Source organism: Ananas comosus, linkage group 4 (assembly GCF_001540865.1).
Source record: "Ananas comosus cultivar F153 linkage group 4, ASM154086v1, whole genome shotgun sequence".
Classification (NCBI taxonomy): Eukaryota; Viridiplantae; Streptophyta; class Magnoliopsida; order Poales; family Bromeliaceae; genus Ananas; species Ananas comosus.
In genome coordinates, this window is record NC_033624.1 from 13,477,437 (window position 1) to 13,549,525 (window position 72,089).

At 32.8% G+C, this 72,089-nt stretch overlaps 6 protein-coding genes and 1 non-coding gene across 9 annotated transcripts; 1 reads left to right on the plus strand and 6 right to left on the minus strand.

Moving 5' to 3' along the window:
* On the minus strand, positions 8,374-10,220 carry LOC109708551 (CBL-interacting protein kinase 29-like). Its single transcript, XM_020230344.1, has one exon. It carries the CDS (start codon positions 10,100-10,102, stop codon positions 8,735-8,737), a length of 1,368 nt encoding a protein of 455 aa, XP_020085933.1. The 5' UTR covers positions 10,103-10,220; the 3' UTR covers positions 8,374-8,734.
* Positions 22,630-25,735, minus strand: LOC109709600 (prosaposin-like). 3 transcript variants are annotated; one of them, XM_020231902.1, is made up of 7 exons: positions 25,583-25,726; positions 24,825-24,891; positions 24,576-24,674; positions 24,098-24,282; positions 23,815-24,012; positions 23,315-23,374; positions 22,630-23,043 (listed from the first exon to the last, which is right to left on the minus strand). In XM_020231902.1, the coding sequence occupies exons 3-7, from the start codon at positions 24,670-24,672 to the stop codon at positions 22,897-22,899; spliced, it is 687 nt and encodes a 228-aa protein (XP_020087491.1). In that variant the 5' UTR covers positions 24,673-24,674; positions 24,825-24,891; positions 25,583-25,726; the 3' UTR covers positions 22,630-22,896. The 3 variants fall into 3 exon arrangements, with proteins under 3 accessions (XP_020087491.1, XP_020087492.1, XP_020087490.1); XM_020231903.1 differs by having other exon boundaries at positions 24,825-24,896; positions 25,583-25,704; XM_020231901.1 differs by lacking the exon at positions 24,825-24,891 and having other exon boundaries at positions 22,645-23,043; positions 25,583-25,735.
* Positions 26,162-26,243, minus strand: TRNAS-UGA. Its single transcript has one exon. It is a non-coding gene; the product is annotated as a tRNA-Ser (tRNA).
* LOC109708533 (WEB family protein At2g38370-like) lies at positions 26,310-29,308 on the minus strand. The gene is made up of 2 exons (XM_020230322.1): positions 28,861-29,308; positions 26,310-28,049 (listed from the first exon to the last, which is right to left on the minus strand). Exons 1-2 carry the CDS (start codon positions 29,092-29,094, stop codon positions 26,571-26,573), a joined length of 1,713 nt encoding a protein of 570 aa, XP_020085911.1. The 5' UTR covers positions 29,095-29,308; the 3' UTR covers positions 26,310-26,570.
* LOC109709353 lies at positions 38,523-39,532 on the plus strand. The gene has a single exon (XM_020231544.1). It carries the CDS (start codon positions 38,637-38,639, stop codon positions 39,222-39,224), a length of 588 nt encoding a protein of 195 aa, XP_020087133.1. The 5' UTR covers positions 38,523-38,636; the 3' UTR covers positions 39,225-39,532.
* LOC109709367 (peroxidase 4-like) lies at positions 46,513-48,654 on the minus strand. Its single transcript, XM_020231577.1, has 4 exons — positions 48,365-48,654; positions 48,009-48,200; positions 47,638-47,803; positions 46,513-47,135 (listed from the first exon to the last, which is right to left on the minus strand). The coding sequence occupies exons 1-4, from the start codon at positions 48,575-48,577 to the stop codon at positions 46,744-46,746; spliced, it is 963 nt and encodes a 320-aa protein (XP_020087166.1). The 5' UTR covers positions 48,578-48,654; the 3' UTR covers positions 46,513-46,743.
* Positions 53,841-60,223, minus strand: LOC109709560 (protein NRT1/ PTR FAMILY 5.1). The gene is made up of 4 exons (XM_020231855.1): positions 59,997-60,223; positions 59,363-59,580; positions 56,500-57,026; positions 53,841-54,891 (listed from the first exon to the last, which is right to left on the minus strand). Exons 1-4 carry the CDS (start codon positions 60,097-60,099, stop codon positions 54,012-54,014), a joined length of 1,728 nt encoding a protein of 575 aa, XP_020087444.1. The 5' UTR covers positions 60,100-60,223; the 3' UTR covers positions 53,841-54,011.

The following is a 72,089-nucleotide window of genomic DNA, read 5'->3' on the forward strand; positions in this document are numbered from 1 at the left end:
TATATATATATATATATATATATGAATTAGACTGAAATATTATTAATAGTATCAATGATTTTGTGCTATTAAGTTTTTTGTCCTTATATTAAAAGATGTGCAGTTAGGATAATATAAGTCCTCTAAGGTTGAGTGGGTGGTTAGTTGAATAGTATAATTGAACGGATAAAAATGATAAAAGAGATAAATCTAACGGTAGAAAACTTGATAGCACCATCATATATATATATATATAACAGAGTGGATCGTCGATTCGAAAGCTCTACCATTGAAAACAACTTATGAGTACAAAAGTCTCTATACTCATAAGAGTATATATAGTAGCCCTAGTATATATATATATATAGGCTAGGGTTACTATACTCTTATGAATATAGAGACCTTTGTACTCATAAGTTGTTTTCAATGATGGAGCTTCCAAATCTACGCTCTATACCGTTAAATATGATTTAGAGTATTTGAAATTTCTAGAAAATAAATTTCGCAATTTTTTGAAATCGTTATAAAGTCTATTAAGCGAATATAAAATGAACGGTCAAAGTTGAACGACGTCCTAAAAATGGATGATCAGATCTTTCAATTTAAGATTGGAGTTATTGATCTTTATCTAGATAATGAATAGAATTTTCTATCAAAAATTCAAGCTATTTCGATTCTTTTACATCGTTAAACTAGCAGGTATCACATACCGGCAGTTAAAAATTATTAATTTTGTGAGCTATTGATCGTAAGGTAAATAATATCGAAAAATTATAAAATTTGATTTCTAGAAATTTTAAATGCTTTAAATAATATTTAATGGTCTGGATCATCGATTCAGAAGCTCTATCATCGAAAATAATTTATGAGTACGAATGCGATCGTACTCATAAGAGTATAGTAGCCGGACTCTATATATATATGAGTCTGGCTATTATACTTTTATGAGTACAGCCTGTTTTATACTCAGACTTCGTTTGGAATTGTGAGAAGATTGTATTTTATGAGTGTAAGCTCTTTTATACTCAGGCTTCGTTTGGAATTGTGGGAAAATTGCATTTTGTGCGGCGGGAAAGGACGATGAAAAAATATCCTATTTTAATATTGCGTTCCGCATGTCATGATTAGTCGATTACGATATATTTTCTACGATCCTATCGGAGATCGCAGAAGTATATCTCTACATATTTTTTTTTCTCAACTCTATTTTATCTAATAGCATTAGATAGACTTGAATACCAAAGTAAGCGTCATACTTTTCGATCCCTTTGATCACTTTCATTCGTCAGAGCATACTATTCAACCAATTACTACTCAACCCTCGAAAATCTTAAATCATACTGTTCAACCAACTATCAACTCAACTATAAGGAATCACTATCATCCTAATGGCACATATCTTTTATTTAAGATCGAAGAATCTAATAGAAATGATAACTCATGCTATTAATAGTAGCCTAGCCTAATTCTATATATCATACGTTATCTTTTCTATTTTTTCTTCTTTTTTTTTTGAGAGATAAGTAGCATGTTGTCCGCTTCGTTTATTTCATTTGGAAATAAACTTAGCTGGAAATATGAATCAAGTAGAATTTGAATTTGAATCTTGGGTATCAACTATCAAGTCCTTTACCACTTGCTCTAAGAACGGTCGGTATATATCATACGTTATCACAAGTGAATACAACGGCCCACACTTAAATCTCTCCCTCGTCCCATCCCTTTCCCATGTGTCGTGTCCGCGTTACCTGATTCGGACGCCGCATGAACCCCGGGAGTTTCTACTACTCCTACACTTTCTCGTTCACTGTTCTCGTCTGATCGCGAATGGACGGTGATCGCGGCGCGGCCAATCACAGCCGTCCGATTTGAAAATTAATCGCTGCACCTGGTGTATCAATATGTTTCTTGCACCACACCTATCTAATACTGCAATAGCGCTGTCATATTAGTGGTGACAATCGAGGAATAGTTTTACTATTAGTTTTTTATTTCTTAAATATTTAGGATTTACTATTAGTTGTTAGTAAATATTATTTATCTATTATTAATAATATTTTAGATGGAATCCTGTCATGTAATTAAAATTAAATCTCATGTATATAGTTTATAATAACTGGGAAAAAAATTATCAAATTCATGTAAATCAAGTGTACGCTTCATCGCTATATAATGATATCACACTAACAATAATTTGATATTAAACAATGGAAAAAGGTATACCATACAATAAAAAAATTGATGCTCAAGTTATGATTTTCAATTCTAATAAATATATCATATGAATTAAATTCTCAGTTTCATCACTCTATAATAAAAAGTTGGAGGTGCAGTAATTAAACTCCTGGTGGAGTTAAAAAATTTATCATCGAGCGATCTGATTTAAATTATTAGATTAAATTAGTTCGAGTCGTCATCTTCTAGAAGGCGAGCGATTTATGTGGTTGAACCATACAAATAAATACGAATGGATTTTTTTTTTATAGTAACAAATAACATTATCTCTTCAAATGAGTAGTAATGGATGCGATCATTTCATTGGACCAAATGAAGCAAAGTGAACCCAAAAATTTTTGGTGTTTGTTATGTCCAAGTGTTAGCACCTTTATGTGTGTAGGCCACATACAATATGTGACATATTGTTTCTTTAAAGCAATTGGGCACATGCACTATGGGTAATAGTGAATCCCTCACATGGGAAATTAAAAACAAAAAAAAAAAGAAAAGAAAAAAAAGAGAGGGGAGAGTGGGGGCATTGAGTGTTAGCATCAACAAGTATTTAATTGTCATTAATGGTTCATTAGATAAAAAAAATGTTATTAATTAATTGTTTGAGGTAGCTTTCAAGGTCTATGAAAAGAAGCACAAAGGCATGATGGGGTGAAGCCTCCCACCACTTTCATGGCCCCACTTTATACATAACCAATAGAGTTGAGTATTAATTTTGGACTCTTTTTGAAATTTAAAAGAATGCCATGAAAAAAAAAAAAAAAATTTGCTTTTATAGATGTTATTTTTGTAATTTTATTGGCAAATAATAAAGCATATTTTTACTTAGTTGCAATTCGTTCCGGATAAATATTTTAGACAAAGTTTGACCTGTATTTAAATTTCTTTCTTCGATTTCACATTGTTACATCATAAGCCTTATAATTTTGACTTAAGAATTTCAAGGTCTTTTAATTTCCTCTTTAAAAAATATCAACATTTCAATTAAAAGCAAATCAAAACTCATATCAAAGTCAACTATAAGATTGAATTCATAATAACTTCAACAACTTCACTATTTAAGAGCTAACATCTTAAGATTTTAGCCTTTCTCCTTTTTCTTTTTTTTTTCCTTTTTTGTGCATTCACTTTTATTCTTTTTGTCACAAAAGTGTAAATATGGCCGGTGCCAAACAAATCCATCAATTTTATAGGGTAGGAAATTAGGCATAGTAGCACTTTCGCCACCCCATCTATCTATATTACTAATTAATTAATTGACTTTAGGTTTTCTTTTAATTATGGACTCACTATTTTCTTCTTAAAAAAGATTGATGTTGCTATATATATATATCTTTCAATATGGTAGTGGCTTTCATTCACAATAATATTATAGTCATGCGAAAATTAAAAAATTACGGATTTATTCTTCTAAAAGTTTAGAGTAGCGTAAAAAACTTCCTAAACTACTGACCACAAGAAAGATAGTTTTAGTTCAAGTTAAATTAAATCAAATTAGTCGAGTTTGGTTATATACATAGACGTCAATTTTAACAAAATGTTTCATTGAACTGATTAATAAAACTCAAATTGAAATGTAAAACAATGAAAATTGAGTGGGTGTCAAATTTTTTTTTTTTTTTAAAAAAAACCCTAAAGTAAATTCAGATGACTATTTCGAAGGTCCTGTAATTGAGGGGGGTTGTTGATAAAGAGTGAGGCTTCTATAAGACTATAATAGTAATCATAATAATAATAATAATTAGTAATAATGATACTACTAAATAATAAGGAGTAGGCTAAGTTGGGCCGTGAAATGTAAAATTAATATACGGGGCCACTAATGCGAGCCCACTGAAATTCGGCCACACTGGGTTTGGGTTTTTGGACCTTTTAAGGTGATTAAAAAAAAAAAAAACTTCATTTTTTTCCATTTTCTTTTTTTTTTTTTTTTTGGAGCATCATCACATGAGCTAGTTAGCATATTTCAGATACTAACGATCTAATGTTACCAAATGTAGTTAAACTAGGGAATTGGGTTGAACGGAGATTAAGGCTTTCGTTTAGAATTGCGGAAAGATTGCACTATATGCAGTGAGAAAATACGATGAAAAAATATAATATTTGTTTCAGCATGTACTATTGTATTTCGCATATTGCGATGAGTTGATTATGATATATTTTCTACAATTCTATCGAAGAACGCAGACGCATATCCCTATATGCTTTTACTCCAACTCTATTTTATCTAACAGCGTCAAGAACCACCGCTTAGTTAAGTTATTCTTATATATCTTGAGGGTTTATCTTAAAGACGGGGGATCAAACCCTGCTTCGGTCTTTTCAGTTGCTAGTAGTAGGTTGTTTAGGGTAAGGTTTTGGTTTGAAATCCTGGGGAAATCCTTGGGAACATAAAAAAAAAAAAAAAAAAAATCATTTTTGTTATCTAGTTTCTTTTATTTGTAGAGTTAGTTGCCTCATCTTCATTGTTGGCACAAATGTTGTCATTAATTAGCTGGCTATGAGCTTAATTTGCCTGGTCATGTACGTGAGAATATGTTAGTTTAACACAAGCATGCATGGCCCATCAAAGAGTAGTACTAGTTCGTCCATCGAACAATAATTAGCCCAAATGGCCTTCTTTGCCATGTGATGTACGTTTAGCTTTGTACGAATTTCACTTTATTCTTTGCCATGCAGGTCCTCTTAGGACCTGTTTGTTTTCTTTGAAGTCTTTAAAGAGAAGTGGATCATTCTACGGAAGTCATAATATCTCGTGTTTAGAGAAGTTTGTAAAATTTGCATGCTGGTGAGTCTCACATAAAATCTATGCACCATCGGTCTCAAGTAGTCCTCACTTCATGTATGATAAAAAGTTGTGACTTCCTGCAAGCGAAGTTGATCGAGTTTCATAAAGTGACGAGTGCGCAGTAGGCTCTAACCTCTAAGGCTTCGTTTGGTTCGGATATAAGTATGAACTAGTTGTTTCAGAAATAAGCATAAGATGAAGTATAAAGTGAGTATAGAGTAATTGAGTTTAGTCTAGATATAAGTAGGGGTGGCAATCCAGCTCGCTGTTCGCGAGCCAGCTCGTGTTCGGCTCGAATGAGCTCGAGATCGGCTCGCTCGTTTAGTAAACAAGCTGAACACGAGCTGGGGTCAGCTCGCTCGTGTTCGGCTCGATAACAGCTCGAATATATAATTTATATTTATATAATTTATTTAATTATATTTTATATATAAATAATAATTTATAATAATATATATTTTATTATTTATTTTTAGCAAAATAAAAATATAAATGCAAGCTTAATTATAAAAAGACTCATTTATAATAAAGTTTCAACTATTAGATCAAAGTCTAATGAATAAGATTTGATAAATTTATTTTATTATAATATAATATATATATAATATAAAAATATATATAATTATTATATATATATATTTAATCTAATTATTTTTAATTTATTGTTCGTTGGCTAGCTCGTGAGCCAGCTCGTCTTCGCTCGTTAATAAACGAGCCGAACACGAGCTGAATTTTTCGGCTCGATATTTTAACGAGCCACTCGTGTTTGGCTCGTTTACACCTCTAGGTATAAGCAAAATATGTGTTTGCTTGGAGTAAGTAGATTAAGAAGGATAGTGGGTGTTATAAATAAAAAATAATATATTATCCTTTTTATTATATTTGAATTAAAATTTTTAAATTTTATATTTAAAATTTTAAATTTAAATATATAACTCTTAAATTTCAAAAATGAAAAATTAAAATTTGAATTTAAAAATCTCAAATTCGAAAATTCAAAGCTCTAAATTCTCAATTTCAAATTTTAAATTTAAGATCAAATCTAAATATAAAAAATATAAAATATCAAATTTTAAATTTAAAAATTTAAAAATAATAATTTAAAATTTAAAATTTAAAATTATAAATTATAAATATTAATTTTAAAATTACAAATTATAAATTTTTAAAATTTAAAATTTAAAATTTAAAATTTAATTTAAATTAAAAAAATTAAATTGGGGTGGGATTAGCTAATCCCACCCCAATTCCCACACAAGGGGTGGGATTGCTATCCCACCTCTTAACAGATTATCCTAGATCTAGGATAATCCGTTAAGAGGTGGGATAGCAATCCCACCCCATATTTTTTTTTGTTTGGGTATAAGGGGTGGGATAACCCCTTATCCCACTCCTTATACCCCAACCAAACAATGGCTAAACACGTTCTTAGCGTCACTATAATTTACCTCCACTTAATTCAAGTCTTAGTATAAAAACTTCATTCTATAATAGTTTAAGTTTTTTGTTTCTAAATAGCTCTAATAGTATAGATCATATTGTTGAATCGGATATTCCATCATCGTAAACAACATATAAGCATATAGATCTCCATAATTTCGAGAGTGTAGGAGACATAATCTTTTATATATATATATATATATATAGAGAGAGAGAGAGAGAGAGAGAGAGAGAGTTCGGCACGATACTCTTGTGAATACAATCGCTTTCGTACTCATAAGTTATTTTCGATGATAGAATTTCCGAATCAACGATCCATACTGTCAAACATAATCTACATCATTTAAAACTTCTAGAAATCAATTTCACAATTTTTTGAAATTATTTACCTTACGATAATTTTTTTTTCAAAATTGACAATTTTTAATGGCCGGTATGGATTACTTTCTAGTTTAACAGTGTAAAAGAGTAAAAATCAGTTGCATTTTTGATAGAAAATTTTATTCAATATCTAGATAAAGAACAATAACTCCGAGCTTAAATTAGGGATCCGATCATCCAATTTTAGGACGTTATTCGATTTTGACCGTTCATTTTATACCCGCTTGATGGACTTTATAGTGATTTCGAAAAATTACAAAATTTATTTTCTAAAAGTTTCAAATACTCTAGATCATTTTTAACGGTGTGTATCGTCGATTCGAAAGCTTAATTATTGAAAAGAACTTATGAGTACGAAGGGCTCTATATTTATAAAAATATCGTAGCCCTACTCTCTCTCTCTCTCTCTCTCTCTCTCTCTCTCTCTCTCTCTCTCTCTATATATATATATATATATATAAAGAGAGTCCGCTATAGTGCTTTTAAAAGTATCAAGAATTTGATGCTTGTAAATTTTTTGTCATTAGATTTTTCTCTTTAATTATTTCTACCCGTTAAATTATATTATTTAACCAACTACGTACGTACTCACTCAACTCTAAGAAATTATTATTATCCTAACCATACATCATTTAATTCAAGGACAAAAAATGTACAAACACTAATGACTTAATACTTTTAAAAAGTATAAGAACTCTTTTATATATATAAATAAATATATATAAAAGAGAGAGAGTGTGTGTGTGTGTGTGTGTTAAAATGCATCAAATCACAACCATCAATGCAGGTAATCTCATACTTCGGTTGAACAATCCAATCAGTAGCCGGATAGAGATTTCCTGCATTCCGTCGCTGCGAATTTCTTTCTCAACTGAAAAATGCCACAGAAAATTAAGTTCAAGCTTCATTTTCCGAAATTATTAATATATACATAGATCACAAATTATTTATCAGAAGGTGCCCTACCTCTCTACCAAACACCAGTTAGTTAATTTTCCTTGCAATTTTCTTTCTTGTTTGATTATCATCATTTTATTATAATTAATTGCAAATTGCTCGTGATTACGCAAGGAGGAGTTACTGGGGGCCGGTATTAACGTTGCCCGGGCTAGAAAGATCTGGGTCCCAAAAATTTGGAAATTTTTTAATCAAATTTTGCACATAACACTACAATCTGTTCACATATGTAGCTCATATCTTTAATTTTGAACTCCTCATTTGAATGAAAAATGTTGTATAGTTTAATAAGGAGAGCATTAATTTAATCTCCCTTTTAATTAGCTTACGTACATATATATTTACTGTAAATTGTCCTGCTAGTCAAGTTAGGCTTTACTTTGATCTTCAATATCTTCCAGGTTGAAATTAGATACTTTTTAGGTATTTCACTCAATTCTTTTGCTAACTACCCATCCTTTCTTTCTCTATTTGAAAAACAAACGGTTGAATTAAAAGTCTGAAATAGACAGAGACTGAGGGTTCGCGCTGCATGGATGTACGGATTTGCTAGATTTAGGCAATAATTTCATTCTTTCAAACGATTAAAGTCTTAGATATCCAACTTCAAAATTTTAGGAGTAAAATGAAATTTACACTGAAAGTTCACTCGTGCATGAATACTGTAATTTATCCTCTATATACTTACATCGACCGACAAAAGAATGCAAAGAATACACTAATATACTAATATCTATTTTCGCTAGACTACATGAGACAGACAATCTACTAATGATCTAGACCAATGACACTAATATATAACTCATTAAGATCTAAGCCGTTAGCTCAAAATACTTGAGCTGAGCTATTAGTATTAGTGTCTTTGGTCTTTATATTTTATAATTTTTTATTTATCCGATGATGTGGGACTATTGAAGCGTCACACTGTGTGCTCTTCACATATTCGAATTTGATCGGTAATTACGTTCGGTTCGCCTCCCGGTTTTTCTTTAGAGCCGGTCCAAGCCGCTCCCTCCAAAGCCTTCTCTCCGGTGCCCCGCCGCCCTTCTCCACCTCCACCACCGACAACCCCGCGGCTATCCGGTGAACCTGCACCGCCGCTACGAAATTACCATTTTGCCCTTCGAGCAAGACCCCGCTGAGCCCCCCCTCTTTCCCCTTCCTCCTCATCCCCAGCCCCTCTTCCTGCGCCACCTCCTCGACCCGGTTCAGCAGCGACTCTGCCGGCTCGGCCGAGACGAACCGCTCCCGGTCTGCCGGCTCGGGTTCGAAGAGGCCGGAGAGGTCGCACCCGGAGGAGAAGGATATAATGTGGAACGCGTTGAGCGCGCACCCCCGCTCCTCCTCCTCCTCCTCCTCTCCCGCTTCCTCCTCGTCCTCCTCCTCCTCCTTCCACCGCAGGATGGCGGGGTGGTCGGGCGGCGAGGAGCGCATCATCGCCGTCCATTCGCGCTCGTCGAGGCCCTTCCGGAACCAGGCGTCGGCGGCGATCCCCCGGACGGTGATCCTCGTCTCGGGGTTGGGGTCGAAGATCCGGGCGAGGAGGCGGCGGAGCTCCGGCGAGGTCCACGCGGGGCAGCGGTGCTCGCCGCGGCGCATGGAGCGGTACATGACGGCGAGGTTGGGGTGGTTGAAGGGGAGGTACCCCGCGGTGAGCACGAAGAGGACGACGCCGCAGGACCACACGTCGACCCCGGCGGGGTCGTACCCGCGCTTCGAGAGCACCTCGGGGGCCGTGTACGCGAGCGTGCCGCACACGGTGTCGGTGCTGGAGTGGCCGCCGCCGCCGGGGCGGGCGCCGAGGCCGAGGCCGAGGCCGAAGTCGGCGACCTTGAGGTGGCCGCGGGCGTCGAGGAGGAGGTTCTCGGGCTTGAGGTCGCGGTGGAAGACGCCGCGGGAGTGGGCGTGGGCGACGGCGGAGATCAGCTGCCGGAAGTAGCCCCGCGCCGCGCCCTCCCCGAGCGGGCGGCCGAGACAGGGGGCGGCGGAGTCGCCGTCGCCGGAGGGGGGGAGGAGGAGGGAGTGGAGGTCGCCGCCCGGGGCCAGCTCGAGGACGAGGTGGACGGCGGAGCGGGAGGCGAGGACGCCGAGGAGGCGGAGCACGTGCGGGTGGCGGAGGCGCGCCATGAGCGAGATCTCGCGCTCGACCGCCGCGCGGGATCCGAGCGGGAGCCCGGTCACCGACTTGACAGCGACGAGCGCGCCGGAGCGGAGGTCGCGCGCGAGGTACACGCGGGCGGTGGCCCCGCGGCCGAGCACCCCCCGGAGCTCGTACCGCCCGAACAGCACCTTCTCCCCCTTCTCCTTCCCCGCCGACGAGCAGGTCATCGCCGGAAACTGCAGTTGCTGTTGATATTATATTATATATATATATATATGTATATGTATGGAGGGAATTGAAGCGGCTTTATTCAATTCAGTAGCTGCTGCTGCTGCTGCTGCTAATGGAATGGAATCTTCGGCAACTTAAATAGCGTCGGAGAGCTCGGGAGCACGTCACTTTCCAAGGAAAGTGTTTGATGTAAGTAGGATGACGTGCGCCACCCACTGTCAGATGGACGGTCCCGATTAAATCTGACGGAGACTCGCCTCGGTAGATCCCAAAAACTTACCGCTACCGTTACCGCAATTAACCAACGGCATTAATTATCGTTGATACCTATTTATTTCATTTCATATTATTATCTGAGCAAATTAATCAATCAGGGACTACTCTTCGGTCAGCCGCCTTTGAAACTAATAATAGTTTTGTTCACATTTTTCTTCCAAATTTCTCGCTCCCAGTCCGCCTCATCTGATTCCGCTCGCAGCCGCCAAAACAACATCCGTGCACGTGCAGATTGCCGGCTAAAATTACTAGTCATCCATCTTTCTTTCCTTGCAGCTTCTTCAAATAGCAATTCAAATGCTTATCCACATCATTTTTAAAAATTCACATACTAGAAAAATGCAAATAGTAATTCAAATGCTTATCCACATCATTTTAAAAATTCACATACCAGAAATGATTCGACCGAGGTTGATTCGATAGATAAATTATTTATTAATATTTTTTTTGATAAAAATATAAAAAATTTATTTATAAACTAACTATGGCCCACTCTCATTCAACTATCTAATTAACTTTTAAAAGATATAGCAATGCACCCAAATTCCAAAGTAAAGAATCGTCAAATAGTTAATTATTGGATCAAAAAATTTAGACGGTTGGATAGTCAAATTAAGATAGCCTATATATTTGCTATTGTTCATGATATTTAAAACCGGCTGGATATAAACAATTTAACGCAGAGCTATGAAGAATCATAAAATCTGGAATTAAATTTGGTTAAAAATATGAGTCTTACAATTTTGCCTATTCTAATATTTAAAAGTTTGACTTGATTACTAGCTAGTGTATGGTACGTTATCACCAATAATTTGAGCGAACTTTTTTATACATGTAAATGTTTTGCATAGAAGTTACTTTGCTTGGGCGGAAAACATTTTTCAATCTTGATGAGCAAAGGCTTAAAAATATCGTTAAATACAGCAAATTGCTCTAACATTTTCAAAACATCAAGTATGCTGTAGTCTCCATGAGATCAATGCCTACATATTTAACATACTAGAGTATTTATATCTATATATTATTCTTCCAAAATTTGCTACATAATAATACTCCTTTCATTATTGGGTTTGAGCTTCATTCCGAACCGGCTTAAATTTTTCATATATATATATATTTGCTTTAATCAAACCGGATTTTTCGCTTTCTTTGTTTAATCCGAACCAATCATTGTTGAGTGTAGACTCTTCCGAACTGGCTCAAGTCCTTTACTTTTTTCTTTTTTTTGCTTGAACCAAACCGAATTTTTTTTCTTTGTTTGCTTGAAACGAATTAGCTTACACCTCTGTATTGGGCCAAACTATTTTTTTTTTTCACTTCTTTCGGCTGTTATCTTTATTCATCGGCAAGATGAATCTCACCTCTTCTATCACCGTTTTCTCTTCTTTGTCGATATTTTCTTTTTTTTTTTTCTAACTATTTATCCGTTGTATCGCACAAATTACTACACTAGTAAAAAAGCATTATTAAGAAATAATGGATCACTTATTTACTCAGTATGTGTTTTTCAGATTTCTAATGGCAATAGCCTTGGAGAATATATAGTCAAGTGATTTGAGCGATGACGTGTCTTTGGTCTGGGATAGATGGATGAGAAGGAAAGGTTCGCTACCGTCAAACTCTAGGCCAATAGATTTAATAGCCTGTTAGTGGGTCACTTGGGAGACTAGAAACAGTGTGATTTTCAGAACGATCAAGCCAGACCCTTTCCTTGGTATCAGTAAGATTAAACAGCTTATGATTCAATAGGCGGAATTTCTTCCAGGAGATTAACTGTTTATGAATCAATGTGTGGATTTTTTTTTTTTTTGCCTTGTTCGAGACCTGTACTGAGTGTACTGACTCACCCTTGTAGCTTAATTCACTTTTTCAATGAATGAAATGGATAGCATGCTATCTTTTTCTCAGAAAAAAAAAGTATTATTTGGATGATGATATTAATATAATTATTTTTTCATGATATGAGAAATTAGAGCTCATTTTGAGTGCTTCTAAAAGAACATGAATAAAGCCTTCTATTAACATTTTAATCTCTGAATTCATAATAGTACAACACATACCAAATAGTAAATTTTAGGCACCCAAAGATTAAGAAGTTGGATGCATGTACTATTCATATATAGTATTTCTAAGAGTATTCTAACCTTACTAGAGAAATTATATCCGTTAATTAAACTCAAGCATCGTTTACTAACTAAATTTTATCGCATTTCTCTAAATGACTGTCTGATTATATATAATTGTAATTGCATTACAATTATAACTACATGCACATCATAATACTAATTTGATATATTTAAATTTAATTGCTGCAATTATAATTGTATGAAAGGCCGAATTTCGTATCATATCTATAACTTTGGAGCTAAAATTTTATGGACAGCGTGTCCAAAGAGAGTTGTCCAAAGAGAGTTATTTGGGAATGCTCCAGATGAATGCCACGTGGGGCCATCGCCCCAGCTGCTCTCCAAACAGGGTTACAGGGTGTGGCAGTCCGGTTTTTTGGTGCACCCGGTGCACCTTTTTTGCTTTAAAATTTTATTTTTTTTTTTAAATATAATTTAATATAATATATATATATATATATATATATATATATATATATATATATATATATTATGATATTTTAAAAATATATGTAAAAGAATTTATGGTTTAGAATTTAAAATCTTTTTGCATATATTGTTTTGATACGCAAACAAACGCCGTTCCCCATAGAAATATTTGTCCGTAGCTTAGTTTCCAACTCACTGATATCGATAAGGGAAAACTTCAAAAACCCTGTTGTAGTTTCGTAGTTTCTCACTTTGTCCCCCTATGATTTAAAATGTATCAAATTGCTCCCCTGTGGTTTCGTTTTTATTTTTTCAATAACTTTTTCGTTAATATTTTATTAAATTATATACAAAAAACTTCAGATATTCACCTAGATTTATCAAATATTTATTTTAGTACTCTTTAATTTTAACTTTATTACTGATTTAAAAAAATAATAATAAAATTAATAAAAAAAAAAAGTATAAAAAAATAAATTGATACATTTTAAATCACAGGAGCAAAATAAAAAACTTCAAAACCACATAGCAGGTTTTTTAAGTTTTCCCTATCGATAATATCGTGGGCGGTTGTACGTTTCGAGATAGGTTGCTCGACATATCAACATCCCACCGTACATCTCGTGGGCCCCACGAGAAGCTAGCTTCTCATTATCCGAGCCGGCGAGGGGGAGACACGTGTACGGTTGCCTTTAATGCAAATTTTGATTATGCGGGTTACAGGGCCACTGCATAAGTAAGGGGCATCGTGCGGTGGGGGAAAAATGGACGGATCACGAGAGGCCACGCAACGTGTGGGACCCCACGACACGTGGCCCATGACCCGGTCAACAAAAGGTCGCCAAGTTATATGGCGCTTCAGCCGCATATGCGGATTTGTCCTATTTTATTCAAATTTGCATCATAAATTTTTTTTTAAAAAAAAATAGATTAAAAATATTTTTCATATTTTTCGAATGCTATTGATTTTCAAACAAGGCTAAAACGATCACCTGTTACGATTTCAAAAATCAATAAATATAATACACAACGAAACAAAATCGATCACTCTATATATCACGATAAAAAAAGTAATTACTCAAATGTGAAAAAATATAATAAAAAATATTCTATTTATTTTTCCACGTAATATTACTATGAAATCCTATCAAAGCATATAAAAATGTATTTTTATATGCTTTTTTTTCTAATTTTCTTTTAATTATTAGCGGTAGTGAATCTCAATATCATACGCATCCTAAGTAATACAGACAAAATGTTAAATTGTTTGCAACATTTTCATTGGCCAAATGCTTCGCCTATTTGATAGCTTAACTAAATATCACGGAGACTTTTGTCAGTCTCGTGTTTTCGTGTCGGACACTCATGTATCCGTATCAGATACGTGTCCGAAGTGAGCACTACTCCTTGGATGCGCGTTTAATCTCAACACACAACGCAAACAATTAAAAAAAAGATATACATATTTTTATTTTATTTTTTTTATGCTTTATAAATTCAAGATGATAAATATTTTAACTTTCGGGTGAATATGTACAAATTTTAAATTTTTTTTACAATATAAATTAATTTGTATGTTGTAGAATTTTTTTAAAAAATATGTAAATTATCAATAAAAATNAGAGAGAGAGAGAGAGAGAGAGAGAGTATATATATATATATATAGAGAGAGAGAGAGAGAGAGAGAGAGAGTTGAGCTAGAATACTATCGGTAGTAAACGAGCTATTTTACTACCGATTTGTTTTCGATGATAGAACTTCCAAATTGACGATCGGCTCCGTTGAACATGATCTATACCACTTGAAGTGTTTAGAAATCAAATTTCAAATCTTTTCGACATCATTTGCCTAATGATTTGTTTCAAAATTTGTAATTTTAATAGTCGATAAGAGGCGTTTTCTCGTTTAACGGCGTAATGATATCCAAATCAATTGAATTTTTGTTAGAAAATTCTTTAAACTATTTAAAACAAAATCTATACTCTTGATCTTAATTACAAGACTCCTATATATCATCATTTTTTAAAGAGTATTTATTTTTAGCCATTCATTTTTCTGTTTACTTGATGGATAAAAGAACAATATCGAAAGTGCGTGAAATTTGATTTCTAGGTAGTTTAAATGGTTTAGATCATATTTAACAGAGCCGATCGTCAATTTGGAAGTTCTATCATCAAAAACAAATCGGTAGTAAAACGGCTCGTTTACTACCGATAGTATTCTAGCTCAACTATATATATATATATATATAGTCTGGCTGCTATACTATCGGTAGCACGGAGGCTTCCGTGCTACCAAGTTGTTTTTGATGATGCGGCTTCCAAATCGACGATCAGCGACGTTATACTTGATCTACACTATTGAAAGTATTTGGAAACTAAATTTCAGAATTTTTGAACATCATTTGGCTAGTGATTAAAAGGTCTCTAAATTAACAATTTTAATAATAGATGTGATGCATTTGTAAATTTAACAGTGTAAAACGATCCAAATCAGATGGAATTTTTATAGAAATTTTTTTTTACTCTACAGAGTAAGATCAGTATCTCTGATCTTAAATTCAAGTTTTCTATCATCATTTTTTATGAGATTTTTATTTTCAGCCGTTCATTTTCAGACTACTCGTTTGATAAGTAAATAATATCGAAAAATTATGAAATTTAGTTTTCAAATACTTTCAATAGTGTAGATCAAGTCTAACGGATCCGATCGTCGATTTGGATGCGGTATCATTGAAAACAACTTGGTAGTACAGAGGCCTTCGTGCTACCGATAGTATACCAGTCTAGCTCTCTCTATATATATATTATATTAATAAGATTATATTTTATTAGCAATATTAGTATTTTATTCGTATTTTAATTATTTGAAAGTTGGCGAATTGTCGTGCTCTAGCATTATTCCGTGTCACTGCCAGTGACTTTTAGCTTAATAAAAAAACTGAAAGCCATGTAAAAATTAAATCTAACAAATGAGATGACTACTACATTTTATAGAATGGTTAGATCAATAGTCATCTTACAAAGCTGTAGAAAATTTGTGCCCCTTTTTTGTAAAATTATAGTTTGTAACTCTCTGGCTCTTTATTTTTGTCTCTTCCAACAATGAAAGGTCAAAAAACAAACATATCCCTCACACATCAAATCACGGTCGCTTTAGCAACATAATTTATTCTAATGATAACTCACCAGAAAAAAAATTGATAATTAAATTATAAATAATTAAATATATGGTCAAAGAAGCGGCATCGCGTCGTTTTTGATGACTCATTTCAATTTTGTTTCAAAAATAATTGATTTATTGTTGCACCAAATTGAATAATTTATTCCGTAAATCATGTCAAAAAGAATAATTTATTTCTCAAAAACTCAACATGGACACCATTCAATGCAATTAATTGTGGTTTGAACATTAATTTAGATAGTTATTATGATTTTGAAAACTAGTTCATAGAATGTGGTCACTTTTACTTTATTTATTGAGTAATGTTTCTATATATATATATTTTTTTATTACCGTTCATTCACGTGTATTCAACGACTCAGATTTAATTTTTTTTAAATTTATGATCTGCAATAGCATGTCGTTTTGGGAGAGGTACCGACAAAGTACCTCAAAAAAGGATATTTTTGTATTTTAATACATGGGCAATTTAGTTATTTTACATCTACTATATTTTCATAATTTTTATTTTTTTTTTGTTCCTTTTTCTCTCTCTATCTTTTCTTTCATAATTTGGCATTTCATATAAGAAAAATTTCAAATGATTTGACAATATAATCATTGAATTTAAACTTTAAATAGTAATATGAAATTTCTCTAATTTAAATTTCACTTTTAAATTTAAATTTTAATATTATATTCAAATTTATATTTTAAAAATTTAAGTTTCATATAAATACTTTGAAATATGGTAAACAGAAATAATTGTTTGAATTCTAGTCTTCTGGTTTAGGTTTGGTTTTGAGTTTCGGAATATTGGTCAGTTTTGAATTTGGATATGAATTTTTGAAATCCGTCGAGCTCGGAAATAAATTTTGTGATTGTTAGTCATATTCGAATTCAAATTCCTAACTATTTTTTTCTCACCAATAATTCTAATCTTTTTAATTTATTTGTTTAAAATTATATTTAAAATATTTATTAGATCTAACAGTTAAATTATCATTCTATTTAAAATATTTATTATCTTTACCGGTTCCAAATTGTTCGTAATGTTATTCGGTTCAATAGGTTAAAATCAGATTCTTGATAGAATAGGTCAAAGTCTGATCAGTCAAATCAATCGGTTCAATCTAGTTTTTAAATCATTGAATTTAAAATTTAAATTGTAATATGAAATTCCTCTAGAAAAATTTAGTTGTAGAAATCTTACTCTCTAAGTTTTTTATGCATTACGTTTTAAACTGGTGCGAATAAACTGTATTTTAAATTTTGGTAGAAATTTAGTTTTTAAATAGTAATATGAAATTCTCTAATTTAAATTTCACTTTTAAATTTTAAGTATTTAATTTTTAAAATTTAAATTCATCGTATTTAGAAATAAAACTATTTCTAAAATTTCTATAATTTAAATTAATGCATAATTTGAGAAACACTAAAACATTTAAAGTAGATTCTTAAATTAATGCCTAATAATTGCATAAATTTGATTAATCAATTAATTTTCTAAATTAGTGCTAATTAATGCATAAATTAAGGACCTCAATTAAAATTTTCTTTAAATATTGTATTTTTTAATTACCAAACTAACCTTGAATAAAATAATCTTTTTACCTGCTAAGTATTAAAGTTATATTTTTACCCTCTATTAATCAACGATTAAAAACTTTTTTATTTTTTATTTTTAAAAGTACCGAATCATTTCTCTCATTTTTTTAATAAACAAAACGACGCCCACACGTTTTATTTTATTTTATATTTTGAGGTGTTCAAGTAAAGGAGAAAAGATTTTAAAAATAAAAATTGAAAAAAAAACACATGCCATAACTTTTAATGACGTTTTTAAAAAATTCGAAAAAAAAGAGTTAATGATGTCTCTAATCGTCAGCACATGTAATAGAGCCGTGTTGGGCTTAACTTAAATTTTCTACTTAAATAATTGTTTTTGGTATTGAATAAATTAATCATTACGTGTTTAGGACAATATCAGAATATTCAAAAGGATTTTTTTTTGGGAATGGATGGTTTCTTAGGAGTTGAAAAAATAAAAAATAAAAAAGAACTAGCTAGAGATATGTATGTTTGTGCATTTTCTAGTAAAGCTGTAAAAATTATATTAATCGAACCGTAGCGATCTACACAATGTGATTTTTTTACGAAAAAACTAAATATTGTTTTACCATACTTTCTCATCATATAATTGAATTGTAACGATCTACAGATTCTACACAATGTGATTTTTTTACGAAAAAACTAAATATTATTTTACCATACTTTCTCGTCATATACCATATGAATCCTTGGAGCCTGTTTCTCTTGTATGGATTTTTTTTTTTTTTTAAAAAAAAGAAGAGTGGCATGCTATTCAATTGTTTTTTTAGAAAATAACTTAGGATAGGAGAGGTTTGGTTCCTAAAAAAAATATGAAATAAAACAAGAAAAAGATTTTTTCTTATGAAATTCTACTTTTCCAGTTTTTTTGTCCGGTTCTAAAAAAATAATTTTTGAAAATTTTTTTCAATATGAAACAACCGTTGTACTCTAAAATCTTTAAACTGATAAAAAATAGTATTTAAATATTTTTATATTTAATACTCCTCTCACGTTTGGATTTGAGACTTTTATAGACTAATGATATGGACTTGAATTAAATGTAAGAAAATTAATAATGGTAGGAGTATGGCGTGACTCGAACTCAAAACCTGCTGGTCTGATATAACGTAAAATAATACGAAACAACTATTGTACTCTAAAAGTTTAAAATAATAAAGAACGATATTTAAATATTTCCTCATGCGTAGACTCGAGATTTTTTGTAGGCTCATGACGTGAACTTAAATAAAATGTGCGAAAATTAATAATAACAGAAGCCTGACGTCATATGACTGGAACTCAGAATCTTCTACTCTGTTATCATATTAGATAATACAAAATAACCATTGTACTCTAAACACTTTATCTGATAAAGAGCAGTGTTTAAATATTTTTGTATTTAACGCTTCATATACCAATTATCGAGGCTTTTGCCAAATGCGTAAGAAAGTTGAAAGTAGATATTTACAAAAGTATATTTTTGTGTTAATGCATGCAATGGGAAGACTTAGGTTGAAATAAAATTAAAATTTAAAGTAAGAAGGGTAACGTTCGATTCAGAAGGGTAACGTACGTAATTGTGTTTGAAATANATTTAAAGTTTGAAATATATTTTTCAAAATTTAAAATTTAAAATTTAAAAGTTAAAATTTAAAAATTCAAAAATGAATCTAAAAAATTAAAATTTAAAATTAAATTTAAATTTAAATATTAAAAATAAAAATTGGAAGGCTATATTAAAAATCAGAATCAGATTTCAAGAAGCAGCTTTTTTCTGCTTTTGATTATGGGACCTTCAAAATCAGTTTTCTGATTGTAAAAAGTAGAATCAAATTTTAAAAATGAGTTGTCAAACACTCTATTGAATCGAAAATCACTTTTCAGTCTAAAAGCGCATTTTAAAAGCTAGGCCAAACACCCCCTTAATTAATCCGTGCACACCAGTAGGCTGTAGCCAGCGGCTAGCTTCTTTTTTTTAAAAAAAAAAAAAAAAAAATCCACTGATAACTTGAAATTGGTTGGAACCTGCATGACTAAAAATGGCTACATTCCAAGTTTACATTGAGAGGAAAATACCAAAGCATGACAATGGGAATCTTCATTTTTCCTCCTGAGAAAGTTCGAGGAAACTCACTACTGCTTGAGACTCTGTGAAGAGTCTCCCAATTAATCTTTTGTAGAAATTAAATGTCACACCACACACAACTGTATTCTTCAAATATTGTCTTCCAAGTACTGAGAACCTGAACAATCATCTGATCCTTCCATATCTTCTAATCTTATCTTCTTATTAGAGCATTTCATTCCATATCTTCTAATCTTATCTTCTTATTAGAGCATTCCAAAATATATTCTAAATATTGTTCATGAACCAGTATTATATGTATATCAAACTTATCTGTCATAGTACAATACTATTTATTTATCTGCAAAATATCCGAAAGAAAATTAGCGTGGTGGCCGTATATTACAATACTATTTCTAGTTCAATTGTGTTGTGAGCTCTTTAATTTTATGTTATGTGTTGTGACATAGCACAGGTTGAAATATCTGTTCTTTTGTCTTCTATTTGCTCTTTTTAAATATGTATGCTGTAACATATAAATTAATAGTTTGCAATAAAATTGGCCAAGAGTTTTTTTTTTTTTTCCCCTCCAGTTTATACTACAAAAAGTGTGGTGCATTTTTATAAGTCTCTGTCAAGGCACGCACGTGGTCGTGTCGAACGTGTGTTCCATGTGGACACGTCTTGGGCGCACATTTAATTTAATGTAGATCCATAACACATATAATTAAAAATATATATATACATATTTTTATTTTACTTTTTCTTCTGCATAAATATATATATATATATATATATATATAATCAGGGACGAAGCCAAAATTCAATTTCTAAAGAGGCCAAAAGCTATATAATTATAATAACTCAAAATTAAAATTGAATTTGTTAACTATATTTTATGCCATTCAAAGTACATGTATATCAACAATTATAATTTTTAGACATCTATAGTTTATAGTGTATAATATATATGTAGTTTTTTAGTCTGCTGTTTTTTAGGACTACTAGATACTTAAGTAATATATACTCAAAATTTATAACTTTTCATATATATAAACCTTTCAAATGAAGCTGATTATATTTACAAGATAATTTTTAATTTTTAAAATATACATATCCTAAATTTCATCAAGTATGATGTATGGTGTATCAGGTGCATGCAATTCCATATTTTATTTTTTTCTCTGGTGATAGACTCTTTGCCCATCATGTTGTGCCTCGTGATACACTAAAACAAACTTTTCTTGCATGTAGACCACTATTATAACATTTGTTTAGCTATTACTTTTTATCTTTTAAATCTTAGCAATATAGGGATCTAAAATGAACATTTTAAAAGTTGAGGAGGGCCTGGCCACCCTCAGTCTACATATGAAATGTAAGAGAATAAATATTTAGATTTATGAGAAATGCATATAAGTTTTTTAGACAATATAAACAAACTGTATATGGTGGAAAATTTATTTTCTTAAAATATGTAAGCTATAAATAAAAATTTCACTAACTTTCATTCGTATAAAAAATATAACAGTATTTTACCAAAATTAATATTTTATATATAATAAATATATATTTTATTAGCAGTGTCTACGTCGCGTTCGTATCCTAATTGTTTGGAATCTGCCGAATTACTGTGTCCGAGTCGTGTCGTGTCTAGTATTTCATGTCAGTGCCGTAACACCTAGTTTTTGAAAAATATATTATGTTATATAGACTTAATAGAAAGTTTTCTTATTTCTTAATTGGAAAATTATCTAAGTACACAGTATTTTTTCCGTTCAGTTTACTAGTTCTAAACTAGATAGAAAACAGAAGTTTTTTAAGTAAAGCTTTTGGATTGGTGCAAACCCTTCAACACTTTGAGTTATAAAAAAAAAAGAACCAAGAAATTAATAATTGAGTTAGTGGCCAATTTGGATTCCCTAATCTCAGAAATATTACTCTTCTGAGATAAGATCAAAAGACGTTTTCAGTAAGTGGTTGGTGTTCTTAATTAGCTTCTAAAAAACCAAAACCGAGTGCTTTGATTGTGACAGTTTCATCCCAGGTGAAATTAAGTTAATAAGTTCCAATTAAACCATAAGCCAAAAAAGAAAGGAAACTAACGTGAATTAAAGCTAGTCTTGATTTAGTCAAACAATTCTGATGATGAAATCGTGTGAGTTGTTTATTGCGTTGGATTAAAGAAGAATATCATTTTACTGTTACATCTTAGACTCTTNTTTTTTTTTTTTTTTTTTTTGGTTGTTGATGGTAACATTGATGGTTGGCACCACCAATCAAACATTTTAATGCACCTGATTCTTCTCCTACTAGTATTTTTCTGTTTAATTTTGATAGTTTGTAATGATGCAATAAAAATTCATCGCAGCAAAATCATTTTGGACTAGCCCATACGAGCATCGCTAGAGCCTTCACAATATAGTAATTCTTAGGATTGATTTGATTTGGAGTTTCTGTAAAAGTGCTGTTTAAAACTGTCGTTAAATGAAATCTTGATAGTTTCTTATAGTAAAATCTCTTCAGCAGCTTAATTAACCGGCGGAAAACGCTTTAAACTGAAGCTTTTTCTAGACCCTAGAAGTTGATATTAGCTTTAACAAACCACCAATAGTCTAATGGTTACGTAATCAAGTACCGACCATAAGATCAGAGGTTCGAGCCTCTGTATGAGCTTTGAATTGGGGATCGCGCTTGTGACCTCAGTTTAAGGGACCTACATTCATAATAATAATAATGAAGAACTATACACCATTTGCAGCTGAAGCATTACACTGAACATCCCAAACAAATACTTAATCTACAGATCAATAAACTAGCAATCATGTAGATGCACAAATTTAGGGTGTATAAGTACAACAGATAAGCAGAGTTACCAAACTGTAAATAGCACCATTTGAAGCTGAAGCATCACATTGAACATATTTAATGTATCGAATAAGAATTATTTACAGCTCAATAAACTAACAATTTCGTGAGCTTGAACGAATTATAAAAGCACAAATTTCAAGATCTACATGACCCATAGTTCAATGAGAAATATACAGGTTATGAATACAGGGCATAATACAACATCATAGCTTCTTTTTCCGATATTCTACACATCGAATCACAGATTAACCTGTTTGCTTATAAAGAATCAGGCCGAATAACGAGCTTCTGCTCCGACCATAAATCCTTTGCTGGCTTTGCATGCATGGATGGAGGTACAAATATCCTTCGTCTCGAGAAATTTGTCAAGGTCTGCCAGGATCAGAGGGCCGTATTCGAAGACCAATTTCTTGCACTGGCCAAGGAAACGGAATGAGAAACAGAAGTTGTAAAATCTAATTCACAAGAGACAGTAGAACATCTGGAAATAAAGAATTGACTTGAGCTAGAACTGAAAAATGTAAGATTGTGATTGTTCGATCCAAAAGAGTACGCGATAATCATTTCACAATACAATAGTACTAATTATGTGGCAATCTCAGAATCCCAGTTCTATGTACTATATGGTAGTTTAGATTTCATTCAAGCTAATTTACAATCTAGTACATGGTTACTTGAAATCTCACCTGTTGCACATAAGTTTCCACTTTGGTGCATGCTTTCAGGAGCATCTCGATAACATCAAGCTGCCATTTAAAGTAAACAGAACACATAGGTTAGAAATAAGTAATTAGCTCCATGAGTATCAGATTTTTATAACATTATATGCCGTAAACTGCATTATTTACATGTAATGAGGCTTTCAGGTAGAATGAAATTATGCTTTTCAAGGTTCCAACTTCAAAATTGTAAAATTATCTAAATATAGCTACAAAATGATTCCCATATTAGAAAGAAAAAAAATCTTCAGCAATCATAACAATCTTCCTAGCTAGTTTCCCTCCGACGATTTAGAAATTGTTACATGTTGAATGCAAATGGATACAGTTACCAAGAGGGAGCATGCAAAAATACTAACTTTGCAAGGAATTTGTCCAATTTTGGGTATTTAAGGTAAAGGGATATATATTTGCGAAAACCCTGTTATAATTTCGACACTGCCAAGATGGAATGTATAGTCAAATACCTGTGTGTCGGAATCTTCTAACTTGGCAAGAATTTCGTCAACAACCTGATGGCAAAGTGTGCAAACATCACCGAGTTTTGGAAGGCGAATTAGTGCCGTGTCCTTACAGAGATTCACCTTTTCGCAGAACTGTTCGGGGCTTATTGTAGTAATCTCCAGGAACAAAAGAGGTGCATAATAGTCCACCAACGTAATACACTGCGAAAAAATACGCAGAAATAGCAATTATTTCTGAGAAATTCAGTCTGCATAAACAGAAATTTATAAGTCGAAATAAGAATACCTGTTGTTTCAAAGAACGGAGTTTGGAGCAGGCTTGATGGAGGACGCCGACGATCTCAGCCTGTGTCTCATTTTCGCCGATGTAGAATAATGCTTCAGCTGCTAACTCCTCGCATAATTGGCAGAATTGTTTTTTCTGCACATTTGATGTAGATGTCTTGCTTTCAATTGCTATACTGGTATCACCTGGAAAAACCGGAGAAATGAAGATCAATCACCAACCAAATATTCGGTCGAATATAATGATTCATCTGGAACTTCAAATACATCAGACACTTAATATAACCTACTTCAAGTACTATCACTTCTCTTCGGTGCGCCAAATACAGTCATATGTTACGCGAATGTGATGCTTGAACCAGATGCATTATTAAGTCCAAACTTAAATCCAACTCAAATATGTCAATTTATTGTGATTGCGACAGCTGAAAAATCAACAAATAAGTAACTGACACATGAAAAACCATCCTGTAACTTACCGATATTTTCCTCAGTCGCCACATTTCTTGCATCTGTGATGGTAAAGCTAATAACAAGCGTAAGTAGCAGAAACAACCGGACTCGCAATCCCACCATATCTGTTGCATAAGGTAGTTAACTGTCATATAGAAAACTTCGAATTTTGTTACTTAACAAGAGATAGAGGTATGTTTTTTAGAGCTAATCTAATCTAAACTATTCATTAAGTGATGCAAAACCAAATCTTGAATCCTTGATTGCTCCATTACTTGTTGCTTCTAACAAGCAGGGGTTGAGATCAGCACCACCTATTCGCAACAGTTGTTCTCCAATAACCTGAGCTATCAGCGAATGGTGTTTTAATATTTTATATCTCTACTCTTTATAACATTAAATCAAAAGAAGTAACTTCGTAATCGTACATCTCATCATCAATGATCAAACCGATATTCTACTACGAAACTTACACCAACAACATGTTCTCGAGCACTTAAATCGCACCAAAGGAATTTTCGAACTCTATTAAACACTTTCAGAACATAAACGCGAATTGTTTTCAATTGATTCCTCTGAGGATTCAATTCACGACCACGAATCCGGATTGGATAAACCAACATATAAACCCTAAGACACCATATTGAGATGAAACATGTCGTCTATATCCATGCAAAAAAACAAAAAAAAGAGGTTGAGCTAAGTTAATTCAATTTCCAATATGATTTAATTTCTCCCTCTTTATACTAAATTGTGAAATGGGTATTGTAAAAGAAAAGAGAAAAAAAAATTATAATTCCAAATGAAATTTACAATTCGATTTAGTAGTTCCAAATGAAATTTTACTCAAATTAACAAAAGAAAATTGTGTTACTAAATATCAAACCAGGAACATCTATTTCAAAAAAAAAAAAAAAAAAATCTAGAACATGCACAGAAACATAATTCAAGTCAAAATTGCAGTTCCTACATCAAAAACAACAAAATTAACATCAAATTACAAGAAATCAAGAGGGAAAAAAGAGAAATTTACCTAAATTCTGGATTAGATCGAGGAAAAAAAGGGAATGGAGTGTATCGTGGTGTCTCCTCTCTCTCTCTCTCTCTAATCAATGGAGAGGGAGTTTGACTCCCTCTGATAAGAAGTAGAGTAGGGAGAACCTTCAACAATTATTATGGAAAATAATACCGTGACGAAAAATATGAAGCCTAATTTGAATTTATGTAAAACTCACGTTATTTTATCCACAAAGATTTCGCGCTCAACCAATAGAAAAGGATTCTTCGGGAAGGACGTGAGATATTTTGTTGGCATGTAATTGCTTGCTGAGAAACGTGTTCTTTGTCGTATGCGTAAGGAATAAAAATTTAATTAGGAACAAGTGGGGGGAGTATTAATTTTTTTTATTTATTATATAAACAAAATGAAATGAATTATCCTCAGGTTTCGCATATTCCATGGACAATGCAGCATCCACCTATCCAATGAAATTAAAACGAGTTAGGAACTTTAGGAATATAAAAACAAAAATAACTCTATATTATAGAGAAAAAAAAAATTATAAAAAAAGAAAAAAAAATTATAAAAAAAGTATAAAAAAAAAAAAAAAAACGTCGACAGCAGGGTTCGAACCTGCGCGGGCGTAGCCCAACAGATTTCAAGTCTGTCTCCTTAACCACTCGGACATATCGACTACTTTGGCATTCATGAATTAATAAATAATTTCTATCTCAATGTATCATAACATAACACATTAGAATTACTTAATAAGATCTAGAAACTCAAATTTATACTAGTATGTAACACTAAATAACCGACAACTCGAAGCACAATTACAACCATTAGACCTACATATATCAGAGTACCTTAAGACATGCTTAGAAGTAACCTAATAACAACCATGCATTAGACCTATTTTACAATCATCTAAGTAACTAAAAGGATAAAAGAAAGAAAGAAAAAAAAAAGGTACAGCATAGGAGGTAAATTAGTAACTCATGACTAGCTTAGAACTTGGGCGTCAAGTCTGTCTCTTCTTCTTGCTCTTGTTTTGCTTCGCCAGGAGTGTCGAGAAGCCAGCAAACCCGAACTTCTTCCTCTTCGCGGGTATTTGCTTCCGAGCCGACCCCGACCCATCTTTCGTAGAAAGCATTCCGTGTTTTCTATTCAGCATCTGGCCCAGAGAGTTTGCTTTGGGCTCTTCGATTTTCTTCTCGACTATGCTCGTATCGTAGTCTTCTGGACTCGTCAACTTCATGCTAAGTATCTGCCCGATAGTCATTGTCGGCCTTAATGTACTCCTCGGACCGTCACTAGTCAAGTTTGTCCCGTTGAGATCGATCACGCGAGATGAATCTCTTCGATGATGAGTGGAATTCTTGAACTTGGCATTGCTTTGAACCGAGCGTTTCTTCTGACCGTGTTCGGATCTCCATTTCCGAAGGGCTTCTTCAACAGCGAGCTTTCCTCGATTAGCGGCCTCTTCCCTCAAAAGTGCTTCTTCCAGTGCTCCCTTACTTGCTTTTGCCTCTAGTTTTGCTCCTTCTACCTTCAACAGTAACTCCGATTTCGACTGGTTCGCTTCATCAACTCTGATCATAGCATCTGCAATTCTTTCTCTGGATCTTTCGTCGGCTTCTTGAGCTTTATAAGTTAGCATGAGATACTCCTCCATCGAAAGAGTTATACTACAAGTACTTTCAGCGTTGATTGTAGAATTTTCAGTGTTTATTAGAGCTTTGATCTCAGCAAGAGCAATGGCTTCTGCTGCTTTGGCAGCCTCTTCCATCTTCTTGGCTGCAAGCCACCGAATTTCAGCGGTTCTGATGCTACTCTTTGTTTGCTCAATCTCCGCTGTCAATCTCATAACCTCAGATTTCGCAGCATCTATCATGCCTCTAGACTTTTCTATCTCATTGTTCAATTGTTTGATCTCGCTCGTAGTATCCGAGGGATCTTCACAACTCTTAGTCTCAGAATCTTTTTCCTGCATTTTCAGTGTCGTTTGGTTGATTTCTTCCTCCAATGAAGAAATGATAGAAGTTTTAGAAGATAACTTCTCTCTGGTTTTCTCAAGCAATGTCTTCTCCTTCTCTATTTTACAATTTAGTAAATCAATTGAAGCCCGAATCCCAGCAAGATCGCCTGTCGCTCTATTAAGATTCATCTTCGCCTGCTTCAGTTCCATCAAGATCTGACCCGGAGGTTGATCGGGCCGTAGTACACCTTCAATATCATCACGGTTCTCCAAATTTCCAGACATATTCTCTTCCGTATCAGATATAGGATGCACCTTTCTATTATCCGAGTTCAAATTTACATCAGCATCGGAAGTTTCACTCTGGATTCTCAACTTTAAGCTGGCTACGATATTCTTGGTCTCCTCTAGCTCTTTTAACACTTCAAGCGTCTCCCTCTCTTTGACGATGAGATCCTTCTCCAGCTGTGCGGTTTGTTCTTCCACTTTCATAACATCAACATCCTCAGAACCATGAATTTTCTGAGAAGAAACACATCAGTGATCATAATGCCAATAACATGTCAAGTATACACACCAACACTATGAAAAAAAAAGAAAGGGTGAACAGTAGTCTATTTATCCAAACTGAGCATGCATGCAACGCAATCTTCAGATTTGTTGACGGTTAGAACATGAAAATGAAGAACATACTACTAACAACAAACAGCTAAGCGATAATTACAGACGTGCAGAAACAAGAGAACATTTAATGCATGAGAAATTTCACACAAACAAACATACGATAGTGAAAAGACCCGCGACATTTTACTATCTACTATGTTATGGATCATAGTTCTCAGCAAATTTTCCTCCTTTTAAATGAGTCACACGAAATGTATGCGCCGAGTACCAGTATAAATGCAGGATCAGCTACAGTACAAGTCCTACCCACTATTAACTATATTGTTGTGCATTGACCTGTGAGTGCATCTGCTAGTTTGCTACACCACATTTAGCCACACGAATTTATTTCCGAATACGATAACTATTTTCACAATGCTAATTTCAAGTAGTTACCGAATTCGTCAATTAGGTATAATATATGTTCATGGAACCAAGATTTAAAGGTCCAAACAAGGCAAATCCATAATTTCAGAGTCTTAAAAGTTAAAACTGCTAATTTTAACTAATTTCAACTGGTTTTCTACGTTTCCCCAAATTAAAACTGTTAATTTGAAGTAATTATTCACATCACGCAGAGATTGAAAAAAAAAAATACAAGAAAAAGAGAAATATATTAGACGAGAAAAATAGAGAAAAGTAATAGGGAAAATGATTCATATTTACGAACCTCAGGGGCGAAGAGTTGCTTGAGCTGAGACCTCCACACGGCGCTCCCGCCGAAGCGGTCGACCGCCTCCTTCACCGACTCGAACGGCGCCGACGTGTCGATCTCCACCCTCCCCATCCACGGCGATTCCTCCTCCTCCTCCTCCGCCGCCGCCGCCATCGCTAGGGTTTCGGCCACTGGCGGCGCCATACCTTCTCCTCCGCCGCTCGGAGCCGGAGCTAGGGTTTCTTCCATGAGCAAAACTTCCCCTCTTTCCGCTCGCCTTTTCTTCTTCTTCTCCGCAAAGAGATACGGGATTGGGACGGGTCGGGGATGAAAAAACCCTAGAAGAGAGATGTAGTGGAGCTCGAATGTGGAGGTAGGAGAAGAGAGAGAGAGAGAGAGAGAGAGAGAGAGAGAGAGGGGGAAAAATGAGGACGAAGGTGCGAAAGGTGTTTGAGTTGCGGGATTTTATTCTTTAAATTAAAAAACGCGAAAGAGACGGAATCGACCGTTAAGTAGCCGTAGAAGCTGCTATATATACACCCAAACCACATTATGGCTTCATCTGTGGGTGAAAAGATAAAATAATATAATAAATATATTAATTTTGTAAATATGTCACGTGGTATAGATTATATAAATAATTATGTTATGGTACAAATCGTGTAGTTCATAAAAAATTAAAAATTTTTATATTGATATATTTTAATTTATTTTTACTTAATCGTACAAATAGAGCTTCATGCATTATCATTATTTAGCAGAGTATTTAATATGTCATATATTTGTACATATTATATTTCATAATTTAATTTACATGTGATTTGAATGTAGGTAAGAATTACAATAATTAAATAAATTGATTCTATTATAAAAAAATTTTACTAGCATGTTTGTCTTTTAATTTTTTTTTCTTTTAAGTAATAACAACCTCATCATCCTAGAAATTAAATAACAAGATTTACAATATAACTTTTAGGATTCCTATTTTTAACCGATGGGATAGAATTTATGCATTATTTCCGAAGAAATTTTGTGGTAGAAACTTGTAAACAAATTCATAAAAGAAAAAAATAAAAATAAAATAAAATTTATCAGACTATAGACTATTTTGAATTACTTATTCGGTCTTTCAAAATTTTAATATTACTATTCAATTTTTCAATTTATTTAATTTGAGTTAGTAAAGCACACTTTGACTTCAAAATTTAAATACGTCGTTTATTTTTGCAAATTCAATTAGTATATATCATATAATTCTTATAACTATAGATTTATTAAAATACATCACTAGTTTGAAATTTTAAAATTAAAGTGTTATAAACCGTCTAAAATAAATATTGGATAGTAAAATTAAAATTTTGAAATATTGAATAGGGTGGAATTTAAAACAAATGTACATAATAATTAACATAATTTCTATATGTTTATACTTAAAAGATAATAATTATCTGTGAATAAAGGGGCGTGGTTATATCAGTGTCTGTACGGGTGCGCAAAGAGTTTGAAAGTCAAAAGAGAGGCGCCCGTTAGGACCACGAACAGCAATTATTACGTTTTGCGGGGATTTCGCGCATCTCGAGAAAAAAAGGACCGTTGCAGAAAGCTTAGATTATGGGCCCCACATGCACACCTCTCAACCGTCGGATATATATCACACGGTTTAGCAATATTCAATAATAATTTCTGCCAATTTTTTTTTTTACTGAGCAGTTTCTCATTAAAAAAAAAAAAAAAAAAAATCGCCCTTCGCTATTATTTCGAAATTGGAGTTTCTACAGCTTCTCCTCTTTTTCTTTTTTTTTTTTTTTCTTTGCATCCATATTTATTTATAATTAAAACTACATTTTTTAGGACCTCACATACTAATAAACCATGGTGCAATTTACTTTTATTTTTTATCCCTGTCACGTAACGATGCTTATATATATAATCATTAAACTATGCAATATATCAATCATTTTTTTTAATTTAGATTTTTTTTTGAAAAAAAGAAGAGCCTTGCTTTATATATGTGATATGACGAGGTGACATTGCCTCAACGGTCATCGACCGCAATATTGCATGACACCAACGGCATTGTCGTTGGTTACAATATTGCTTATTTAGTTATTTTTAAGGTGCCTCAATTTTGTATTGGTTATTGTTATTATTATTATTATTATTATTAGTTTATTTAGTTCAAAATTATAAACTAGTAAATTAATAAATTTCAGACCATATGAAAGCTTTAAATTATTTTAATTAAGATAAAAGCTATAAATTCCATTTATTATTTCAGCAAATTTCAGTAATACTATTTCATCTGGAAATGTACCAATTAATTGATTCAGTAACTATTTTATTTTTTCTATTAGAAAAATATAAGAACTAGGCTGGAATACTATTAATAGCACAAAGTCATTGGTGCTATTACATTAAAAAATGTGCGGTTGGAATTATGTGAGCCCTCTAGAGTTGAGTGGGTGGTTAGTTGAATAGTATAATCGAACGAATGAAAATAATAAAATAGGTAAATCTAACGGCAGAAAACTTGATAGCACCAAATGCTTCGTGCTATCGATTGTATCCCAGCCGGACTCAAAATATAATGTATATTTAACGAAGTGATCCAATTGAAACAAAAATTTAAGTTTGCAAAATGAATTGAAACAAATTAGGATTCATTTGTAATATTACATGCATAGGGCCTCTTTTGACCCCGGTGGTAAAATTGCTGCTTGGTTAGAACTGCTTCAGCAAATGGGCCTAACATGGCCCATAAAATCAATGCAATACATATTTTCAGCCCAAATCCGGCCCAAATATTCTCCTCTTCTGAAGGTGAATGTGTTTATGGGCCTAAGTAGCCCTCAACTAGAAAATATAAGGCCCAAATCCAATGAAAGGTTTCGTTGCAAAAATGCAAGCACTGGACTTTTCATTCATATTGAGACTTGAACTCGAGACTCAAAATTTGAGGAGACTCAAAATTTGAGGAAAAGAATACTTATCAATCAGACTACTAGTCAGTGATTAATTTATAATATTCAAGTAATAAGATTTGAGAGGAAAAAAGGGAAAAAGTTGGAAATGAGAGTTTGGTGTGTTTTGTTCATAACCCAAATGAATTATGCGAATGACCACTCTCCTAGACTTTGTATCTCAGCTGTAGATGATCTAATTGTGGTGTATGTCAAGTACTTAGTAAATTAGGGATTCGCATAATAACAATAGTCTCACGTAGAAAATATAATTAAGTAAAGACATAATATAATATATATTATTAGGCAAGAAACTACAAGCTAATATGGTCTTAGATTATGTAATCTTCAACAATTGAATAATATGTCAAATCCTTAACTTTTATGAGCTTGAGCTTTTTCTAATTTAATTACTAATCTTAGACCAAGCTCGAAGCGCACGTCGACTTGCGTGCATGGTTTTATAATTGGTTTCCACTGAAACTTCAAAACTGATCTAGTGAAGATATATATCATTTTACTAATAAGAAACAGTACTAATTAACTTGCCCTACATATATATAACTTATTTTCCTGTACACATCTATTGTGGTAACCATGCATTCTCCCATGCATGGCTTTCATAGTTCCATAGTAACATGAAGCTCACATGCTCTACTACTCCTTGTTAAAATTAAGGCCAAAAAGTCTATCATGTTCTCAATTTGTCAAGAGATACCACATAAATTAGTTTTTCAAGCTCATAAAAATAATAATATATCTTTTTTTATTAGAAGTCCTTAATTAAGGACATATTAATATATCTTTTTTTATTAGAAGTGCACACTAATTTATCAATCTCTTAAAATGATAAGATCTTTAGAGAGAATAGAATAATTAATATATCATTCAATGAGGAATCTATGAATAATGCAACTAATTAAGGGCCCTTTGGATTCCAAGTATTTTTAAGAACGAGCTAAATTGTAGTCTATGAAATTTTTTACATTTATAAAGTCATCGTTGGGATCGAGGAGGAGAAAAGAATTATGTATACCAACACTAAGTATCAAACTAAACGTAGTTATATATTCAAGGGGCCAACATTTAAAAATGAAAATAAGGTGAATCCGCAAAGGTGAGATTACTTAGAATCACACAAATGGGATTTGTTAGGTAAGGTTAGGTCTAAGCTCACATGGATGGCCTAAACTAGTTTAACCCAAAAGTGTAGATTAATTCTTAAGATTGTTGATTTTTATTCACTCTAGAATTCCTCACATGTGGTTTCTAGTAGTCATTGATCTTCAAAAGCTCAAGCTACCAAATCACAAAGTTTTAATATTTTATAAAATATGTTTCCAGATATAGCATTGCATAAGATTATTTTAAGTACATAGCTCTAAACTCTTTATATTATAATATTAAAAAAAAAGAAGCAAATTGCAAATCCTTCAAAGTCAAATAGAGCCATGCACATATGCTACCATAAATACATGTATAAATTAATTCACTTTCCATTGCTACAATGTTAGTAGTCTTAATTTAGTCTACCATTAAATAAGCAAACTAAGAGTAGATATATATACATGTCATAGACCCCAATCTCCAATGTAGACACACGTACAATTAAACAAATCCTTCTCCTTCCCCAATATTTAGTTTTTAGCCTCTAAAGTCCATGATACATAGTTTAGATAAAATCCATGATGTATAAGAAACGTCCTTTACATTTCTCTACCCCAAACAAGTAAAAAAAAAAAAACCAAACACCTTAATGATCTATTAAAATTTTTTTGCAGTTTTCAACTCATATTTAAATAAAGGGAAAACGTTCTTCTATGGAATCTCTTTATCTCCACATCCAAGAATACTAAGAGATGAACAGTAAAATTGACTTGACTATGCAATATTCATATATCAAATTAATTTATGTACAAAGTATTTAATTAATTGGGTACACCATCAATGTCTACAAGGGGAATAATGAATGGGCATCAAAATACTTATTATTTTATGTACGAGTTGCAATAAATACGAGCACGACTTGTTACGACCTAGATCTATTTTGTCTGTGTGTATGCATGGAAAATGGAATTTGTGAAGAAGAAACTATTATAGGAGGGGGTGTTGTACGAAGAAGAAACTATTATATGAACCGCGTGCACAATAAATTGTGCCTATAAATTCTTATCAAGTAGCTCCTAAAATATATATATTTTTTTGTGAAGAAAATAATATTCAATTTTTATCGATCCTAATTTTGTGACTATTATTGTGTCTTTGTGGTTCCCATGTATATTGAGAGTGCAATTATATTAAAAAGGGTCTGTATTAAGACTTGTGCGCTATGTCGTGCTGATATATACATCCTACTCTAATGACACAACAATAGTTACTTAGAAAATTTAAATTTTTATATTTTATATAATTATAGATATTTTAGATATTATAGATCATGAATATTGAACTTAATTAATGCATGAAATCAACGAATGTCTACGCATGGTGCATGCAATAATTTCCGCAGTAAAGAAGGGAGAGCCCACGCACATGGGGCTGGACCAGGTGTCACGTGCCCCCGGGTTTTCAGTATCTAGAAGCACGTGACGAGATAAACGGGTCGACTTGACCCAAAAGTGCAACCCGTTGCTAATTATAGAAAAATATGTACTCTTAAATTACTCTTAATTTTTTTTTACATTATAATCTTATTTTTTGTCTAATATTTTTTAAGAGAGATAGATAGCACGCCTTTGAACTAGGATTTGAACTTGCGTTTGGGGTACCAACCACCAAGCCTTTTGCCACTTGCTCTAGAAACGGTCGATTATTTTTGTCTAATGTTAAAATTCAGATTTGTTGTAACAATTATATAATAAGAGAGTACAATTAATGGCCCACATTATATAAGGATCGGAAAACAATGATTTGCACTTCTATTGAAGTATGTTTAATTACTATACATTCTCTTAAATAACAAATATCAATATTTTCATATTCGTCCATCGCTCTATAAAGAAGGTGAATAATCTTTAGTTAGAGTTGGAAAAACTTTTGGATTTAGCAAATGTATCGAAAGAATATGGTTATTTGATTGCAGGAAAAGGCATAGATTTCAAGCTCTATGTGTTTTTACCTCTACATATATACTTTCTTTCTCCAATCAATAAACTGTAGGGCCTGTAGTCAAACCAAACATTCTTTAAAGGGAAAACTTCAAAAACCCCCCCTGTGGTTTCGTGCATTCTCATTTTGCTACCCTGTGGTTTAAAACGTATCAATTTGCCCCCCTGTGGTTTCGTTTTTATTTTTTTGTTATCAATTTTATTATTATTTTTTTTAAAAATCAGTAACAAAGTTAAAATAAAAGGATACTAAAGTGACTATTCGATAAATATAGATGGTTATCTGAAGTTTTTTGTATATAATTTAACGAGATATTAACGAAAAAGCTTCCGAAAAAATAAAAATGAAACCACAGGGAGGTAAATTGATACGTTTTAAACCACAGGGTAGCAAAGTGAGAATGCACGAAACCACAGGGGGGGTTTTTGAAGTTTTCCCTTCTTTAAATTTGCATTGTAGCATAAAAAAAAAGAGTATCTAACAAAAATAAATCATATTTTTTTTAAAGTTCTAGTGATTGCTAGAATGATATAAAAGCAACAAAAAAAAAAAAAAAAAAAAAAACTGTATGAAAGTAAATGCCCTTCTAAAATAAAATTCACTAATATAAAACTGTGTAATCTCTCTCTCTCATCATTTAATATGTTAGCTCTACACCTTTATGTGAGCTCGTCCCTTGGCCCCTCCTGCATTGCTTCCACGCACCTTTCCCGCTTCATGTTTTAGGTGCTCCATCTACTCAAAACGCTTCACAACTTCAACCACTACTTCAAAAACCATACTCTTTTGAGTGATGTCTCAGAATAAGCACTAATTCGTTGCTTATTGTTTGCAAATGCAAAAAGTGTGTGTGTGTGTGTGTGTTTTTTTCTTTTCTTTTTCGCTTCTTCCAGAACATGCATGAATGTCGACGACGCGGAACTAACGCATGTGACGCTCTCCATTAACAAATTGGTTATTTATATTGTAAATTTTAATTTTCTAGGATTTACCAGGATCAGGTTATGTAATCGACCCAATATTTCGGTGGTCCTAAGACAGTAATTACAATGTATGTAAGTACGTACATGCCTAAAAAAACAAAAAAACAAAAAAATTCTGGATTAAGAATCTCTATTTAAACACCACTCTCCTTAAACTTCGGGTAACAACATAAACTGAAGCTTCAAACTCCCAATTTTTTTAGAATTTAGATTTTTTTTTTTTAAGAAAAATATTTTCGGTTATCCACAGTATTGTCATTGTATGTTGTTGATGTGTTGTTATTGAGTTAGGCAGGATATTCGAGAGTGTCACATGAATTGTCAATAGATGAATAACATATAAGAACATTATTATGAGGTAACTTGTATTTGCTTCCTTTTTAAATTTCTTTTTAGCCATAAAAAGAATCTCTATCGTTTGCCTTTTATTAATTTGTTTACAAACTCCTAGGTTAATTGAACTGCTCGAGTAGAAAATATATATAGGCACAGGATTAATTAATGCCAAATTCTCAAGTCACACCTACTGCAATATTTTGGAAAGCAAATTTACATTGTTATGTCACTTTTTTGAGGCGATACTCTTAATTACTCAACAAACCCTACCTACAAAAGCTATGCTAAATGTGAGATAAATAGACCTAACATATATATTCGAACGTAACACTAAACTTAAGATTATAAATAAACGTTTCCAACATCAAATGGCAAAATCAATAACACTTTTAATTACTTCGGGTACTTGTGTGACATGTCAGTTAACTTGAACAGTTGAACATCTTAAATGCAAAAAAGAATCAGCATCTTATTTAGCTTCAACTACTCTTCTTGTTTAGCTTGTGCCCATTATATCTTATTTGATGAGTAAGGGCTTTGATATTCACAGCTTATTATATATATATACATAGATAAAGTACATTAAACATATTCAAGTTTATTATATACATAACATATACATTTTGTCTGCTCATAACAAAGTTAATTAGCTACGTTAATATCATTTATTTCCAATCCAAAAAAATCCTCAAAATTAAAATCATATGCAATACTACCAATAATAGAAAATTCATTCACATTGTCCCCCACCACATAATTTCTTTCCTTAATTTCCTTCTACCCCATTTAATTAATTCTCTTCAACCACAAACCTAACGCTCACAACAAATCCCACAAAAAATATATATCCATCTATAAATGGATATTTGCCATGAATAAATAGTCCAGGGATCCCACTTCCTCCACGTGGAAAACTCTGAACCTTTGATGGCCCCAATGATCTGATCATCACACAAATCTCAGCCATCCATGACAGTATTGCATGACATGATTTTGGTTCCTCAGAAAAACATAGAAAAAATATATTTTTTAAAGAAACAACATTTTTTTCATGAAATTTAAAAAAGAATTTATAGAAAAAATACTTTTCATAGTAATCAAACAGACAAAATACTTTTCGATCCAGTTCAAAAAACTTTTTTTTGGGGGGTTATTTTTCAGAAATTAGACCAAACACTTGCAAAGGTTAGTATTTAATAACTGGGCCAGGATCAATTACTACTCTTAACTAATCCAACAGATCAATTCACCTTGCTTAAGGGCGAGTTCATATATAAACATTAATTTCGGTTATTAAATTTTTTCTGATTTTAGCAATAATGTCGACTGTACCATGTTACTTAATTTGAACAATTTAGCATTCCAATATAACAATTAAATCATCATAGTTGGTCCACCGTTTGTGGAGAAAAGAACTTTAACTATTATCACACAATTCAAATTTAAGAATTTTAATTGTTAAAATTGAAACATTGTGGCCCAAATTAATTTACCATGAGACGCATCTTTAATTCTAAAGAAATTAAGAAGCCAATAGTACGTAGTTCCATGTGCGTCTGGTGCTGCAGTGCTTTATTAATATATATAGTCTCTCAGAAGACTACTGTGTATATATTATTACTTCATTAGAGAAAACGTATAAATTGTTTCCTGTACTATCTAGATACTGAACCTAAGTATAGTACTTTAATTTAAGTACAATATTCTTAATTTCTAATCATAGAAATTGCTCTCTAGTATATACATGCATAGTTGAGATAATATATATACTATTGATATTAATTGAACAGTATTTACTTTCGACTTTTTAACCATTGAGTTATTATTATTTTACTGACTCTTTCTAAATTCTAGTCATCCAATAATAAAAAATTTGATAGCAAATATTATTTTCGTACTACATATTAATAACATTCTATTTCTAATATGTATTAAATACTACATTTTGAATGTGTCCAACCGTTCTACACAATAAAATTGAAAAGCATTAAATAATAAAATAATGTATAATATTTGCTGTGAAATTTAGAATATCAAGTACCAGCAAAAAAAAAAATAATAATAATAATAATAATAAAAAATAAAGAAAATCTCTATGTATAAAATGCCAAATAATTTGAAAAAGACAACTGCGATAAAATACTATAGAAGCGAAGCCAAATAGCGGGCAATTTAAATAGTAAGTGGACCAAATTTAGAAACAGGAATAGTTTATGGCGTGTATATATATATATATATATATATATATATATATATATATATATACATTTCTACATATATTATTCCAACCTACAAAGCCCCAAATACCCAACAAATCCTTAGTACATTCACTTCACCTATCTAGAGAAGCTCCTCTTCTCTCTCTCTCTCTCAAAAACAACAGAAGAAGAAGAAGAAGAAGAAGATGTTGAGCATGAGTTCAGAGAACACTAAACTCCACATCAAGCAAGAGGACAAGTTCTACTCGCGCCTCCTCTCCAAGGAGACCTCCGTCGCTAATCCGTCGTTTCGCGTATACTACGGCGGCGCCTCCGGTGCCGTCCCCTTCCTCTGGGAGTCGCAGCCGGGTATGCCTAAGAACGCCGTCCCCGCCACCACACTACCCCCGCTCACCCCTCCCCCCTCCTACTACTCCTCCACCCCTACGCGTACCAAATCCCACGGCCCCAAGAAGTCCCCCAACCTCATCCACGCCATACTCCCCAAACTCACGTTAAAAAGGTCCGCGCCCACGCCGAAGCCACCACCAACCACACACTTGCACTGCTCAGCCTCTTCCTCCTCCTCCTCGTCGTCGTCGTCGCTGTCGCTCTACGGGCGCACGAGGTTCACGAGCCCACGGTCGTCGTTCTCGTCCCGCGGGGACGACGAGGAGTCCGACGACGGGTCGCCGACGTCGACGCTTTGCTTCGGGGTGCGACACGGCAGCGGCTGGGGGATTAAGGGTTGCTACTCGCTCATGTTCGTGAAGAACGCCTCTTGCCGATCGTAGGGCATGGATCCTGGCGATAATATTTAAGGTAATTTTTCTTCTACGTAGAGTCCATTTTCAAGCTGGTGCGTACGTAATTCTACGTTTGGTGTGGGGTGTTTGTGTAAGACGCTGCTTAATTTGGTAGTGTGGCTCATCTACCAAAATGGAGAAGGGATTGGTCATTAATACGTGTGTAATTGCTAGAGATCAACCAAATGTTGTAGTATGGATCTTAATATTGATAATAATAATAATAATAATAATGTGGGTAAATTAAGCTTGTATTATATATGCATTATTACTCTCCTTATCTTAATTTATCTATGTCAAAAGATGCATGCTATTTTTCTTCTCGCATGCCCTTTCAAAATTTTTTTTCCTTGTAGTGATTTATGTCATATTAGATGTTCTTAGCAGTGCTTCTCTATATTTCCCTTTTTTATTTTTTTTTTAAATTAGCTGTTGAATATTTTTATGTAGAACTACTTCCCTAGTTAGTCAGAACTTACATGCCATACGTATAGTACAAGAAGATCGAGTTAGTTAAGTTCTGCATCTTGCTTGTTTTTCAGTGTATAATTATTATTGTTTTTTTTATTTTTAGATCTATGTAACAAGTACACCAAAGACCAAACAAGTAGTTCAAAAAAAAAAAGAAGAAAAAGGACCAAGAAGTACTATTTTAAAAGATAATATATATTTGGCAGATCTTTTCAGCTGAGGTCCTCATCATTTTGTACACTGATCATGTAAACTTTCCCATGATTTAATTAACCTTTCAATTACTTTACAATATTGTCATTTTACTAGATCCATATACAACATGGTACTTGGACTTGTCAGAATATATATAAAATTAGTAAATGTTTATTACATGTGGGATCTGATATATACATATGTATACAACTTAGTTAACTTAGTTGTCAACATCAGTAGAGGAAAGATGTAGCAGCTTTCCACTGGGTATTTAATTTTGCTTCTGCTTTGTTGTTGGTGGAATCTTTCCCCATTAATTTCTCGGTTCATGTGATGAGGCATCAATATATAATATAAACGGAAAACGAAGAGAGAGTGAGGGCGCTGTTACAGTGATCAGTTAATGAATCATGTACCTTGTCACGTTGTATATGGGACACACCTTCTCGTGTACCATCGATCCTTTCTTTTTTCTTTTTTCTTTTTGTTCGAGAAAAGTATCATCGATCTTTTCACTGTAGGGTTTTGATGGTTTTGTCTACCTCAAACTTCTTTAATATGTTTCTTTATCTTTGACTAAATTAAAGATCAACAAAGTTTATTTTGATTAGGATGGATCACGTACTGTTTAATTTTACTTTCTCATTAATATTAGGGTCCTTTTTAATTGCCAAGTACGAATAAGTTCATTTGCTCTTTTCCTAACAAAATAAGATATGTCAATATTAATTAGCCTCTATTTCAAAACGTCCAAAACATTTAAATGCAACTAAACAGCATTATTATTACCTTTTTCAAAAAAGATGACTATTTCAACAAATAATTGGGGTTAATTTGATCGACGATCCATTTTTGCATTAGAGTCTCTCCTACTTACAGTAAACAAAAAACTTCTAGATAGCTAGAAGCTTATTTACGTATTGCAAAAGTGTACGTATTATGCGAAATACTCAATACAGTGGAACTTTTGTTTGTCAACTACGTATCAAAGCTACGTATCGAAGCTGTTATAGTAGCCATACCAAACAAACAGATAGATTCCTATTGGGACGTCGCAGCAAAAAAGTCTTGAGAAGCATTGTATAGTTAGTGAATTAAGCAACAACATGCCAAGTAAAAGGGGGAAACTTTAAAGTAAAGTATTATTAGTTGCATCCCAACTGCGCAATCTTTAATTACCATGAAAGCAAGAAAGGGGAAAACAAAAAAAAGAAAAAAAAGGTGACATTAAATATATTATAACTTGATCAATTCTTCAAGCAATGTTCTGCGATGTTCTTCAAGCGATGACCTATATTGTCCTCTATTTCTTGCATTTGATCTACTTAGTCCCACACAAAATTAACTTTTACGCACCACTACTCCATTTTTCTTCTTGAACAGTAATTTTTGGAGCCATTCATGTATCATTTACTATTGACTTTTTCACCCAAACTATATATAGTCGTGTGATATTTAAAAATGGAAAAAGGTGTCATTTATTTCGACCAAGTTGAGAGTTAGAAGCCATTAATTGGGCATCCATGGTGAGTGGGCCAATCCCACCAACTCCTACTATAATTGTAGATCATGCGCTCATCTACTTTTTTTTTTTCCTTTTTCTTTTTTTTTTTTTAATATGGGCTCAAAGGAGTTGTGAGGATAGGCACCCTTTAATTAACTTTTTCTAATCAATTAATAGTGCATGGAATAACGAATGGATTCAATGAATTTATTTGTTAATATCAAAATCATCAATCTAATAATAGCATCAACCATTTCTTTTTTTTTCTTCTTCCCAGGCTCTGACTGCCTTACCTTTGTAGTTTAGTTCATCAATCCAATAAATAAAGCGGGTAACGTGCTACATTTCTCCTCAAAAAAAAAAAAAAAATAATAGCATCAACCATTTCTAAAATCTTAATCAATTAATTATGGGATGTACTACTCCTAGGAATCACCCCATGATTTCTACTAGGAATATCTGTTATTATCAAAATTATCAATCGATCAATAACATCAACCATTTCTTAAATCTTATCAATTAATTGTGGGATGTTCTCACAGGGAATTATCACCCCTATGGTTTCTATTAGGAACAGAATAACGTGGCATGTGGGTCATTGCAAATTAATAGACCAGCTTAAATAACTAATCCATGTATATATAGCACAACAAAAGGACTTAACACCAAAGGTTTGAAGAGCAATACAAATGTTGTGAGCTAGTTATATACTTGTCAACTTCATAACAGTTGGTATTAACCCCACCCTACTAAAGCTGCAACAGTTGCTTTGCATCTATGCAAACCGCGCATTAAGTTGATGAAAAGGAAATAAATTAAAGAATCCCTACCAAAATGATAGGCTCTACATAGGTGCAGTAGAAATTTTGTTCATTTTCTCTAGATGTATCCCGAATTTTCAACTCTGACATGCTCCAAATTGCAGCACGACAAATTTGAAGAGAGAGTACGGAATAATGTATTTACTAGTAAAAATGAGTGAGAAATCAAGTATTATTAATTAGGTATTAACATGTTAAGAATAGCTTTCTACAAAACCAATTAAATAATTTATATAATATGAGGCCCAAATCTACGTATTCAAGCTTTTGAGTTGCATGGATTCCACTAATGTATTTGCTACATATATAGTATTCGAAGAAAAAAGAAAAAGATTAAAAGAAGCTCATAATGAACGGGCTCGTGATGCTTAATTAATTGCTGTTTTTTTAATATAAATAACATAATGATCACACTTGCTAATCTTATATTCCACCTTTAATTATCAAGATCCTTCTTAAATAGGTGTTTTATTTAGAAGAAAAGAGGTTAGAATATATAAATGAAACAATTTCGTGTATTTTAATTAATCCTTTTTCTCTCAGCTGACTTAGTTCCTATGAGTGTGTCTTACACTTTAATTATTCTCATGACTCTTGTCCTTGCTTTGCAAAAGTACGTATATATCCTCTATATATATTTGATCAGATCAGATCTTTATTGTAATTAACTAACGTGAAAATTTTAAATTATTTAGTAACCAACTCCCGACCAAATTAACTTATTTGTATAATTTGGGAAACATTGTTATTTTTATTGGCTTAAATAATTTGAAAACTTTTTAACTTTCAAGGGAGGGTAAATAATTTGAAATCTTTACCTAGCTCGTCATTAAGAAAAGACATCTTACAGCAGACAACCTACGTAGACGAGGATGGACAGGGCCTATAGCCTGTGTACTGTGTGGGTTGGAAGAGAAAACTGTGGATCATCTATTCACGCAATGCGTATTTAGTAAATTCCTGATAGTAACAGTCTTGGAGGGGATTCAATTGATAGACCTGGGTGACGAAGTGTCCCACATCTGGGATAAGTGGATTTCAAGATTTAGAAATCAACCTGCTCGTTCTAAGCTGACCTGACTGATAGCCTGCTGGTGGGTTATTTGGAAGGTCAGAAACGATACGATTTTTAAAAAAATAAACGCTGATCCTTCTCTAGCGGTCTATAAGATTAGGTACTTGAAGAACTCGTGGAAGGAATTCACATAGTGTTTTTTTTTTTTTTTTGTTCGTCTCATCTGAGGTCTATTACTTCTCTCCTGTAGCTTAGTTCATATTTTTAATGAATGAAGCGGGTAGCAAGCTACCTTTTTTTAAAAAAAAAAAAAGAAAAAGAAAACTCGTTCTCCTTCATAACGGCAATAGTATATATGTACCAAACTTGATATGTGACAGGCCAATCAAATTTTGATATGTCAAATTAATAATATAACTGAATAGTATTTTGATAATTGCAAAACTAATAATAGAGACAAAAAAAAGAAAATATAATTAAATTGCACCATGGGTCAAAGAACCTGTTTGAAGTTTTATTTAGGTTATCAAATTTTAGTACATATGTAACAATTGATCGTTAAATACTAGTAAATACGTATATTAGATTATATATATTTCATTAATTGAATAATCTATCACATTATCAATCTCTATCTTTTGAAGATGACATGACAGGTACAAAACTTGTCAAAGTCATTCTTTTATATATGACAAAAATTTAAACATAATTTGATAGGATGATTAATTGAGAGTTAAATATTAGAGGAATACTTCAATACTCCATATAAATTTTGACAATTTATTTTTCTTAATAGATGGTTTAGATTTAATATGATTCTAGAGGTGACCTGCTATTGAAGTATAGATACCATTCACCAGGTACCCATTTAAAGGGTATTTTAGTCTTTGTAAAATAGTTTGGTCCACAAAACCGGTTTTATCCAACTAAGAATATTGTGATCCTCTTAAATACCTATAATAATAGTTGAATTTTAAATTACAACAAAACTGTAAATTTAAATTCAAAACAACATAAAATTAAATTTAAATTCAATATTTTTTTGAGATGGATACTTAATAAATTAGGTATCATCTAATTTGGTAAGTTATCAAAGTAAATAAGATATTTAATATTTAAAGGATACTGACAAATTTGGTATATACTAATTTTTTTTCAATATTGTCATGTTAATTAATTCAAATCGGTAACCTGTTCAACAGGTTACTTCGTGTAATCCCAACCAGGTTACTTCGTGTAAATTCCAACTGTACTCTTTACTAATTAAGGAATTAAATTTTAATACTTGTGGTGTATTGAAGCATTCCTTTAAATATTAATGTAGAAATGAAAGTTCGAAGATTCAATATTTACAATAAACTGAAGTAACCTAAATAAAAAATGAGGCAATAATTCAATGACCAATGAATTATTGATTTATTTCTCCAATAGTTACACTATCTCATTGACCTATATCCTATGAACAGTTGCAGCATTAATTATGTAGAGAAAAAGGAAAAACAGTACTACTAGCACATAAGACATGAACCTACGTACCTTTGTCATATATATATATACATATGTATAAGACATGAAGAAAGAAAAAACACTGTGAAAATGTTTATATATTATTCTTAACACAGCAACACCTACACTCAAATGTTTGTCCATCATGTATATTTTATGATTGCTTAATTTGTCTTTTCTATTTGTTTTTGGTTCTACTTTTCTTGTCGGTGGTTACAAACCAATGCCCATGCATGCACTTTTCTTTTAGATATATATAGCTTGTGATAATTATATGTGGAAACAAACATCCCATCACTGTTGTTGATTTACATCTTGGTGAAGGTTTTTTGTCACAATAGTTATATAACCTATACTATTATTGGCATCTACAAAGTCATACATCATACAGATATGGTGGTGTTCGACATTCCACCAACCATTAGTAGTTGACATAATCTTTTGGAGGGGAATCGTGCATGGGGTGACCATGTTTCATTTTTTTTGGTTAAAAAAAATGGAACTGTTTTCTCATATTCTCTTGTACATGTTTTCCATATAAGGTTGATTTTTTAGGTGAATTGAACTCTTATATTTTAAGATATAAACCTGAAATATTTTAATTACATAGCAGTTAAATAAAAACTAACTATTATGTTTCACTCAGATGTATAGTGTAGTTTTCACTAAAACATAACTACATCCTTCCCCCGCATGGCTGTCGTGGGTGTACAGGCTTGGGATTTGGGGGTTGATGTTTATTCGGTTTGGGATAGGTGGGGCGATAGGAAGGGCCCGCAATCTGAGCTCAATTGGATCCCGAAACTTGCGGCCTGTTGGTGGATCATCTGGGAGAGCAGAAACAATACGATCTTTCGAACGGGTCAGTTGGATCCTCCGAGAGTCGTTTGCAAGGCTAAACAGCTGTCGGAAGTTTGGAAACAATTTCTGTCGGTTAATCGGTAATTTTTTATTTTTTTTTTGAGGTCCAGCTGCCTCACTCTTGTAGCCTAATTCATATTTTCAATGAATGAAGCGGGTAGTGCCACCTTAATCTCAAAAAAAATACAACAACAATTACAACAACAACAAAACAACACCAAAAGAAAAAACTAGAAACTTGTTTGGCGTAAAGAAAACGGAAAAAAGTAGCTAGTAATCTTTTTTATTTTATTATTCAAATTAATAACTCATAGATGTATATTCCAAACAGCATATATCGGTTAATACATCCCATATATTGTATAGAAAGAATTTAAGTTTTTTTTTTTTGTTTTTTTGTTAATTATATATTGCTCGTCCCACCCGAATATGAATGGGATATTCAGAAGAAGGGCCCAACTGCACTCTGGGCTGCATTTGGGCCATCAGGGGCTAGATCTAAATGGGCCTAATTTGTGACTTTATTCATTCTGTCGCTAGGCCTAGGTCTTGTTTGGTATCGTATTTGGTTTTTATTTTTTAAATAGAATTTTGTATATAAAAAGATGTAGAAATGGACAATGATTTAAAGGTCTTTATTTGACAAAAAAAAAAAAAAATTTAAAATAAGTTTATTTTGTTTTCAATTTTTTTAAAACAAATTATCGTCTATCACTTAGCGGATAAATTATAAGTTAACTAACTATAACAACAAAATAAATTGTTTTTCTCCAATACATTAAATTAAATTAAATTAAATTAGTGTCTAAAAAAGTCAAAAAATTAGGCCCATATGATTGGTTTACTCACAACATAATTTCAGATATTCCGAGAGTGTTTCTTTTTTTTCCTCTTTGAAGCACATGAAGCGAACACAGTTTTGATTAAAATATAATATATTACTAGATTACGACAAATTATTATAGTTAACTGGCCCGAAAAAGACACACAATATATGATATGCAACTCCAGTCACAAGCAAACGACTTCTCAAAGAGTGAAATCAAAAAAAAAAAAAAACACTATAATCCTATAACAATTCCTCAAACTCATATAGTTGATTATTAATTAATCTCATAACTCGACCTTAATTAGTTAATTAATCTTCCTGCAATTCTTCCTGATCTCGCCCTGCGACCCGGTAAGAGGGGTTATATCCCCCATCTTGATTATGGCCGCGACGAAGTCTGAGCAGAATTGGGTCGGGTTCATGCTGTAGGTCTTGACGAGCGAGTCGGTCGAGCCGTTGCTATACAATTGCTGATCCGAGTGGAGCAGGCCCTTGAGGTAGATCAGGTTTTCGTAGTAGTTGTTGTCGAATGTGGTCGGAGTTTGAAGGTCGAGAGGGGCCAAGTTGTTGTCCCCTGAGCCTGATGTGCTTGGACAGTTTGATTGCCTCGTCTTCGCGAAGGAGCTGTCGATGTCGGTTTCGTTGTAGATTCTGGCTCGGAACGAGGTGCACCTTGCTTGGCCAATCGTGTGCGCACCTGTTGTGGTTAGTTAGAGTTAGACCAAATTTTTGCAATCAATTCACACTGCGCCGTAAGTCTACATGCATTTTGCTAAATGTTGGAAAAAGTACTCTAGATTTGTAGTTATATGCAAATTGCATCAAATTAAAGCTTTTGCTTTTGAGATTGAAAGCGAATTTCCCCGCCGCCCTTTGGAACTAGCTAGAAACTCTATAGCCTTAAATAAAAAAAAATAAAAAAAATAAAAAAAAAAACAGTAGTTTTTTTTTTGAGTAAACAGAGATATACCCTATTTGTGATAGAATAAAGTTTGGAAAGGTTTACAATTGCGACAATGCCCGGATCAGAGTCAAAACACGATTTGATACAACTAGGAGCAACAACAGTAGCTTAGACCACATCTTTTTGAATTTAAATTTATTTATTCAAAAAAATTGTTTTTAATAACCAAAATTAAAAGAACTAGTTGGATGCATGATACTAGTGGCCAACATATTTATAGGAAAAGAGATCGTACCGACTAGCGCAACCATCTCGTTTGCGGAGAGTCCTTGTGCTGAAAACATAGAGATGAGAGTGCTGAGGTCGGAGGTAGGTTGAGGGATGTTATTATTAGCTGCAGATAGGCTCGCGGTTCTCGCATCCCTCCTCCCCAACTTTACATCCCAATTTGGTCCCCCCAGCTACATCAGTTCAAAAATCTATTAATATCATATAAATATTGATATTAACATAGCCACTTTTACTAAGAATAGATTAGATTTCTTGAATCTAATCAACTCTCAAATGCAGTGGCGCCCTATTTTTTTTAATAGCTTTTTTCCAATATCTTGGAAGATTTCTAATGCGCGCATTGAATTATTTTGATAAATACTTATTGATACTTACAATGACAACTGAGTCTCTCGCGGCGATTGCCAAAATGTCAGCACATGACACCACCCCTGGGCAAGCCTGCTCCACCGCTGTCTTTATATTGTCAATGACGTCAAAACCCCTAGCCGAGTTCTTGTTCGCGTTTGAGTTTTTCTCACCAGTGAAGGTTGCAGTGTCATCTAGAAGCACCGATCCGTCGCAACCCTAAAAGATAGCAAAAGGGGCCCGCAAATGCAGATTAGTTTTAGCTCGGTTTAGTTTCTTACCCTCGAAACTACGAGCTTCTAATATATGTACGCGTTAACAACTAAAATGTCATGTGCCCATTGTGTTGACATATAGTAAACTAGAGATCGAGATGTATGTACATTAACGAAGCAGTCGTGAAAGAAGAGCCGAAGAATGGAGGCGCCCATCCGTTTCTCACTCGAGATAGCCGATTGGAGTACAGGCTTCACCGTCGAGAAGAGATTCGGGCACGACGAGGAGTAGTAGTTAGTCGAGAGCTGCGCGGAAGAGTTCCGGACTAAAAGGAGCACAAGTGCAAGAGTGAAAAGCCCTAGAATGGCCTTAGAAGCCATTTTCTAGCTGTATGGTGTACGTGACACAATCAAGTGTAAAGAGGGGAACTTAAGTTCCTTTGGCTTGAGATGTGCATGCCACACATATGGATAGATATGTACATATATATACACACACACGCATAGGACTTGGTTTCGCCACCTACAAAACCTAGCTAACTCGTGAGAAATTACGTGGTTGCATGGGAATCGAGAGAAAAGAAGGGATGCTGTTCACATTGAGTCGGTTGGAGACTTTTATGAATTGTACGTTGACGTGGGTAGAGAAATGAAGGCGCGATTAAGGAAGGAACAGCGATCATGCATGAGGATTACTTTGTCAAAAATTGTTGGCTTCTTTGATAGATTCTTCTTTGTGATGTGATGGTCAAAAAGAAGCTGAGGCAAATTTTCCCAAAGTGAAAGGGAGACTACTGCTTCTGGAACTCGTTATAGGTGTCATTGTTGTAGCAACTGTTTAACATAATTTATTGCTAATTATCTTTGTTTCTGCTTTAACATGCATTTACTCAAATGTAGTGTTTGGCAAAAAAAATTAAGTTATGAAACTTTTGTTGTTAAATTAAATGAAACAATTATTTTTCTCCGAAAGCTTAAAACTACAAGAAAACGATATTTTTAATATTTATGTTTAATGTCTGGATGGACGCCGACCTTTTTGATTGGCTAAAAACATGAGCTTAATTAAGCAAGAGAAAATCAAATTAATATCACTAAGAGGCTTGTGGGACTCAAATTCAAAACCTTATATTTTGAAATTATATTAAAATAAATAAAGTAGTAGTTTTTTCTCCAGAAACTTAAAATTACTCAAAAATGATGTTTTTAATATTTATATTCAATATTTGCTGGACGTAAAGTTTTAATGAGATTACTTCTATACTCAAAATTTAGAAGTTCTTACTAATTTAGTACTTAAGTTCTGTTTGTTATTGAGGACTATTTAACTCTACCAAAATAAAGAAGAAAAATATACAAAAATATATTTCTATATTTGCCGGTAAAACTATGGGGGTGTTTGGCTTAACTATTCAAAAGTGATTTTGAGCCCAAAATCACTTTTAAGCTCAGTAGAGCGTTTGGGAATAACATTCTGGAAATCTGATTCTGTTTTTTAGAATCAGAAAACTGATTTTGAAGGCTTCATAATCAGAAACAGAAAAAAGTTGCTTCTCCAAAACTGATTCTGATTTTGAACTCAAACTTCTAAATTTAATTTTTATTTTAGATTCAAAGTATAAATTTAACATTAAATTTTAAATTTTAAATTTTAAATTCATATTTGAATTTTTAAATCTCAACTTTTCAAATTTAAAATTTAAAATTTTAAATTTAAGTTTCAAATCTCAAATTTTCAAATTTTAAAATTCAAATTTTAAATTTCAAAATTCAAAATTTTAAATTTTAAATTTTAAATTTTAATTTTACTTTTAAATTTCAAAATTCAAAATTTAAATTTGAAATTTTAAAATTTGAAATTTGAATTCAAATTTTAAATTTTAAATTTTAAATTTCAATTTTCAAATTTTAAATTTGAAATTTGAAATCTCAAATCNTTTAAATTTTAAGTTTTAAATTTTAAATTTGAAATTTTAATTTTAATTTTTAACTTAAAATTTTTAATTTAAAATTTTAAAATTAAACTTTGAAATTTTAAATTTTAATTTTTAAATTTGAAATTTGAAATTTGAAATTTGAAATTTAGATTTAGAAATTCAAATTTAAAATTTAAAATTTTGAAATTTTAAATTTATTTTTGTACAAGTTTGAAATTTAAAAATTATACTTTTAATTAAAATTTAAAATTTAAATTATTTTAAAAATAAAATTTAGTAAAAATATTAATATATACAAAATCAAAATTTTTTTGCCAAACAGTTTTAGAAAATCATTTTAGAAAAATCACTTTTTTCTAAATTAAATCAAACGCTCTACGGCTTTTCACCAAAATCAATTCTCCAAACTAAAATCACTTTTACAGAAATCACTTCTCCAGAAGCTAGGCCAAACAGGCCCTATATATACTTTACAGTAATCGAATTAGTGTGATCTACGTTTGCCGGTAACTCATTTCAATATAGTATGTCGATTGGATGATAGTACTCAAATATAATAGTACTCAAATAACATTTTATCAATATATAATAAGGACAAATAGACCGACCATTTGGTCTATATATATCCAACAATAAGGACAAATAGACCCTACCATTTGGCCTAATCCTAATACGTAGATTAGAAATGTGATTATGAGATTTTGTCCCAACTTCTCTAGTGATTGACTAGGACAAACAATAATAATTAATTAGGCGTGCCAACATTTTATCCATACATATTACTAGCAAGTGAAAGAGAAAGCATAGTTATAACTTCGACTAATACCATGGAGACAGGTGATCATAGTCATTTTCCATCATATGTCATGGTATTTTCCAAAGCTGTAACTTCCTCGTGGAAAACAAGTGCATGGCGAAGGTGGAAAAGCAAAAAAGTGGTCCAAAATTATAAGCCTTAATTTATAATCTTTCACAATAAACAAATATTATTTCTGTTAGATGTATCTCAAAATTTAGTTATCAACTTCGATTTTGTGACTGACTGTCCTAGAGCAAGTGACAAAGAACTTGGTGGTTGGTACCTGGACCCAAGTTCGAATTCTAGTTGATTCACATTTCCAGCAAAGCTTATTTCTAAATGAAATAAACGAAACGGGTAGTGTGCTACCTTCTCTCACTCTCTCTCTCTCTCTCTCAAAAAAAAAAAAAAAAAAACTTTGATTTTGAGCCTTCGATTTGTTGATAGTTTTCGCATTGCAATAAATTTGGAAAAGAATTGGTGAAGAAAAAATTGAATATCTGTGGTGGGTAACGGAGGAAAAAATGACTTCGATTTTAGGCTCCTGATTCGTCGAAACCCGTTAAGAAATCTCTTTTTTCTTTTAGCTCTAGAAGCGATACAGTGTATTGCACACACGAACTTTGTACTTTCTTTTTCATAGTGAAGTTCTCTTCTCTTTCGCCCATAAATTTTTGCCTATAAAAAATTTTTCACGTAAATCTTTATTTTCCTTTTATAATTTTACTATTTTTGTGGTATTTGTCTACTTTGCGACCGCTTTTTGTCATTTCTGTTTATGCGCTCTAGCTCATCGTAATAATTTCTTTTATTATAGTCAAGTGGATGAAAATTAAGTAGTACCAAAGAGTTGGTTTTATCAGTTCAACCATCAACTAGTGCAAAGCACGAGGATGGACTCGTTCCATAATGGTGAATTACCAAAGTTTAATTCCCCGCAACCACTAATAACGGGCTTAATTAATTAGTACTACTGCATACAATGTTGGACTAAAAAGTATACTCTCATTAACTAAGTCCCAGAAACTGAGCTTTCATTGTTGGGTTGTATTTGCTGAATTTTAGCGCTCTTCAAAGTCACACTACCGAAGAGAGATTCGGTATGGTTTGGTGGATTCAGAAAACAACCTTAGCTGCATACAAACCGACATGTATTTAATATTTTTGACCAAAGAACAAAAAACTCTCTAGCACACTTCAGGCTCTATCTCAATTATTCCCTGCATTTTGTCACTACTTTAAATATATCTAAAAATTTAAAATAACCGTGAATTTGATTGTAAAGTTTTACTAAAATCACTGTTCGAGTAGTTTCGGTTTACTGTTTCTCCTTTTTTTTTAGCTTTCTAATTAACCTTATTATTGATAGGCCCCTAAATCCTATAAAATTTTTTACAAATCTATATAATTCAAGAAGTCGAGGACTCGAGCTCCATTTTTCAAATGTCCAGTACTAGAAAGATTTAGTTGACCTACAAAGTCTCAAATATCTCCTGCATGATTTATTTGAGCTAAAAAGTCTCCACTAGAGAGTAATAAAGAGAAAGCAAAAGCAACACCACTGATTCCTTTAATATTGAAATCTAAGAAAACTAATTGCCAAGAATTTTTCTAGGTTTGAGTCGCGTTTTCGATAAGCTTAATTACAATGCGCTTTTAGTTCTTGTTTTAATTAACTCTTTGTTTTCGATTACCTATAATTAATTAATTAACTCTTTGTTGGATTAGCTTCTTGTTAATTTTACTCGCGGTAGAGCTTCAATTAATGCTTGGTTCTAATTCGGAGTGTTTGCTAGTTAATACGCCAATCACGTTCCCTTAAAAAAAGAAAGAAGAAAAAAAGAAAGTGGATCAAAGTCAAGCATGTATTTCATAAAAATATAAGTGGATAAAAATCCAGTGTTTGAAGTGAACAATGCACATTATTATAGATCTAGGCTTTTTGAATTTATGATATTTTTGAAACATGTAACTCTTATTTGACATACGCATGCATGTTTTTTAATTATTCAAGCATTATATAAAAATGGGTGGATAAAACGTATGATCAAATGCCAACAATAGCATATTATATTCGATCTCAATATCATCGCGTAAGTGAGATATACTATTTTGAAAATTATGATTTTCAGAACCATGCAGTAATTGTAGTTCTAAAATCTTTTGAAATCAAAACCCTATCCAACCCTTATCTACTTGGGCCAGTCCAAATGCTATGGCCCAAAGTAATCGCGTACTTGGGCCTCCACTGGCTTATTAGCGAACTGCTAAGTTTAAGAATTTTGGATCCAATTCATTTTACAGGCTCCGTTTGGTGGATAATTTAATATTTGAATTTAATTTAAAATTTATAATTTGATATATACATTTAATTAATTCACATATATATATTAAACTTATTAGACTGTAATTGTTAGTGCAAATAAAAGGAGCAGTTTTCTCAATTTCTTTCCGAATCAAAGTTGATTCTCACCTCTAATATGCCAATCTCTGAAACCAAACGCCAACAATATAGAACATGTTAGGTTCACGATTGAAATAAAAATGAAAAATAAAATGATAAATTATTCAAAAATGCTTAATTTATTATTGGAATGGATAATGAAATGAATAATCGAGACACCTAAGATTTTGAAAAAATGTTTTATTTAAGAGAGAGAAAGAAAAGGAGTTTCTGAGAGAGAATTCTGAACGATTTACTTGTTGATCTTGAATTCAAAATCAAATAGCGCCATAAATAGATTAGGTCATTTTTATTTCAGAATAAAATAAAATTTGAAATCAGATTTTTACAAAATAAATAACAACTACCAGCATTAGTTAATCTCATTTTGCTTTTGGAATTTAAAATAGATAAACCAAACAAGCCACATTAGATGAATCATTCCAATTGCATTCCCAACATCAATTCATCCAACTAAACATGCCCGTAACATTTTTTCAATCGATAAATAGTTACTTACACTTGGTCCCCTCGTACAAAATCATTTCGAAAACGAAACGGGGTTTATTAATTAATCGTAATCATAATCATAATCATCATATATATGTATATATAGTTATAGATCTCCCACGTGCGTCACACGTGCACACCCAACGAGGTGGCGGGGGCCGGCCCCTCCTCGGCCTTGGCCTCCATTTGAATACAAACCTTTCCCTCCATGACCTCCAACGTCTCCTTCTTGTACCTGTAACACCTCGCGAACCACACAAACACGCCCAAATTGATCCCCGAGATCACCATCAAGAAGGCGTAGTAGTAATCGAGGTGCGACTCGTTGAGGTTGTTCCCTATCCAGCTGCTTCCGCTGGTGGCCTTGTCGACGACGGTGATGAGGAGGCTGTTGAGGAAGTTGCCGAGGCCGATGCCGCTGGTGAAGAACGTGGTGCCGAGGCTCTGCATGTCCTCGGGGGACTGGTCGTAGAAGAACTCGAGGATGCCGATCGCGTTGAACACGTCGCCGATCCCGAGCAGCACATACTGCGGCAGCAGCCAGAAGATGCTCATCGGCACGATTGCGTCGGGGGCGGTGATGCTGTGCTGCCTGATCACGCGCATGCGCCGGAGCTCGACCAGGTAGGCGACAGCGGTGACGAGGACGTGGAAGAAGAAGCCGACGCCGAGGCGCTGGAGCAGCGTGATGCCTCGGGGGTTGCCAGTGCGGCGCCGGGCGAGGGGGACGAGGAGGCGGTCGTAGAAGGGGACGGTGAGGAGCATGGAGAGGGTGATGAGGGAGCCGAGGGAAGCCGCGGGGAGGCGGAAACCCCCGCCGAAGGAGCGGTCGAGGGTGGTGCCCTGCTTCACGAAGAGCGTGTTCACCTGCGCCCAGATGGTGCAGGGGACCAGCGTGGTGAGCCACACCATGCTCATGCCCAGCACAAGCTTCGTCTCCTCCACTTGGGTCACCGTGCACGGCGCGCCGCTTCCGCACCCTTTCACAGCCGCCTTGTCCAAGAACCTACGTACGTGCGTGCGTGCATGCATATGCATATATGCATGTGCATATGCATGCAGAGAAATTAACAAATCATTTTTTACAAAATTCTCCCATACAAATTAAATCGTCAATATTATACACCTGCACGATTGTACTTAATTTGTGTAATCTCCTCCTCTCATTTCATTATTTTAAGTCGTCATGAGCTCATTAAAAAGTCTCGAATCCAAATATTTCGACTACACATTATTTAAACACACACTACATATTTTTTGAATTGAATGTTGGAAAGAAAATCACAAAAAGTACTCGAGAATAGAATAATATATATATATATATATATATATATATATATATATATATATATATATATATATAGCCGAACTAAATATATGAAATGACATATTTAAATAGGGTTGGGTCATTCAAGCGGCCCAAAAATCAAGCCCAATTGCTTTTCTTTGTTGACTTTTGACGCATGCATTGCACTGATGAAAAGTTTCATAGAAGTAATTAACTTAATTATTCAAAACATTTAAATAAGTCCTAAAAAGATCGGCTTAAACACTTTCCGATTTGAGGCATTGCATTCACACAAATGAACATGTGCTTAATTAACTCTCGCAAGTCGCAACTAGTCATCATAGGCATTAGGAAACAATAGCATGTAGAAGAGCAATAATAGTAGATTCTCCTAGCACTAGCTACTATACTATGTCCCCTCCCATACCTTAGCCCATCAATCTCCTAACCACTTCTATGAATCGAGGATGGGCATAGGTGAGTAGTATCACTCATCACCATGTAATTATGGTGCGTCCACTATCGATCCATATAGGATGGTGCTCAACTTGGGCTCTTAACACACTCACAGATTCCTAGAATATATATACTCGGCCAAAAAGTTGTCACCGCCAATGTTGATATTTTGGGTCTATTACCTAGGCATTAGAAGTATTAAGTGGTCACTCCAACAAGTTTGAATTTTTATTTTAAAATGAGCTTTAAAAGGCCAGTTGAGAGTGGACCTGGTCCAGGCTTTTTTTTTTTTTTTTTTTGCAATAATGTGTAGGAAATAATACGCAATCATTTAAGAGACACAAGTCCATCCAGTTGGTACGAATGATATTGATATTGACGAAGACGCAGAAAGCAACATGTCAAGCCATCTTTAAAATTCGGGCAAAAATGAAAGCAACATCATATTTTGCTTGTTATCAACTTGTGATCCGGATCTCGACCCCGAGGAACAGTGATCTCAAATTAAAGAGCACTTTGTAGAAAGGACACAGTTACAAAATTGCTGGTTGAACACTGTTTCTAAAGCGAGAACTTAAACACGACATGTTTATCTAAAAGTCAATGTTGTGTCTAATAAAGCGACTAATAGTTAACCCAATTTAAATCGACCACCAACATACTACGGAATTTACCTTACTCATAGCTAGTGAGAAACTACCATTACCTATTTTATTTTGTTCTCAAATTTTAAATTATTCAATACTAATTAGATAGTGGAGAATGGAGAATAAAGTAGGTGATAATAAAAATGGATGGTTATAAGGGTGCAGTGCATAAGTTGTACTGCAATATTGCAAGCTCTTTGGGAATGAATTACAGCTTACTGACCTGAAAGCTGAAGTGTGATGGACTCGCCGCTTTCCGGTGATCGCATAGTGCTGCGGCTCCAGCTCGTAGAGCTCCGCCGCATCATCTGTCCGCTTCAGCCGGCGGTTTGCAAAAGCGGCGGCCAAAACCCTAGCTATCACCTTCGTCGGGCTCTTCGTCCTCCTCATCTTATGCCGGTAGTTCGGCGTGCCTAGATAGAATATCAGCAGAGAGAGCATGAGCCCGGCCGTCGGAATCCCGTAGCCGAGCCCCCACCCGACGTTCTCCTGCACGTAGACGAGCCCGAGCGAGGCCGCTAGCCCTCCGGTGAACGAGCTGAACATCCACCAGTTGAAGAAGGACTCCTTCAGGCGCCGCTCGTGCGGGTCGAAGTCGTCGAACTGGTCCGCGCCGAACGTTGATATGTTCGGCTTCGTCCCGCCGGCGCCGACGGCCATGACGTAAAGCGCCGCATAGACGACCACGACCTGGGACGGCGAACTTTTGAGAGACTTGAGGGAGACGGCGACCGTCAAGAGCATCATGCCCTGCACAAGAAAAAAAAAAAAAAAAAATTTCTCTATAACAGATATTATATATATATTTTTTATAACAATATTTAAGCCAAACAATTTTATCTTATATAAAATTAATAATTTGATTGAAATTTATTATATTATTCGTAATTAGACACATAATATTTTTTATGATTTGATTGGATGGGAGTTGTACACATCCCATGTAAATTTGGGCAAAAGAGGTTGTCATGAGAGAGAGTGTATATTTTGAATATTGAGCAGTACCATATTTGCAATTCAACAAATGTTATAATTCTATAATGCTCTAGATCAAAGCTCAAATTTTCTTTACTAGTCTAATTATTATTTTTATTTTTTACTAAATAATAACAAAAAATTTAGGCACTGGAGAGAATGTATATATATATAGAATTGTAAGATTTTTTTTTTATACTATAAACTTAGCATTTGTCATAAGAAATTTGTGGCCAATGGGGCCACCGTGCCACTAAAAAAGTGTGGCGTGGCATTGGTCTATAGAGATGTACAGGGGGATTCCTGAACTTCTGGAGCATAAATAAATAAAATAAATAAATAGTAACTTAGATCCAAAAGAAATTAAAGTGTCCATTGAATTAAGTAAAGGGTACCAATAATTGAGTTATGTTGTCACCTGATCTTTTCCACTTCATTTGCAAACAAATTAAAAGCTAATGAGGCCCACTATCTATTACGTAATATCTATTTTCTGTTTTTCTCATGGGTAAGCTACAGTCAGAGTTAGCATCTTTGGCGTGTCTCAAAAGTTTCCCCAATTATTGTAGGAGGTGAATTAGTATTTATGCGTTTTAGCATATTTGTAGCTTAGATAAGTATAATTTAATTTTAATATAACATAGAAATACTAATTCACCACATCATTACTCGCGCGGTCCTTATCATGTAATTAATCGCCATCGATCACGTTGAATATAAGCTAATAAAGTTTGTTTGAAACGGAACAAACACTTTAGGGCGGCGGTTTGTCCTCTGGTGTAGAATAAAAATCAAAATAAATTGCATGAATCTTTCGTGAACATTGACAAAACCATCCGCTATATAATCCAATCATCGATATAGTACAAAAAACCAATCAAAAATCATGTGTCACGTTTCTTATCTCAATTTGATCTTTCCACTTTTTGGAAAAAAAGAAGAATATTCCGCAAAACAACCTTTTGCATTACTAGGTTATGTTTATATTTCAGAATAATGGATGACTAAGTTAACTTCACATGTAGTTTGCTTTTATGACAACGAAAAGAAAGCAACAATTAATGATTACATTTTTTGGGTAACAATCATGATTACAAGGATAAGTAAAAGTTTATTTGAGAGATACCATAATTACATATTATATATTTGTAATACTCCGAAAATATGTATAGAGTTACTATGCTATCGGAAGTATAAAATAGTTGGTGCTTCCGATTTTTAGCCCCCTAGCTAGGATTGAGTGATCCCTATTGGTTAATAATATTAATCCAATGATTAGAAATGATCAATGGGGTTGATCTAAGCGCTAAAAAATCGGAAGCATCAACCACTTTATAGTTTCGATAGCATAGTAGCTCTACTCCCGAAAATATTATATATTTTACATTTAGAATAAAAAAATTGTTATTAACTTACCAAGCCAATTAGGTCGGAAGATTGTTGAGAACTAATAATTTTCATTAAGTATGAAAATAAGAAAATTTTCTAACCTATAATAGTCTAGTATTTATGTTATCTAGAAATCTATTATAATTTTATTACTTCACTAACATTTTTTACAATTACTCAACCAAAATTAAATGCTGATAATTTGAATATTTTCAATGAAAAATATGAAGGATTCTCGGAATATTACAAACTGTAAACCACACTGGACCCTAAACCTCATCTACTTTCTGTCTGCCGCGAACGAACCGGCCCCGCAGTAGGTGTTTCTAACTCAATTTGAATTTTAAATTTCAAATTTTTTTTGATCCCAACACTTTCCTGCATTTGGCAAGGGGGCAACTTAAATTAGTTTGTAAATTTTTGGTGCACAAAGTCATGCTTTTATTTTTGTTGTCCGCGAATCAGTTTCATTTGAATCAAAAGGAAAATTCGTCGCAATCTATAAGTAGGTAAGTCAACTTGCTAGATACTATAGTAGCAAATGAATTGGTGCCGTTTCGTTCATTTTTTTTTTTTATAAGAAATGAGCTTAGCTGAAAATATTAAGCAACTAGATTTCGAACTTAAAATTTCGGATACCAACTATTAAAAATCTTGCCATTTACGCTGGGGACCACCGGTAGTAGCAAATGAAGTACTATTGCAATAGTACATATACTTACCAAGACATAGATGAGCGAAGAGATGGTGAAGGTCCAAAACCGGCCCAAGTAGGTGTCGGCGATGTATGCTCCGATGATCGGAGTGATCCAAACTGAGCCGGACCAGTTGCTAACATTCCTTACCGACGAGACCGTCTCCTCGTGCAACTGTGTTGTCAAGTAGACCACAAGATTTGAGGCCACTCCATAGAAAGCCATTCTTTCAAACGCTTCATAGCCTGCTTGCACGAATCAAATTCCCAAAATTAATCAAATTCCAAATCAAAAGCCAAGCTTAATTAAATATATAGCACAATTAAAACCTTTACACGTAACTTCCAATTTGATCTCTTCAACCCTCCAAGAAAACATACAAGAACATTATATGGATCCATGACAAAATATGTAACAAAAGGAGCTATTTTGAGTTTGGTACACAAATAAATTCATTAGTTCACTTACTTAAGTATTGTTTACTGAATTTGCACATAAGAGAGGGATCCTATATTTAGGCTAGTTATATATGCACATGATCCTAGAGAGTGAACTCAATTTGTCACTTGAGAGTATATAATTAAGAAAGCTTTTGTAATTAACTTTATTTCATAAGAAGAATTTATCGAATTGGTGAGAAACTAAGCTAGCTAAAACTAACCTACTAAATATGCACAAGCTCTCCATCTCCCGGTCCGAGAGGCAAGGACCGGGCGGCCGCGGAGATCGACGGAGCCATCTTGCGTATAACCTTTGGTCTCCATGAGAGCAACTGCGCAAATTGAAGGTCTCCGTGAGCTACATGTATATGAATTAAAGAAAGAGTGGATAATATATATAGTTCGAATTTTGAGCAAGTGATGAGAGAAAATGGGAGCTAGGAGGAGTTCTTTTGTCAAAGGTTTCTTTGATGGAGAAAGAGATATATAGGACTAAGGGAGAGATATGGGTGCCAGCTTCCACTGTACACAGTAGGCCCCCTTTGTAACGTGCCACTTAAACAAGCTGCGGATGAGCAACACACATACATTCATACAACTTAGATGACTTTTACATTCAGTCGACTAGTTTGACTGTCCACATTGTGAGGGGATGAGCAAAAAAACAAAAAAGAGCGTGGCTGTTTTCATACCGTCTACTTTGCTTAATCTTTTTAAAATAAATTTAGTTAGAAATATGAAAAAGCTAGACCACGTGGAACTAATTAACTAGAGACCTCGGTTACTGATCATCAAGATCTTTGCCATTTATGATAGAAAGTCGATGATGTAGTAAAAACTTCAAACTACAATCATGATGATTTTAATTAGAGGAATGCTTCAATACACCATAAATATTAAAATCTAATTCTAAATTAGTAAAGAGTATAATTGGATTTTATATGAAGTAACATGTTGAATAGGTTACTGATTTGAATTAGTTAATATGACAATATTGAAAAAAGAATTAGTAGTATATATCAAATTTGTCAGCATCCTATAAATATTAAATTTGTGTTTTATATTTAAAAAATTGAATTTGATTTATAATTAAGTTTTAAATGTTGTTTTGAATTTAAATTTACAATTTGGTCGTAATTTGAAATCCAACTATTGTTGTAGACATTTGAAAAAGTCACAGTATTTTTAGTTGGATAAAACTAGTTTTGTAGACCAAAATATTTTACAAAAACCAAGATACCCTTAAAATAGACCTATGCTTCAATAGTAGATCACATCTAGAGTCATATTAAATTTAAACCATCTACTAAGAAAAATCCAAGATTGACTTTTATAAAGTAGTAACCTGCACATTGGGTTACCAACCAAAATCAATAGTAAAAGCAATATTGGAAAGTAAATATTAGCCAATCACCAAATTAGATAACATTCAACAAATATTTATTTTCTTCTTTAATTTTGTTACTTACCAAATTAGATATGGCTAATTTGATAAGTAACAAATCTTCATAGATTGAATTTAAAATTTAATTTGAGCTTAAATTTTATAATTGTATATAGTAAATTCAAATTTAAATTTAAATTTAAATTTCAGAAGAAAAAAATTATATTTAACTGAATAGTACGTACATGTCAATTCAAATTGTTAATTTAATATTAAATTACCATGGAAGTTTAAATATGTTAACCTACTTTAAATTTTAGGTTGTATTGTATGTATAATTAAAGCTAACTTTTATTATTTATTTAAATAAAACATTTCTATTTTTTAAATTAAATTTAAATTGTTTGTTCGATAGTGAAAACATCATTAAAGTTCAAAAATATTTATCAAAATTAAAATTAAAATTTAGATTTAATTTATATTATAGTTGAAAAGTAAATTTTATTAACTATTTAAACTAAAAGTTTCTATCGATGAAAATTAACCTTAAATTATAAATTTGAATATCGATAAATTACATTCTTTCTAATTGAATTTTAGCTTTAATTTGATCACCCAATTTAATTTATTAAGATTTTTGTCTCGAACTTTGTAGTTTATTACATTCAGGTCTTACAATCCAATTTAATTGACAGATTAGTAATGTGTTGATGATACAATTGTGATGTGATTGTGTTATAGTTGATGGACCGTTGGACTCTATGCAATAATCTAAAAGATTTAGTTTGAAATTATAATTTACTAAAGTTAGTCAACCAAATTATTATGTTTTTCATAATTGAGAAGAAAAATGTGTAATTTATACTGGAACTTGTGAAGATAATAAAAGCTTAATTTCTTTTAATTGAGGTAATGAACTTAATTAGTTAAAACTATTGATCGCAAGGTCAAATTCAAAATTTTTTAAACATTTACTTGGGGACAATATTTCATATTCTATTACTAAGAGATTGCATAATATAACTTGTTATTTGCAATATTTTATATTTGAATATTATTTTGGATGCAACAAAAATTTAAATTTGCGACAAATTTAAATTTTTATTTAATACTCAAATTGTATAAATAAATTTAAAACTGGCTAAACTTTCAAGTTCTTATTCAAGTCAGGCTGGAGAATAACGAATAAGCTAAATCCTTTCAATAATGCATCATTTTATATTTTGAATTTGAATATAATACATTAGTAAAGAAAATCTAATTTAGAAAAGGTAATTATACAAAGATGGAATATTAAAGGATAAGAACCAAGAAAGATGGAATATTCTGGACTTACAAAGATGGTATGTTATGAGGATTGGAATTTACGAAAATACCCTCAGTGCAATTCCATGTAATGAGAAAGTTTTTGCCCTTAGTAAGGGGGATGACTGGTACCGATGATAACAAGTGCCGGTCACCTCTTTATTAAAGATGCACCACTACCGTCCATTTTTAAAAAATTAAGGATTAAAATTTGTTTGGTGTATAGGAGTATTGTTCTACATTTCAAGGCAAAAAATATTACACAAATATTCAACTTAGTATGGCACGCATAACTGTTGGAGAAATGCCGCACAAAAAAATTTAATTGTGATTAAAATTTAACTAATTTGTGATGAAAATTAAGTAAATCAACTTACAGATAATCGCTAAATCCCAAAAAAAAATTGCGGAAGAAGAATATCAAACAATTGATCCGGAAGCGTGTGAGGCACTGCTTTAAGGCCTATTTCCGTCCTTCGTGCGGGATTGACCGGAAACACCGTCTCAAGATACAACCGAAATTCCTCCTCCTACGAGTACGAACGTGAAAGAAGTTGATGAATACTTTTTCAACACCTAATGATAAAAAAATCAAACAAAATAAAAATTAAATTAGAAATTAAATAAAGTTTCTCTTCTTTTTTTTTTCATTGGCTCCCTTTCAGCAATGTTCATCACGGAGGAACAGTGCAATCCAATGAATATATAATGGAGAGAGAATAGAACGTTAGAAACCCAACGTTTCCAACATTCCACTTAATTCATTTCTTAATGTGGCTTAAAGAAGGAATAAATTTAATTTAATCCATCCTATTAATGAATATAATAAAAGACAATAAATGAGAATGATTACAAAATTAAATGACATTTGAAGATTTTGGATTTTTAACCAACAATAACAACAATAACAGGATGAATAGAAGCTTATAAATTGGCCACGTCACAAAATTGTGGTAGTAAATCTATACTAGTGTAGGTACCCGCGCGATGCGGCGGGTAGTTACTGCTAAAGTAAAAAATTTATAAATAATAAAATATGAACATAAGTAAATAAAATTATAGTATACCAGTATTAAAATATTAGTTCACAATGGAAAGCATTGTAGTAAAATTTTAGAAAGAGTAAAATATCAACAAAAGTAATAGTTATATGCAGTGAGTTATAGCCAACACAAAAACTTGAGTGACAGGCAATAAAAGCAAAGACAATAGGAGAGGCCACAGCAAAATTTTGAAAAAAAAATCACTTCTCCTTTAGATATAATTGAACTGCGCTGCTGAGGAGGAAAAATCAAAGGAACCTTCCTAGCAGTTTACCGGATCGACTCGGACTGTCCATGGAACGTTCCATATCGTCAATCTCTGCAGGTTTGAATCGATTTACGTCGCCATATCAAATCAAACATTAAAAAAAAAAAAGAAAAAAAAGAAGAAGAAAGCAATTCAAATTAATATTTTGTTGTGCATACTTCACAGCCTACTGTTCTATTCCTTAAACAAATGAAATAGAAGGAAATACTACCAATCGAATGGGAAATTAGAAAAAACGAAGCAAATATTTTGATGCTACAAAAAGAATAGGGCAATAACATGAGAAGTAGACCATCAAGAGAAAATAATAATCTGGGGTAAGGGAAGAAAGGGTGATAACGATTAACAGTGGAGGTTATTTATTTATTAAAAAAATTAAAAAATTAATTTTAATTGTTAGGAAGTAATGGATAAACCCCGTAAATAAAAGGAAGTAAAAAGAGGAATGGCAATGTAGGGAGGTGATGGATATTATTTATTTAAATGACTAAAAAATTAATTTTAATTGTTAGGAGGTGATGTATAAACTCTGTAAATAAAGGGAAGTAAAAATGGGAATGGCAATGTAGGGAGGTGATGGATAAACTCCGTAAATAAAAGAAAGTAAAAATACGGATATATTAATTTAATTTACGGATGAAAGTTATTTACTAGGAAATTACGAAAATAACAGATGTTAATCAATCATAAAACCCAAAGAAAAATTCTGAAGATTTTAACTCAAAAATAACTAGCAGCAGAGGTGGTTCACACCCGTGATACGGCTGTCCAAGCTGAAATCTCGGTTCGCGCACAGCGCGCCGCAGCTGCTCTCAGAGTGGGCGGAGTTCGAGCTGGTACTAAACTAGTTTTTAAAGATATAAAGAGATTAAATCAAAAGAGCTAATACTAAAAAGTCTTTCAAAAAAAAACCATAAAACAAACTTGAAAAAACAACCTTATTCTCCTTCTATCCTAAAATAATTTTCTAAATAAAAAAAAATGGACTTCTTTGTATTTCATATTCGAATATAAAAATAAAAGAAGTATATCTATTAATGCCTTGGTACATTTAAAGTCTAAGTAAGTCAAAGATTGCTATATTACCATTTGATAGAACTAAAAATATAAGTTTCAACTCATAAGTTTTGAGTTTCATTGAGTCTTATCCAAAGCTTCGAGAAAACACGACATTAAACACGTTCTTTTAAACATGAAAACAAAAGACCCAAACGTCAGATAAAACTCAATTAACTTTCAATTACAACAGATAAAGTTTTTAGATAAACCGTTTCATTAACCACAAAAATAAAAATAAATAACAAGACAAAGGAAAGAGATAGATAGAAATACGATCTTATTTATCTATAAAACTTCTAGTAATCTTTTACAAAACTAATAAGATATTCGACACAGTACGATACTTCTATGAAGAAAAGACTCTCCTTAACTCCCTTCGCAGTCAGAACTACCAACCGAGGACCTTATAAGAAANTAGTGGGAAAGAAGGGAATGGGAGTAGAAGGGTGAGGGAGGGGGTGCCACGTGGCAAAAGTATTGAGGATTCATATTATGTAATAGATATCTATATATAGTTATATTATATTTATTATAGTTATGAATTGGGAAAACAAAAATGGTATAAGGGATTTGTTAGATGTGACTCGAAATCTACTATCGATTTAAGTTCGGGTTTACGACTCGCCGACAGCTTCGCGGTGCGACCAATTTGGACAAGAAAATTATGGAGGAAAAATGAATGTCTGTGGTGGGTAGCGGAGGGCTCGGACCGACTGGCCCGAGCCCGTTATGAGTTTTCCTTTTCGTTTTTGCCCTAGAGGCGTGTGATCGTGGTTGGTTGTAACCTGAAGAACATTGTATTCCCTTTTTCGTTCCATAGTGAAGTTCTCTCCTCCATCGCCCGTGGTTTTTCCCTGCAAAGAATTTTCCACGTAAATCTGTGCCTCTTTATTTTCTGCTTGTGGTTTGATTGTTTTTTGTGTTCGTCATTTCGTTTCCGTTTGTGCGGTTGTCGTAACAGGNTTGTGGTTTGATTGTTTTTTGTGTTCGTCATTTCGTTTCCGTTTGTGCGGTTGTCGTAACAGGATTTCACCAATACTTGATTTAGTTTTTTTTTTTTTTTTTTTGCTTTTCTTCTGTGGGACCCACTTCTCTCTGGTTCTCAATTTTTTTTTTTTGCAATTAAATTTTCGAATCTCTTGATTTCATTATAATAAAATGGCACTATTAAAAGAGGTTTTAGAGTTAACGATATTAAACTTTATTTTTTACTTAAGTCCTAAAAATAAAAATTTAAAATTTTGAATTCAAATTCGGAATTAATCTTAAAATTAATTCAAAAATTTATGAATATAAAAAAGGTTGTACTCATAAAAATATAGTAGCTGAACTATATATATATATATATATATATATATATATATATATATATATATATATATATATATATATATATATATATATTAATGATAATAATTTACTGTAATAATAGCTTTCCGCATCGCAGGGCCTTAACTAGTCTCAAGATGATAAGGCAATGGTTGTATAGTCAAGTAAAATGATATAGTTTGGAACTTTGGATTGGACATATTATAGATATATAAATTGTCACGGAATCTAAGATGGCTTATTCAATCCCATAAATAAAATATATCTTATTATTTTAGCAAAATTACAAAAACCATCCTTTTCTTTTCTCTCTTTTTTTAATTATCTTCCTACATTTATAATTATTTTAATTCCATTTAAACCTATATATAATAATAAAATTGTAACACAAGAGCACATTATATTAACATACACTCTTGTTTAGAATTATGATTTTTAAGGTTAATTAATTGGTTGTTTTCAAGAAACAATTTTTTTAAAATTTTTGGTGTTTTGAGTAAGAACATATTTAATAAGCTTTATTATCACAAATAAATAATCTGTACCCAATTATTGTTAAAAATTAAATTCTGCAATAATAAAGACTATTTTTTGTAAATCTTAGTAGTGACCTATTATGCATATTTGACTCTTTATTGGCCCGTATATATGGTCCACTAATAAAGGCACTATACTACTTCCTCATGGATTGTACTATTACCATTCTTTTGGAAATGTTTTGCCTGGGCAAAGTGATCTAGAGTCAATTGGAACACTTTAGGGCCCATTTTGCCTTTCTTGTGAATATGCACTTAACTATCATACGATTTTATTTTGTTTTACTCTATAAAGTATCTATCTTCAATCAACTAGTATACCAAAATGATATTTTTTTAACAAACCACGTGACGGTACAAAATAACACTTTACTGTTTTAGATCACAGTCTATGAGTACTAAGCTTACCTGTCATGTAGGAGGTCAGAAACTGTATGATTTTAGGAATATTCAGTCGGACTCTCTTTTAGGAGTCTACAAAATTAAACAATTGATGAACTTTTGAGAGCATTTTCTTTTAGCAAATTCGCATAACTGTAATCCTGTGTCGTCCATTCCGAGACCTATGTTGTCTCACTCCTGTCGCTTAGTTCATATTTCTAATGAATAAAACGGATAGCATGCTATCCTTCCTTAAAAAAAAAAAAAACACTTTATTGTTCTATGATTTGTTATCTATCTTCCTCTGGTTGTCTTAGAAGAAATATTACTTTATTATTCTTTTTACTTATAAATTCTTAGCTGATATAATCCTTTTTACCAATAAATTCTTAGGTGATGTAAAAGTGAAACTATAGAATAATCAAAGTAAAAAATAAGTTAAACTGAAGGGACGCAAACTAAATTAATGTTACTTTTTTCTTGTTTGATTCAAAGACACGGGATAATTAATTTCCGCACAGTTCATTAAAGAGAATATTAGCAACTTTTGAGATGAGCTCCAATTTAAACCTTTAAATTTTGAGAGCATTTGTAATTTGAGTAATTCTGATATTTTTTGAGTCATTTCCTTAACTATCCCAAAATATCAACACCCAAACAATAATATATTATAAATTGAGTCCAACTGCTATATTATCAATAGTATAGAGGCTTTCGTACTATCAAATTGTTTTTAATGATACGGCTTTCAAATCAACGTTTGGCTCCGTTAGACTTGATCTATGCTATTAAAAGTATTTGAAACTAAATTTCATGATTTTTCGATATTATTTACCTATCAAACGAATAGTTTAAAAATGAACAGCTGAAAATAAAAATATCATAAAACATAATGATAAAATATTTGAATTTAAGATCAGAAGTACTAATCTTATTCTAAATACTAAAAAAAATTTGTAAAAATTTTATTAGATTTGAATTGCTTTACACCGTTAAATTCACAAACACATCACATCGACCATTAAAATTATAAATCTTGAGACCTTTTGATCGCTAGCTAAATAATGTCGAAAAATTATGAAATTTAGTTTCTAAATACTTTCAATAGTATAGCTCAAATACAACAGAACCAATCGTCAATTTGGAAGCTATATCATTGAAAACAACTTTCTATCGACAATATAACAGTCTAACTCCTACATCATGAACCATTTTGAGTTGACTATTCAAACTTTCAAAATTTTAATTTTACTAACAAATCTTTCAATTTGTTTGATTTGAATTGGTCAACAGTATATTCACTTTAAAATCTGAATACTTTATTTATCTTTCCAAGTTTAGCCGGTATACTTTATATAATTTTCACCACTAGAAATTCATTAAAATAATAATTAGCAACTTAGATTTAAAGTCAAAATTTTATTAAGCAGCTCAAATAAAACAAATTGAAAAAAATTAATTAGTAAAATTAAAGTTTTAAAATATTAAATAACCTACTCCAAATAGATCACTAACTCAAGATAATTTCTCTACGTTTTTCACTTAAAAATCTTAAATTGCTAACAACACAAATTATCCTTGTAATATATATATATATATATATATATAGAGTGAGGCTACTATGCTATCGGAAGCACGGNCTCCTTTGTATAAGAAATCACACTTTAGTCTCTCAAGAACCCTACAAAGCAACAGTTGTAATAGAAATAGCAAAATGAATACAATTGCAGTTCCCTTTCTAACTTCTCTTATCTTCTTCCTCAGATTCTCTCTCCCTTTTTTTCTCTTTCCCTTTCAATGGATTTCCTATAGTACTACCATAGTACTACCTCAACAATAGGAAAGGAGAAGATCCATAGTTGAGTTAGAAGGAATCGGCTCTCGGATCTTCATTGATACCATCTCTGCTCAGCGAAGATTCATCATCGGGGGTTGCGTCTCATATCGGGGCATAACAAGAATTCTTTTCATATCCATACTAACTGAACAGTAAATTGAGAAAGGAAGCTTCACATAGGAGAAAAAGAATTAAGAAATGGACAATGCTGTTTAAGGATTAAAGTGGTGAGGCAGAGGGTCGTGCTGAGTGCTTGCTGGCATGGTTCCGGTATGTGCCATACCGATGCGTGCTGTAGGCACAATATCTATGTGATGACACACTGGCATGAAAATTATATATATATATATATATATGGAGTCCGGCTACGGTGCTTGTAAAAATACAAAGCACTTCGTGCTTGTAAATTTTTTACCGTTAGATCTCTTCATTTGATTATTTTTACCCGTTAGATTATACTATTCAACCAACCACCCACTAAATCTTAGGGGGCCCACATCATTCTAACCGCACATCTCTTAATTTAAAGATCGAAAATTTATAAGCACCAATGACTTGATACTTTTAAATGACTTGATATTTTTAAAAGCATAGGAGCATATTTCTATATATATATATGTATCCTCTTTTTGGATACGTATCTTGTGATAAAGTTGGTAGCCACATCTCCCAACCCCACTGGAGTGGAAAAACTGGTGGCCCGCGCGTGAACGTCAACGCAGATGATCGAAATTCGAAAAGATTTCCACCTTCCAAATCTGGCACTCCGAACAGTGTAAATCCTGCCCCCCCGCCATCATCGTTCATCATTGTGCTCCTCCTCCTCTACACCAAACGTGTGGTCGAGATTTGCTCGTCCAACTCTCTCTCTCTCTCTCTCTCTCTCTCTCCTGAGTGGCCTCCATCACACACCGCACTAATAAATGAGTTGGTGAACTATTTTGTTACATACTACCCTTCTTATTGGTGGTTAAATTTTGAGTGGAGAGTGGATAAATGGTGGTGTGCTCACTTTGCTCGCGACACAATTAATGAAACTCATCAATTTTAATATCCAAGTATAATTAAACTATCATTATAGTATACATATATATATATCACCTCATTGGTACTTTCAGGTTTCTAGCTCCTAAATCTACTTCTTTATTACTAATAGTCTTTGAATCAAACACTATTCCTCCTACCACCATCATCAATCTTACATTTCTCTATCTAATGTTTAAAAACTCAAAAGCACTATCTCATTGGTGCTTTTGAGAGTATTCTAGCTCAACTATATATATATATATAGTTGAGCTAGAATACTCTCGATAGTAAACGGAACATTTTACTATCGAGTTGTTTTCGATGATAGAGCTTCCAAATTGACGATCGGCTCCGTTGAACATGATCTATACCACTTAAAGTGTTTAGAAATCAAATTTCAAATCTTTTCGACATCATTTGCCTAATGATCAAAGGGTTTCAAAATTTGTAATTTTAATGGTGGATAAGAGATGTTTTTCTCGTTTAACGGTGTAAAGATATCCAAATCATTGAATTTTTGTTTAGAAAATCTTTAAACTATTTAAAAACAAGATCTATACTTTGATCTTGATTATAAGACTCCTATCATCATTTTTTAAAGAATATTCATTTTCCAACATTCATTTTCTGTTCACTAGATGGATAAAGAACAATATCGAAAGTGCGTGATTTGATTTCTAGGTAGTTTAAATGGTTTAGATCATATTTAACGGAGGCCGATCGTCAATTTGGAAGCTCTATCATCGAAAACAACTCGATAGTAAAACGCTCCGTTTACTATCGAGAGTATTCTAACTCAACTCTATATATATATATTATATATATATAATATATATATAGAGAGGAGAGAGAGAGAGAGAGAGAGAGAGAGAGAGAGAGAGAGATATATATATATCTATTAGTAATAAATTAGCTCCGTTGTCATTCATTTATTTTTTATGATGGAGCCTCCAAATCGATGATCAGCACCGTTGAATATAATCTATACCACTTGAATTATTAAGAAATCAAATCTCGAAATTTTTTCAATATTATTGGCCTAATAATCAAAAAGTTTCAAAATTTATAATTTTAATGGTCGATATGAGATTTTTCTTGGTGTAAAGATATCTAAATCAATTAAATTTTGGTTAGAAAATTTTTTAAACTAAAAATCTATACTCTTGATCTTAATTATAAAACTCCTATCATCACATTTTAAAGAATATTTATTTTCAGTCGTTTATTTTTATTTCCACTTGATGTACAAGAGAACAATATCAAAAAAAATATAAATTTGATTTCTAGATACTCTAAGTGACATAAATCATGTTCAACTATGTCGATTCTTGATTTGGATGCTCGATCATTAAAAACAAATTGGTGGTAATGAAACTCGTTTGCTACCTATAGTAATTGAGCTTTCCTCTCTCTCTCTCTCTCTCTCTCTCTCTATATATATATATATATATATGATTTCTAAAACTTTTGAAATAATATAGTGAATTGTTATCTTAAAAATTTGTTCATTTTCCATTTTGTTTTTTCCACCTAAATGGACAATGGTCTGCGGTACACCCCGAGTTTCTAATTATAAATAGCGCATCGGGATAACAAAGTAAAACAACGCATGTTGAAACTTGAAACATGCAAATTAATTAACACGCCAATATTGCAGAAACCTTTCTATATATTATGTGCGTAGAATTTGTTTCTAATATTCCCTACCTCGATCATACAGTTAGCTAGCTAGATGCCCTAGCTTGTACTTGTCTCCAAAGTGATTTTCACATTCAGGAAGATTTATAGATAGATCATCTTGCTATTTATCATGACTTGGAAAAAATCAATGTAATTACAATGAGAAATGCTTTTTTTTTTGAGAAAATACAATGAGAAATGCTTCAATACGTACATGCACCGGCTCAATTAAATCCAGCCATTCGTATTTTAAGGATGATATTGACTTTTACATAATAGTAACCTACTCAACAGGTTACCATTCAAGATCAATAATAAGAATAATATTGGAAAATAAATACTATCTAATTACCAAATTTTATTAACCCCAAACAAATATTTGTTTCTTAATTATTTAATTTTGTTACTTACCAAAGTAGGCAGTAGCTAATTTGATAAGTAATAAACCTTCATAAAATTGAATTTA

Bases quoted from the DNA above. Each gene is read 5' to 3' on its own strand.
- LOC109708551 (XM_020230344.1), bottom strand. From the start codon at position 10,102: ATGACCTGCTCGTCGGCGGGGAAGGAGAAGGGGGAGAAGGTGCTGTTC.
- LOC109709600 (XM_020231902.1), bottom strand. From the start codon at position 24,672: ATGGTGGGATTGCGAGTCCGGTTGTTTCTGCTACTTACGCTTGTTATT. The intron at 24,013-24,097 runs GTATTCTTATTT...ATTTTTTCGCAG, and splicing joins TCCGTTCTTTGAAACAACAG to TGTATTACGTTGGTGGACTA. The intron at 23,375-23,814 runs GTATTTGACTAT...TTTAAATGGCAG, and splicing joins TAGAAGATTCCGACACACAG to CTTGATGTTATCGAGATGCT.
- LOC109708533 (XM_020230322.1), bottom strand. From the start codon at position 29,094: ATGGAAGAAACCCTAGCTCCGGCTCCGAGCGGCGGAGGAGAAGGTATG. The intron at 28,050-28,860 runs GTTCGTAAATAT...GTTTCTTCTCAG, and splicing joins AGCAACTCTTCGCCCCTGAG to AAAATTCATGGTTCTGAGGA.
- LOC109709353 (XM_020231544.1), top strand. From the start codon at position 38,637: ATGTTGAGCATGAGTTCAGAGAACACTAAACTCCACATCAAGCAAGAG.
- LOC109709367 (XM_020231577.1), bottom strand. From the start codon at position 48,577: ATGGCTTCTAAGGCCATTCTAGGGCTTTTCACTCTTGCACTTGTGCTC. The intron at 48,201-48,364 runs GTACATACATCT...GCTATCTTTTAG, and splicing joins TTCACGACTGCTTCGTTAAT to GGTTGCGACGGATCGGTGCT. The intron at 47,136-47,637 runs GTACGATCTCTT...TAACCACAACAG, and splicing joins CGAGATGGTTGCGCTAGTCG to GTGCGCACACGATTGGCCAA.
- LOC109709560 (XM_020231855.1), bottom strand. From the start codon at position 60,099: ATGGAGACCAAAGGTTATACGCAAGATGGCTCCGTCGATCTCCGCGGC. The intron at 57,027-59,362 runs GTAAGTATATGT...TTTCTTGTGCAG, and splicing joins CTTCGCTCATCTATGTCTTG to GGCATGATGCTCTTGACGGT. The intron at 54,892-56,499 runs GTCAGTAAGCTG...GCACGTACGTAG, and splicing joins CATCACACTTCAGCTTTCAG to GTTCTTGGACAAGGCGGCTG.